Here is a 72089-nt window from a genome sequence, read left to right on the forward strand (position 1 = left end):
AAATGTATCCTAAAGGTTTTCACTGAGTCTTCAGTGAGACTGAGTCACTGCTCTGTCTTATTTGGTACACTTTGCAGTTCAGCTTAAAAAAAGTTCTGTAGTGAACAAAATGGTTGAACATTTGAAAAATAAACAGAAAAGCTTACAGAAAAGGCAACAGTACAATCTGGTATGATGGGGAAAGCTTGAACTTGAACTTGCAGACAAGGAAAACATTAAAAAACATCCAGGCTGTGCAAAAAAACATAATTTGTAGAAATGTATTAACAGCTAATCATTTCAATATTAAAGAGAAAGTAAATTATTCAATTAAAGGATGGGTGAGGAATACTTTAGCCACATATGTATCACCTACAGTAGTGATAAAGTAAATTTTGTAAGCTTGCTTTTATGCAACACGGAAATACATTAAAAAAACTGAAGTTTGACAGACTATCCTATTCCATCCTACAATATAAAGAAATGCCCCTGCGAAGAAGAACTGTTTTGGATTTGTTTTGCAGCATGATAACAATCCTAAAGACAAAGCCAGACTCTTATAAATAGTGAGAAATAAAATATTGCAGTCAACATAAATCTGAATTTTCAAGCAAACATTGTTGATAAAAATTCCTCAAGCCATGTGACACTTTCTTTGAAGTCATGAGGTGAAATGAGACTTACGTTTAGTAATTTGAGGTAAAGAAAGAGAGAAGCCTGGTTGAAATGGCATATTTGAATGTTTAAACTAAAACGTGGAAGAATGACATGAAACAAACATGATGCTTTGATGCTGAATGTGCTTGTATGAGATTAAAGTGTGGCAAAGGTCACTGTACCCCAACTGCTTACATCACTATGCAGTTTGATTTTTTAAATGTTGTGTTTTGCTGCAATATAATTGCTTTTCCCCTCCTTAGCAAGAAGACTTTGTCATAATGGAGGAAAAATTCACTATAACATCTTACTGTGCTACGTACTAAAGAGATGTAATTAAGCTTCTTCTCCATCCAAAAGCTATGCAAAGACGCACCATAGTTTAAATAAGGCCTATGAACTTGCAGCCTCAGTTGTTTTGGGAGGACAGCCATTGACACTCACCTGCCACAGGTTGTGCAGAGGATGAGAAGGATGAGGAAGATAAAAAGGGCTGAGAAGGAAATGACTGTTAGTTCCTGGGGTAGATCCCTCACTGTGGCCCAGGGCTCCAGGCCTTCACCTACACGAGCCATGAGGGATGCCCCACTGATCAGCTGGAATCACACAACAGAAAACAAAAAAATCTGTCTCTGTGGAAAAAAAAAATGTGGAGAGTCTCAATATAACACATGTCTTTCTACAGTCCTCATCCCACATCTTCCCTCAACTCAGTTCAGTTTTTGACCAGAAACTTTTTTCTCACTTAATAGCTTTGTTGTGACTGAGCGGCCAATCAGGATGGCTTGTGAGAACTGATATCCTTTAGTTATGTTGCCTGTTTTGTCTGACTGCTTATCCTAAAGTTGGATGTATTTTGATTGTAACTCATACAGTATAATGTACTTTATGAACCAGGTGGTAAAGGAATTGTCTATTTAGTCATATGTCTAAACATGCAAATTAAATGTTCTTCAAGGCATAATAACACTTTTGATAGAAGACAAATGCAGGGTTGCTGGAAGCTTTAAAAACAGTTCTAGTATACTATTCTTTTAATCCATTCAAAACACTGTTTTTAACTTTCCTTCATCTGCTACATTGAAATCACAGTTTAGACTTATACATGGCAGACAGGATGTATGTGGAATCTGTGTGGTATTTTTGTGGTGCTACTCAAACTTGTATTTTTCTTACTTATTTGTAGAATGTCATTGTTTTTGTTTAATCCATAAATCTGTCAGGGGGTGGCAGTCTGTTTTTCTTGCTGGGTTTTTGGTTTGTTTGTCACTGGTTTTAAAGTCTGCTAAATTAAGCAAGTATTGAGGCTCTGAAAAACATCAGCTTGTCGTCTCAACGATTATAGGGAAATAAAACTGTTCCCTTTGAACAATTACTTCAATAGAAAGCCAGGATAAGCCTGGGAGATGGAAGACATTCTTGAATTTTTGACTGATGTGCTAAATGGGAAGAAACACAATATTTTTATGAGAGTAAAATGGAAAAGCAAGCAGAAACAAAATACCTTCATGCCCAAGTTATATTAATCTATCTGGAATTTCTAGTGAATGTCATTTTTCTATTTGAAGAATCAGAAGAAAATTGGAGGTTTACAGGTCTGGCTGAGGCGAAGGAGCTCACTTCCTGTTACAGACATGAACGGTGACAATTCAGAGCCACAGTGTGACACTGACAGAAAGGAAAATGGCTCTTTCACAATTTGTAACCCCCTTTGCTCCACCTATGACCACATCAAGCCCACAGTCTGTGCAGACATCTAATCGGAAAATCTTTGTTCTCATTTTGTGACAGGCCTGCAAGCAGCGTTCACCTAGCACCAAAAGAGAACTGAACAAGCAGTAAAGGTTCTCTTTTGCTGTCATATCTATGTAATGAAACAAAAAAGATTCAAGTGAGGAAGCATATTAATTTTTATTATGGAAAAGAGAAGAGTATTATAATGAAGGAGGTGGTGATATTCAGTGATAGTTGATCCCTAGACTCATAACAGAAAGGTTAGGGGTTTAGGTCCCTACTGCTGATGCTGCTGTTGTATTGTTAAGTGAGGTTCTTTACCGCAGTTGCTCCTGCTGCTGGCTGGATAAGTAAGAATGAGCATTGCTGGGCGTAAAACCTGCAATAAATTGAAATCAATTCCAGGAGGGAATCACAATCTATTAGTCTGATTAATGCTACAGTAACAAAGATGGGCTCTGGTTTGATGAACTTGTCTTTAGCTGATTAAATACTTGTTAATTAATAATTTTGGTTAGGTTTTAACAATCAGGAAAAAGTCTCTGGAAAAGGTTCAGTATAAAGTTTACTACAACGGACAATGTCACAAACACATTATGATATGAACCATTAAAGAAATTGTATTTATTTTTCAAACCTGCAGGCATTTTAGCAACAATTATTGGCAAATAATTCCTAGGCAAATATATAAATAACACAGAAAGCAGGTAAGTGTAATTAATTATAGTACAAATTACTAGAAATTAATTCTACTTCTGCCATCGTCTGCATCCACAGAATCATAATCTTAACTTATTTTAGATTGAGGCGGATGGTAAAAATCAGAGAATACTAAATACTAGAAGATTTTCCTCTTTGGATTTGAATGTTATAGGGCCATCGCAGATTTTTAAGAAGTGAACTAATTTATTATGCTAGTACTTTTTAAAGTGCCAGTATACACTTTCAGCATTCTGTCATATAATTTGAAGCACTGCACTGCATAGCACACACATATTAAAAGATATTGACAGTGACATTGTTTGAAAGCTGAAAATGGAACATTGAATTGTGTATAGTGGTCCACATTATACCCACAGGATGTGTACAATTTGACCATAGCTCAGCATTCCTCTCTGTAACCAGACTATAGTTTACAAGATTAGTTACAGCAGGAACAAGAAATGAGTGTCAGATACTGGTTTTAGAAACTTGCACACAAACAACAGACAACCTATAGAGAAACTGTGTGACTTACATCAAAGATAACCTTAAAGCAACACTTACAATAGCATGTATAAGCGTTTTCTTCTGCTCTTTTTCCCAGAAATCTAAAATACATTTGTCTTGGTTCATACGTATCTGTATTCAATTTGCCTTGATGAGTAATTATTGCATTGTAAGACCTTGTTCATCACGCTAAAAAAAACAAACTATTGTTGCACTGGAATCAGTCCAGAGAAAACAGACCAGATACAGTACTATACATGTGTTAAAAGTGCTGAACATTTTTCATCTTGAATAGAAAAGACTATTTCAACTTTTCAAAATCCTCAAAGGTATTGACAACTCAAAAATCAACAATTCTATAACAAGCCACTTTCCTCATTCACAGATAAAAAAATAATATAGAAGTTTACTATGGTACAGTAAGCTAGAAGTTCCTCTCACTTCTTCCCCTTCACAAACTTTTTTCACAGAGCTTTTCACTGTTTTTTTCATGCTATTTTTTCCATTCTCTCTGTGTGATATACCTCACTGTTCTGAGCACCTCAATTCCCTTTTTTCATTTCTCCTATCTAAGGAGTAATCGTAAATGTGCGAGCGAGAGTCTAAAATAACTTAAGTCACCTTTTAATGTCATGCTATGTTTATCCTGAAGACAGCACATTTTAATTTAGCTTTACCACACATCATACTATTTTAGAAATTAACTAACTGGTTGGTTATAACATTACATTTAAATTGTAGACTTTAATTTTTTTAAAATCATTTAATCATTTATCATTTTTTTCATTTCATGTGTGTACCACTTTGGATTTGCACATTTTCAATCAATTTAGCAAACCTGTAGCAAACCACACCCTTGGACAGAACAAATGTGCAGGACCTTCAAAATATGTATTTGCCACACAATGTTTTTGTACACACTTAAAAACCACAGACAGACAACAATAGACATAGGACATCAGAAAATGAAGAGATTTAGATCTGAATGATAACACTGTAGGTCCACAGTTGGCTTATAAAAGGAACTGCTGTTGCAATAAAAGTCAAAGAGAACTAAGTCTACTAAGTGTAACCCCGGCGTCCTGGCCAAATTTCCCATTGGGCCTTACCAGTCATGGACTCCTAATAATCCCCATCTATGAATTGGCTTTATTACTCTGCTCTCCTCCTCACTGATACCTGATGTGTAGTGAGCGTTTTGGCGCACTATGGCTGCCGTCGCATCATCCACGTGGGGCTGCACATTGATGGTGGTGGAGGGGAGTCCCCATTACCTGTAAAGTGCTTTGAGTGGAGTGTCCAGAAAAGAGCTATATAAGTGTAAGCAATTATTATTATTATTATTATTATTATTATTATTATTATTATTAAACTCCACCCATTCCTATTGACACTTGGTCAATTGCACACCACTGCTTGAGGAATCCCAGCAACAGTAAACTAATGAAATAGCTCAGATATAAACCATCTTGTCATACTGACACCTTCTACTTTTCATGAGGAGGAACACTGGACAGACCTCATTAGAATCCTGTTTAACTAAAAGACTAAAAGTCTACTTATGAATTTTTTTGTTGCTGTTTACTGTATGTTGACACATAATTTATATTCCTGGACAATACAGGGCAGCCATAAAAATAAAACAACATTGGGGTGTATATTCAAAAGAACAATATTTAAATTGAGGGAGGTTATGTTAAAATTGCACTAGTAAGATCTCACTGAGAATACTGTGTTCAGTCTTGGTCACCAGCTTATAAAAAATAATGTTGCTCTTGAATCAGCCCAGAGAAGAGCAATTAGATACATTATGATTTAAGGATAATGTCCTACACTGACAAGCTGAAAGAATAGAACCTTTTTAAATACCTTTTGTATTTTTGAATACAAGTATACCTAATATAAGTATTTGGGTATCGATGAAGTCAACTCAGTGGACTCCAGAATTCACATTGAAACACAAGCCAGAGGGCACAAATGGAAACTACATGGAAGTGCATCCAATTATAAGAACTTGATACTTCCTTACCCCAAAAGTGGTGGACATACAGAAGAAGCTACCCAATCATGTTATTGAAGTCAATACCATTGCTTCTTTAAAGAACCTGTTGGATGAAATCCTTGGCTCAATTACAGTAGCTGCTATATACCAAAGGATCTAGATGGTCTTCCTCTAATTTGTAACTGTTCTTAAGCTGAGAGAGTAGTTTCACTTGCACACATATGTAACATGGCATTTCATTGATGAAATCTGCAGATGTGTTAGGTAGAAAAATCTCCAACAGCCAGTGAAAATGCCTTGATTTGGTATTATTACAGCTTTGCCTTTTCGCTTTTGTCTTTTAGTGTCTTTTTATTTGTTTATTGAAGAGTACATTCTCTTGATCGTGGATAACTTAGCCAGATTTGTCCAACTACTAATAAAGGCAGCACACACTGCTGATAAAATTGTCAATGACTTTGTTTTTACAAATCCCAGAGAGACTTCATTATGGTCAAGGGAGTATTGTAAGTCTGAAAACAAACTTTCCCATCTACTCTGGTATTACTGTAAGATTGACAGGTCAAGGACAACAACTTATTATCCAAAAGGAAATGTGTAGGGTGAGAGAATGAGCAGGACCCTGCTAAGTTGTCTGAAAAAACTACCAGAAGAGCAAAAGTGAAATTAGAAGGCATTCCTAAAAATAAGCTTTCTGCCTTTAATTTCACTTGTCAAGAGGCAACAGTTTTTCCTCTAGTCTACTACAGACAATTGATAAACCTACTTTCTAGATTCTTCTCTAATTTAGAATCCAGTTAATTAAACCATACTGACATGCAAAGGTGAAACAGCAAATGCAGGAGTGCTATGATTGTTCTTCAAGTCTTTTAAGATGTCCCCTGATCTGATTGGGCCTGGACTGCTGAAAACACTGTGGGAAGACAGTGTCTATGTTTTGGTAAACAGGAAATATGGAAGATCTGTGCAGATTTAAAGCAGAAGTCGGAAAAGGCTAAAACAAAGTGTTACATTTAACCCTCCTATTGCCTTGTGATTACCTGCCTGTTGAAAGCACCAAGTAGAAACAAAACAGTTAAAAGACACGAGGACTAGTGCGGAACTCAGGAGTTAAAGTACACAAACTCCTTTTCCCATTCACTATCGGAAGAATCTGCATGTGAGAAGCATGACTAATCATACAGGGGAAATAAAGCAGGTCCATTTCATCATCCAAGAAAAATCAAATAACGACAACAGCTTTCCACAAGCAGTTGCTGAAGAATTTGTCAACTAGTATATTCAGGAAAAAGAGGTTATCTGTCAACCCAGTACCCTACAATACAACACCATTAAATACATACAAGTAAATAATACAAGATTCACCAGTACTGTCCAACAAAACAATAACCTATTCTGTAAGAGGCAGTTATCAACAGTAGAACCAAACCAAAAATGATGTAAGCAAAATTGTCCAGTAATACTTGGAATTGTAATAAATATACTGTATATAGTTATGATAAGTACAATATTAAATGTTGTATAAGGGTAACTTCAAAGTGTTTATGGTCTTCTTAGATCTTGTTATACTCTTAATTCTTGTAAGTGATGAGAGATTTGTTTATTTATATTATGGGAGAGCTAAGGAAAATTAAATGCTTTACAGAAATGGCCAGCTGTTTCTATATGATGCAGGGGGAAAGTCTGAACTGCAACTCTGCAACTAGACTCAGTACAATTTTTCTTGTTTTAAGGTACTGTTTGTATTGGGTGAACACAACAGATATTAATGCAATACAATTTGTAATGTTTAGGATTTCATGTTGTGTTTCTTAAATGTCTGGGATTGATTACAGTATGTTGGGGAGAATGTAGGACCCTGTACATTTGTACAGAACTAATAGTATTACAACAGAAGAGAAAAGATCTGTCATACTCAGCTTTTATTATTTTCTATACATGAAACACATGAATCTTTAAAGTAGTATTTGAATTTAGTGCTTTTGAAAATATCGTCTGGTAAATTAGAAAGATTAAAATAAAACAATTAAAAATGACCGTAATGATAAAATTGAATGTGTCTTAAAGAAGAAACAGACTTCAGTCAGAAAAGCTTTCTATTTTTTAAACTTTGATTTCTTGTTAATGTTGTATGTTTTGGCTTCAAAATAACTGTTGTAAAGGATGGGTTGTGTTTGGTTATTCACATCTTCGGGTACATACGGAGTTAGCTGGCAGGTTGCTCTAAATACACAGGTTGAACTTCTTACTCTTATCTTTTTTACTTTTATTTTCTTTTTATATATCACAGTAATGCTCCATGTTGCGCAAAAATCTACAAACCCCATTTGTAATAAACACAAGACATAAAAACTAGTTTAAAGCAAAACAAAAACTAGCAAACCAAAAACAACTCTCTTCCTTCCACTCATTTTCAAATGAAAAAGGAAGATGAAACTTTCATTTTACAGTGAAGAGATTTTGAAGCACCATACTTCAATATTTTAGCTTACATGGCTGCACTGGACTGTGCATTAAAAAGAAAAATACTATTACTCTAAATCCGAGGTATACGTTAATATTGTTAATAGAATGTGTGAACATCAACAGAATAAGCTAACAATCACTACAAAAAAGAACAATTTACTTCTTGTTCATTCCATCAGCTTCTGACACTCACAGTGTGACCTTACAGTGCCTTCCTAATCAAATAAAGTAATACTTGATATTTAACTCAATTGATAAGGTTTCTGATTTAAAATATGTCTCTCCCTAAATAGTAAGGCATAACAACACAGCGATAGAACAGAAAACAGTGTGTAGCACTTACAGAGGAACTGTAGGTTCAAGCACCTTTGTGAAGTTCTAAAAGACTGCCTCAGGCTCCCATACAAATCCCACTGGTTTCATATAAAGATTTTCTTAGAACTCAAGGCCGAAGACACTGTTGGGTCTCAGCATGTCACTGTAGTCACTCTCTCAAGAGCCACCTCACTCCACTGTAGCTTCCTGCTCCACTGCTTGCCTGATCAGTCCTAGTTGTCGATCAGCAACCTTTGAACATGCAGTTACAGTTGTGAAAACACTTTGTTCAGGGGCCTGGTACTGTACTTCCTCATTCTCATACTATGACTGTGGAATGCAGGTAGACATAAATGAAGTGAAGAAACTTAATGTCTCTTTCTTCTTCATGTACAGTGCCTTTACAAAAATATTCACCTCCCTCCAGTGATGTCCCATTTTATTGCATTGCAAAAGATGTACAGTATGTATGCAAAATGTGGATGCTCAAAACTTTTCAACAACAGTTGAAAAGAAAGATCTTGTAAAGCACAATCAAGAACTGAACTACTGGTATGTTGATTCCAAACGTATCTGCCTCTTTGAGCCAATAGTTGGTAGAAGCACCTTTGACAACAATTACAGCTGCTAATTTGTTCAGGCTTTGTCAGGTTGGTTTGGAATTGTTGATGGATGGCAATTCTCAAGTCTTGCCACAGATTTTTTATTGGATTCAAACGTGGACTGGGCCACTCAAGAATACACACTGTACAGTATATCTTGTTATATGACTTTGTCCTTGCATTTACACCAAAAAGTTCTAACTTTTGGGTGATCACAAAACCTTTTCCCATAGAGCTTTTGTCTTGCCACTCTGTCATCTTTGGCTCACGGACATTTTCTTCCATCTCAGTTATTAAGCTATGTAGCCCTTTAAGAGTTGCCATTGGCCTCAATGTGGAATCCCTAAGTAGTTATCTGCTTGTCCAGCTATTCAGCTGTTCACTGCACTCAAAGGGATATTCAGTCTTTGAAAAATTCTTTACCCTTTATCCTGTCTCTGTGTCTCTATAACTTTAAATATTTCTCTATAACTGAAATATTTTGAAAGCTCCTTGGTCTTCATGGTTGAATCTTTACTTGAAATTCACTGAACTTAAATACCTTAAAGAGATGTGCGTTTGTATCCTGTAATCAAGTGAACCACAACTATTGCACAGAGATACAGAGTCCATTCAACTAATCGTGTCACCTGCCAAATTAATTTGTGTAACCCTCAATTTTAAAGAGGGTGAATACATATGCAATCAATATAGAAATATTCAATTTGGGCATTAAAGGTTTTGATTAAAAAGATTTGTTTTAAATTCACTTTAAATTGCCGTTGCCTGCAGAAAGGACTGCAGTAGCAATGAGAAGGTCAGCAGAGTAAAGGCCCCCATACATTGTCTCAAAAGGTGCCCTGTGTAGTCATCTCTGTTTTGTAGAATATGTTTTGTTTGATTTTTTATTTACTTTTGCTTATATGTTCAAAATAAAGCCAGCATCACCATTTAGATGTTTTATTTGTTGCAGTGCAGTTCATGTAGGAAACTCACTGACTTATTCTACAATGGGATCTTCCATAGAATAGAGATCCAATAGATTTAAAAGGAGGATAAAATTGAAAACATTTTTCATGGGGTGTTTAAAATTACATTTGTAAGAAGTAGATTCTGAATTCAGATCTTTTCAGTCACCATATGTTCAAATTCCTCCGTACTGTATCCCCTACTGTAGGTCCAGCAACAAACTTTATTTTGGTGTGGAATTAATAGTGGAACTAGGGGAATAGAAGAAAATTAATCACTGTAATCAAATTCGATTTTTACCCTAATACCCTATTAGGTACCCTAATTGATCAATCTTTTTCTGACAGGTAATGATAAGTGGTAATGGAAGGGTTTGGCATGCATAAAATAATTATTTACCATAGGCTGCGGCTGACACAGGGGAAGATCACATGAGATGCAGTTGAAATATTATTTGCATCATTATTTTTTTTTAATTGTTTTACCTGTAGCCATGAAACAACAAGAGTTGGCAATGTTTTCTGTGATGTTTGTGTATTCTAATTCAGTACCAAATGTTGGGGATTAAGCAAGAAGGACAGGTTGTGCCACTGAAACTAAAACATACCTGATATCCCACATCTCATTTAATCACATGACTGTGCAGAAATGTCACAACCCAGGACTGCTCTTCCCCTCCAAACAGTGTTGCTGCCTTAGATTAGGTAAAATGCAACAAGTGTTAAACCACTTCACATTTTGTATTTGTGCTGTATCTCTCTTTAGAATATGCAGGGGTTTTTCAAAACATCTACGGTATTTACATGTGTCAAGGCTGTCTAGTAATTTTTAACAAATGGGTTCCTTGACATCTGGAACAAACTCCTTAGCAATGCTCATACAACTGACAACATGGGATTCTTAAAGGCTTTAAAGGCTTGATAGGCCTTGAAAGGCTTACTAATTTTCTAGCAGCCAAAGAAGCAAAATGGCCTAAATTTCCAGTTCTCATTTACAATGTTGTTTATTCTTATAGATATTGGACCTTTCGCTGGAGATGTGAAGACCTTTTCATTGTTATTCTAGGAAGACATGAATATTCTGTTCTGTATGTGTCAGAAGCTACAGCAAAGGCTCCAGTCAACCTCACTCCCTTATTCTCTTCAGTTCTTGGCAAGTCTGTAGGCAGACAGTCAATTTAGCTGTGAACTGAGTCAGATATGAACCCTGTACTCTAGAAGTCAATTTAGGGCAGTGAATTAGCCTGTTTTGCTACGTAGTTAAAAGATAGATGAAGGATTTGCTTTGGCAAAAAACACTGAAAACACTTATCGATTTTCCAGTGAACTGCGGCAGAAGAGTTGGGAGTACTTAACCCAGGGGAGGCAATGTTGTGAAAGTCACTGTAAAGGAACCATAGTAAAAGGCAGGAGTTTATCTGATATGTAATAAAATTATAGGTAAGATAAAAGGATACGTACACAAATTTACAAATCATTTGGTTAAATCAACTTATAATTCAGGTTATCTGCTTTTCTTAATGGAATTAGATGGTCTAATTGTTTAATTACCATTACAGTGTAAAATTTGATACCCATATTGTGGAGATATTTTCAAAGCTATATTAATTTGAATTCTAATTAGTTTGAATTATATTTAAATTATTTGCAGGTATGTTGTTTTCGATTTTCTTTTTTTCCATCATTTAAAATTGTTAATTTTTAATTTGAACATGTAGCCATATGCCATATGTCTTGGTACACTTTCTCTCCATCACCCACCCATCTTTTAACTGTTTCATTCCATTTAGGGTCATGGGGGAGCTAGAGCTTATACTGGCAACCGGTGGGTGCAAGGCAGGAGAAATCCCAGATGGAACACTGGCCATCACAGGTCAGACACACAGAGACCCACAATTAACTGACCATCGGACTGTGAGAGAAAACCAGAACACTTGGCAAAAACCCAGGCAAACACAGGGAGAGCATACTGTACAAATTCCACAAAGATATTATCCCAGATCTGCAAATGAACCCAGGCCCCCAGCACTTTAAGGTAGCAATACTAACAACTATGCCACTGTGCCACTATATGCGAAACATAACATTCATTCTAAGAAGAGCTGAACCTATATAAACCTATAAAACCAAGAACAACAGTAACAAAATGAACAGGTAGAAACATGAAGGGTTATTTCCAGACTAACGTTATGACTTTTCTCCATAATTTCTAAATATATTAATAATGTATATTGTGAAATTAAAACAAGTACAAATTAATACTGGTATAATTTGTATTTTTTTATCAATTTATTAATTGATTGACTAACAGCCATTGTTAATTGTCTTTAGTAATTAGTAGTAGTTCAGGTGGGTAGCTGCGTCAGCATGCGTAGGCTGCAAAGGAACAAGTAATAGGTTTATTCCATGCTGAAAAAAAGAAGAAAGAGAACACAACGTTTCGGCTGTGGAGCCTTCTTCAGGTGTGAGAGAGACAAGGCAGTAGGCAAAGGTAATGTAGCGGGAGAACAAAAGCTGGGAGGGAGGAGGAGTGAGAGGTGGGAGCAGGGGACAGAAAGAGAGGCCAATCAAGAGGTGCGAAGTCAGAAAAGGTGTAGAGAGGTGTGAAATGAAACTTCCAATGAATGGAGAAAATTTAAAAGAACAGTAGCCTTTCGTTAAGAGAAGGGAGACTGTGTGATCCTAGCTGCAGAATAATTTTGGTTTCGGTAGTCTTTCTGATATATGAGTTCGGAAAACCGTCTTTGAGAACACAGATGGAGAGATTAGAGTGGTCATGGCCGTCAGAGGTGAAATGAGAAACAATGGGCTCGACCACTCTAATCTCTCCGTCTGTGTTCTCAAAGACGGTTTTCCGAACTCATATATCAGAAAGACTACCGAAACCAAAATTATTCTGCAGCTAGGATCACACAGTCTCCCTTCTCTTAACGACAGACTACTGTTCTTTTAAATTTTCTCCATTCATTGGAAGTTTCATTTCACACCTCTCACTCCTCCTCCCTCCCAGCCTTTGTTCTCCTGCTACATTACCTTTGCCTACTGCCTTGTCTCTCTCACACCTGAAGAAGGCTCCACGGTCGAAACGTTGTGCTCTCTTTCTTCTTTTTTTCAGCATGGAATAAACCTATTACTTGTTCCTTTAGTAATTAGTACTTAATTTCAAGTGCAATAAATTATACAACAGTGTCATCTAGTGGTCAAAGTGGTAAGTGTGATTAAAAACAATGACAGCAATATGTAATTTTAGAAAACTTGTATTTAATAGTTTATTTATATCTCATTGATATTAAAAACATGTGTTTGTCTACTGTATGTGTGCTTTGCTCTCAGGAAGTCCATGGCTTGGATAAAAATACTGATTCCTTTTCTAAAATGATTTTCTTTATAACACTGAACGTTTTAGAAGTTCGATTTAGAAAGTGATTTTTGAAATACATTTACTATAATATCCTCTGGAACAGACGTTTTTGAACAGGCTCTCCCAATTATCTGATAGCTGCCATCACATTCTTGTCATAATTTGATGTGACCTCTCAGTCTTAGTTTGACATTAAAATAATTACTGTACATCTCAGCATTAACAGGAGTCTGCATTTTTACAGTCTTAGTTTTGTGTCTAGACAGCTTATATTTCAGTCGAGAAACTTCAAAAGTGGGTTAAAGCCATGTGTGGGTCTCTACTTTGCTTTTTCATGTTTGACACCTTTAAATCCCAAAATAATTACATTAATCTGCCAAGCCTTTTGGAGTGCTCTGGATTCACAAGAAAGGTATTAAAGTTAAAACAAAGTTCTATGTGTTCCATTCTGTGAGACTTTGCACAAGAAGGCTTTAATTGCATCACAAGAGAATAAAATTGTTAAGACTGTTTTAGTATGAACTGTTAGTATTATTTAGTATTAATTATTGTTAATACGGTTACTGTTAAGATTGTTTGCATTAGGCAGGACGTACTAATTGCCAGTTATAGCTGAATATCTGCATTGTAATCAAACTCTTTTACAAATAAAATGTTCCATATTCCATGGTTATTCTCTCTGCATGTAAAGTCATTCACTTTTCTTATTGGCTATAGGGATATACAGTATGTAGTGAAAAAAGGTTAAGCAATTAACATTTCTTAAACTAGTTCAGGAGGGTAGCTGCATCAGCATGCGTAGGCTGCAAAGGCACAAGTGATACGTTTATTCCATGCCTTATTTCTTCTTTTTTCAGCATGGAATAAACCTATTACTTATATCTTAAACTAGGTTACTATCAACTGTTTATGATAATATTGTTCATATGATGGCTGTATTTTTTAAAGAATGCTTAAAAACTAAATAAAATGGAAACTTAATATTTAGTAGCTGGACTGATCTTTTTTAAAACAAATACAGTGAATCTGTTATCACTTCAGTCATCTTTTCTGTGTATTACTCCTTTTACTAAAGGCATGATTGAAGATGCAGAGTGAAAAACAATTAACTTTAACAGATTGGTCTTGAAACACCATGAAATCAAAAGAAATCAAAGATATTGAAAAAGGCTAACCACCAGAGCAAAACTGTTCAGTACCACATTATAACAGGGAAAGTCAAGGAATTATCTGATAATCTAAGGAAAATGATTGTTGACCTCACTGATGGTCATATACAGTAAAATTCCATAAGATAGTCCATCATCAAGACATTCACGGTCAGTGGGACAGTTTCTATGCCAAATAGAAAGCTTACTAAAAGTTGTGGTCAGTAAAGTGGTTTACTTACACCCAAGGCCAGCAAGTGGGAAATAATAAAAAAAATTATGACATTATACAGGGATACAATGTTTCCAAGACTGCTGTATGAGGTTGACTTCATAAATCTGGGGTCTATGGCAGAATGCCATGGCTTCATTAAAAGAAAAGACGCATATTTTTTACACAGCTAATTGACTCAGAAGTCAAATGGTACCACATGATCTAGTTGGCTGAAACACAAACGGAGCTTTGGGATACCAGGAGTATGTCCTGCTCAAGTTGCAGCTCATGTTGAAAAACAATCTTAGCCCTTCTGTGTGTCATATATATGAATGTGCCCTGATTTGAGGATGGTTTAGATTCTCTGCACCTGGTGTCCTAGTTTGAACTGAGCAACAGATTGTAATATTTACCAGGATATTTTAGCTAAAACTTTGCTCCTTCTGTGATAAGGCTCAAGCTTGGTTACAAATGGACAGCATCAAACTCAATTATCATTTAAGAAAGCTTAAGAAGACATATTCATTTTTGGTTTTCACAGTCATGCAACCTTATCCCCGAGTTATTTTTAAAACTCCTTGGTCTTCATGGCTACGTTTTTGCTTCACATTCCCTACCTGACTGAAGGCCCTTACAGAAATGTATTTTTCATATGAGACACTATTATTACACATGGACTCAACTAATTGGGTGCTTGTTATTTGTGCATCTAAATTAAGTGACAATTTAGGTTTGCCACAGAAAAAGGGTTTGAACACTTATGAAATCATGAATTTTGTCTTTTTTCTTTCATATTTTCTATTTACTTCTTTTTGTTTTTGTGATTGAAGGTGTAGAGTAGGTTGGTATATAACAAATAGTACTTGCTTATTCAGGGTGTCATGACTACAAGCATTAAAGAAACAAAATGTAAAACTGTGCAAGCATCTTAATACTTCTGTAACACACTACATGTTTGGAGTAGATGAAGTCCAAAGGAGTCAAATGTGTATAAATGTCATCTACCAGATGTTGACCATTTTTTTTCATATATTTAATTTGCTGCTTCTATAGTAATAGCTAATAATTGCTCATAATGCTCATAATTTATTATCATCTTCAAAAGAGACTATTTTAATAACTGTATCAGAATATAGAATAATTGAGATTAATTAGGAAGAGCAGTGGTCCACTGATTATAAATTTGAATTTTTACCCCATACCTGTACTATGCCTGTTTCTATTTTCAACTCAAATGTACATATTTTCCCATATGCCTACTTCCTGTAATTAGAGAATTAATCTTTTATGAGGAACCTTGCCTTCTGGAAATCTAAATACCCCATATCATATACTCTTAATTAACCATTTATTGTATTTTGATACCCTTGTGTTGTGTAAGGCATCCTAAACACATTTAATTGACTCTGCGGTGAGAAGGACACTAAGTTGCCTCTGAGCCTCTTCTGGATATGGTGAATCTTTGAGTTGGCTCAGGCCTGTGATTCTTTACACCACTGAAAAAGAACAAAAGCCATTTTACAGCTTTCTAACAATGGCCAGTGTAAGGAGGATATTAATTAGACAACACTATAAAAAGACCCATAAAACAAATTAATGATAAGTTTAATTTAAAAACAATATTAAAATACAATAAGATTATCTTTACATTAGTAGTCATTTTTTAAAAAGTTAGTCCCTTCTGGATAAAATACAAATTTTAATAATTTCAGTTCATTCCACATAAGAGGTCAGTAATTTTACTGCAGGAAATAAATATCACATAAACTGAAAAGGGCACATTAATAAATTCAAGGATTGCACTGAAAAACTAGGCTTAATAATATTAGTAATTTCATTTCAAATAATATTTGAAAGTGACCAGTTTAAAGTGAACAAATACAGTACACATTTCCTGGAACTAAAATGTAAACGATCTGTCACACTCACGTCTAAACAATATATGATGGATTTATACCTTGTGAAATGTATTACTTTAATGGCAACACATTAGAACTAAGAAAACTATATTATTTTCCTTAGATCAGATTAAATTTATATTGTTTAGATATAAATAGTGGTGTAAAAGTTGTACACTGCTGTGCAAAAGTCAGACATTTTGTGTTGTGAGAGTCAAACCCTTTTTTTCACTGAGCAGAAACAATTGTCACGAGGCCGTAATTTATGAGGACCTTGAGATTGCCACTAGATACACATAGATTTAAAACACATAGATCCCTGGGTCCTTATTGAGAACAGGAATGAAATTGATGTTTTTTTTTTGTTGTTCTCATGTCTGCAGCCTGCTGGTATTCTTCACACCTTGTGCTCAAGGGCCACAGTAAAGCACTTTTCATCAATCTTTTTAAATCAGTATCTGTTTTCGACATGAGGAAAGGGTTAAATGGGTGTGGTAAGTGAATAATTTGGTAAAATAACAGCTCAACTGGGATGAAAGTCACATGCAAAAAACTTTTGACCCTTGAAAACTGAATTGAGCAACCTTGTTATGAGTTATTTATAGTCTTTTCAAGTAGTAAATCACATTTCCACTTTCCAAAAAATGTTTTCCACACCATAGTACAGATAGAGGCCTCCAGCAGATATTGGCTTCCATTACTGCTGAGTCAGTTGGATTTTTTAAAGTGTTCTGTATGGTACAAAGTGTTCAATGGTGTCCACTTTAAAACAAGAGACCGAACACCTTGAAAGGAGTGGCATAAATTAATGGGTTTTTTTTCAACTACATTTCGTTGTGTTTGGGGAAAAAAAATCTGTTCACAGAAAAGAAACATAAAAATGACACTTGATAAGATAAGAGTACACATCCCCTAACTTTCTTGAATCATACAACATGTCTGTCTCATGCTACTACTCTGCTCTTTCTTTCTTATCTACTTGACATACAAATACCTTCTTCTCTCTTCAGGGGTAGAAGGGATAGGAAACATACTATAATCACACTTTATTCATAGTCTTCAGTATCTCAATGCAACCTTCTCTCCTTGTACCCTATGTCATTCTCTGTAATAGTTTAATTTTAGTTTTCTCAAAAGCCATACAGAAGTCACCAGTTTTTGGAAAACTGATGTTGAGAGCCTATAAGCAACATTTACAAAACTGTATTGCAGAATTATGAAAATCACTTTTTCATCCTGGCAAACACTGCACTAACACATTGGTATTATCAATGTTGCCAGTCTGTTTCCCACAGTAAAATAATACTAAAATTTTATTCATCAGGCCTAGAACTGTATGAAAAAAAGAAGATCATCTTCTAAAATCCACGCAAATACTGTACCTCTCCCAGCTCACATTGGCAGTACTTAGAAACCTGTGCAATGTTTAGTACTCACCACTCACCATCTGAAGCTTAAAAAGTAGTTTATGTTATACTTTTAGATATTTAACATCATTAAAGTATGCAGTTAGTTCAATGGGAAAATATGATATTTAAAAACAACACACATTTGAGGTGATCCAGGCATTTCTCTTTTGGGAATGGAATAGTTAAGGCTTTTTAAACCTGACCCCAGATTCTTGTACGTCATCACCAGCTAATCCTGGAAGGTAATACACAAATACAAAATTCTAATTTAAAAAATGGGCTACGAAAACTGGTCAATGGAGTTGTTACAATTAAAATGAAGTGCGTATTCCAAAAGCCTATTGCTCCTTGATTTTCTCATATTAAATCGCCAGAGTGAGTTGAAATGGTGGTCTCAGTTCTCCTTCTTCCTCAGCCGGAGCTCAACATTTCGCCGTAAGTACGCTGCAGTTAGCAGACTGCAGCACATGAGAAAGGGGAAGGAGGCAGAGGCGACCAGGATTTCTCCACGATCGTACCTCAGCAGAAGATTATCTCGTCGTCCCAGGAAGTCAGTGAAGATGGCCTCCAGTTGGGAGAGGGTGCAGAGTGAGAGGAACAGGTGGAAGATCTGGTGTGCATGGCCCACAATGTCACAGCGACCTGGGAAGAAACGTTCAGGCACAGGGCAAGAAAAGAAGAAGGCAGCTAGGAGGAAGAAGACCATCTGCAAGGCATGGAGGCACACAGCTGGTTCACTCCAGGAGCAGGTTTGGAGTCGGTGAGCAATGGGGCTGATGTCAAGCAGGTATGCCAAGCCTGTGGGGATCAGCTGACAGATTTTCCGCTTAACTGGATAAGGGCGCTGGTAGCGGTACTTGGCATAACAGCAGCCGGCACAGGACAACCAGCCCAGAAGAGCAGCCCCTGGAAGAAAGAGGGGAGCAAAGGTTTCCTGCCAGGCCAGCTCAGAGCTGTAAAAGTAGTGTACCAGGGCACTACCATATTGGTAGACACTGACACCCACATAGTCCATGAAGTAAAGAGAGTAGTGTGCAAGCTCAGAGTGGGACTGCAGCAGATGAGCTAAGACACTGCAAACCAAGTAGGTGAGCACTGAGAGAATGTAGAGGTAGAGAGGGAGGGAGGAGACATCCAGTAACAGGCCATTGGTCTCAGAGAAGGCCCAGAAGCGCAGGAGCACAGCCAGAGCTGCCAGCAAGTGAGTCCAGACATTGAGGGCTTCGTTGTGCTGCTGGAATAGGCTGAGGAAGTAGAAGCGCCACTCCTGCCCCACTGGACGGTATCCTGAAAGGATGTATGGCTCGCGGAACAGCCTGGGCACATCAAAGTCCTTCACTGTACTAGGCATGGCTGGCAGACAGCGCTCCAGCAGCTGGGGCAGCCGGCGCAGCTGCTGGGCACTGAGAGAGAGGATGCTGAGGCGTTCTAGGGTGGCACTTGTCATGGCAAAGGAGAGAAATAGGGCTGCCCGGGTGTCCTGTGAAATGAAAAACAAGAAGGGTACACATCAGAAGGCAGGAAAATTTGGAAAAAATGAAATATTACTTAAATTGTCATATAGTGGTATGGTAATTCAAATTACACAAGGTATCTGCCTCATTAATGTTTAGTTTTTTTAAGTTATGTGTGAAGTGTATTCAGCCTAATAACTTTATAGCTTATTTCAATAACAGACACTAGGAAATATTTTTTTTTCAAGTGAAGAGGGCATCAAAATTAAAAAAACATCACCTCACAGTACTCCATTTATTAAGGTAAGGCAATGGGCATTTGTGGGTAGTGTTTGCCCAGCTGTCCCTTTGATTATTTTGTCACCTGAGGCAATGGCCAAAAATCCAGCTGGACAAACATTTTAACTAATATTTAACATGACTGAACAATGCTGTAATGACTGAATGATAATAAAGAAAATAACTCGATCTGGTTTGCTGTCTGGTTCTTTATTTTGTTGCCACACTGTATCAGAGAACAAAGAAAACACATGCCAATAACCATTCAGTATTCCATAAAAATTAGAGTTTGGGTAATTGCTAAATTTTATAATTTGCTTGGAAGGCAATCTAGTGTCAGGACACAATTCTATTTTATCATTTTAAACTCCGCAATTTAATTTTTCACAACCCTCTAGATTATTACAATATTAGACTATTTTTTTATTTCATAAACTGTACCAGTACCACTGCAGCAATCTTACTGCAACTTCTGTTAAGAATGTGGGATAAAACGTCGCAGATATCACTGCAGTCTTGTCCACAAGAATTCTGATTAGCAGTAGTCCAGGAGGTAGTCCAGGATTAATGATTAATAAGGGTCTGTTAACAAAATCGTATAGTGTTCCTCCTATAGCCTTTGGCCCATAAATGCAAGAGGATCTTCTACAGGTTGCTTTCAATTGGTTATGTTTCCCTCTTTTTCCTCAATTAACCCCCCCCCCCCCCCCCCAAATTCAATGGACCAGATGATTGGAAATATTGAATACTTTGAAAATAGTGAACAACTTAGGAAATAATTACCCTTATACTTCGGGTCTCAGGTATTTCAGCTTTATTTTAAAGTGGAAAGAATAAAAATGATTCCAATTTAAAACCCTTACATATGGACTCACTCAGTTTGGCTTCTCCTTCAAACTTTAACTTTAAACTAATGCAAAAAAGATGTTATGCTGAATTTTTAATATTAATTTAATTAGAATGAATGAGCAAGTTATGTACAGTATGTACTCAAACAGCATAATACTAATGGAGGGAGATGGTATAACAGAAATTGAATTACTTACAAGTGAACAGTGAACATGGGATATACAGTATTTGCAACCACATAAAGGATACGTTGTCTTACATAATGCTCTATTGTCTATTTTATAACTATTTTAAAAGGAGCTTAACATAATAACCCCATGAACTACTTGACCTTTATAAAACTCATATTAATACCACTTTAATAATATGTTAGAATGAATCTGTTGTATGTACAGTGCTTAAATACTGTGTATCAGCCACATTTTATCAATCCTAAAAAAGATATCATACCCTGTGTTTTCAGGAGAACAACAGAAAAGTGAGGAATGGAAGGAATCTGTTCTGCCCATCAAACCAGCCTAACCAGCAGCCAACAGATCACCTAATGCAAAATGTCTCACTCATCGTGCCGGTTCAGAAAATCAGTATTTGAACAAATATTGCATAATGCCTCAATGACGTACAGTAAGTGACACCCTAGAAACTATTTCTAATTAAAGAACATGAAACACCATTACTCATGTCTCAGTTTCAACTCTTGGTTTTTTTAAATCATAGGTGGATTGTGCAAATAAAAAATGTTTTATGAAATGGATAGTGAAGAGAAATACTGTATGTGAATTGTCATTCCATGGCATTGTCATTCACTGTGTACCCAGGAAGTACAGATTCACTCTCCGCATCATTTCCATTTTATAGAAAGGCGAACTCACATACTTAACATTGTTGGATACATTACTCTCCAGATAAAAAACATAATAAGATAATAATGGTATTTAATTAATGCTTGCCATAACACCCTGGAAGTTGTAAGGAAACTTTTTGTTAGAGGAACATTAACAATTCTGTTAAATGTATTTATTTAAAACAGTTTATAATAAAAATACATAACAGGAAAAACAAACAACAGAACTGATATACTGTACCTGATGCATAAAATCTGCTTATTTTCCTCCTTATCAGATTGGAATTGTGTAACACACTGGTTGAACTGGTTGTTTTAATGGTTTCTTAAGTTGGTTGAGGCTTAACAATTAGAAAGAAAATAAAGAATCTACTGTACTGCACAAAAGGAACTTGAGCAGAGATAAGCACTCTAAGGTCATCTAAGCAGTACTATGAGGCCAGGGCATTGAAGGATGATGGATGTGAAGGGTGCTTTCTGGCAAAAGCTGAATTCCAAAACTGTGAAGGCTTTCTGATAAAAAGCTGGAATTTGGCTAAAGTGAAAGACAATTATCCTGTATTACTGCATTTTCCCTATGGGACAGTTTTGTGGGACAGTGGCAAGAGTACTAAATAAACTACACATGACTAAACACACATAGATCAAGATTTTGTCATTCTTTTTGGTAGAAGTACTTGTGGAAAGCCAGGACTGAATCAAAACTTCAACTTGCTTGCCAATTTCAAATTCTAAATCCAGTGTTTTTTGGTCATTTAGAAGCTTTTTACATCTGGCCAATGGAAAACCTCCTTTACAGTGTCTATAGAAAGTCTACACCCCCTTGGACTTTTTCACATTTTATTGTGTTACCAGCATGGAACCATAATGTATTTTACTCAGAATTGCTGCCACTCAACACAAAGTAGTCTATAATGTCAAAGTGAAAAAAAATCCAGACATTTGACTAAATTAATTAAAAATAAAAAAACAGAAAATATTTGAATGCATAAGTTTTCACCCCCCAGAGTTAATACTTGGTAAGATGACCTTTGTCAGCAATTACAGCTGTGAGTCTGTTTGAGTAATGTCTCTATCAGCGTTGCACATCTTGACACTGGAATTTTTGCCCATTCTTCTTGGCAAAATTGCTCAAGCTCCATCAGGTTGGATGGGGACTGTTTGTTAAATCTCTCACATGCCTTTGGGCAAACTCCAGGCGAGATGCGATATGAGCTTTTTTCAACAAAGGCTTTCTTCTTGCCACTCTTCATAAATCTTGCTTATACAGAAGTGTGCGTACTATCATTGTCTCATGCACAGTTTCTCCCATCTCTGTCATGGAGGACTGTAACTCCAGTTGCTCCACATTTCTCACCTTTTTAATGATGGACTTCACTGTGCTTTGAGGTATATTCAATGCCTTGGAATTTTTCATATATCCTTGCCCTGACTAGTATTTTTCAATAACATTGTCTCGGATCTTCTTGGAATGTTCCTCAGTCTTCATGGTGTAGTGTTTCCTTGGAAATGCACTAACTTAGTGGGCAAGCTCCCTGACACAGGTGTATTTATTCTGAAATCATGTGAAACACCTCAACTGCACACAGGTGGACTCCAGTCAAGTAATTATGTGACGTGGAGAAAAGTTGATTACTTCAGAGGTAATTTAGGTGTGTTAAAGCAAGGGGGTGAATACTTATGCATTCATTTATTTTCTGTTGTTTTTTTAAATTAATTTAGTAAAATGTCTGGATTTTTTTTACTTTGACATTATAGAGTACTTTGTGTTGACAAGTTCACTGAGAAAACTATTACCAGGGCTTTGGATGTTTGGGTACTATATAGAAGCTTATAGGAAACTAGTACACCCTCTCTGCTATAGCTCAAAGTGGTACATCAAACACTCCCACAGCAGGCTATCAGTCAATAGTTTAACATTTTCATTGCATACTCTCTTGTTTTCTAATGTTTCCTCTTTTGGGAAATAATATACAGTTTACGGTAATATGTTCTCTATTACATTAGCATTTTGAATGCAATTTAACATTAAAATTCAGTATACATCAGAATGGTGCAACATTTTTGTGTTTTTCCTCAAAGCAGGTTGATGTGATTATAATGTGGTGAAGATAGTACACACACTTAAGATTAAATGGTTTAATATATTTAGACATATTTGACAAATCAAGGAGTGTGCTTAGTTTTTCACACAAAGATATGGAATGCTGGCTGATTTTTTACCAAAAAATGAGAAAGTAGAAATATTGTGTGCTATTTGTCAAATGAGATCAGTTACTATTAGGATATGGTCAGGACTGGGTGAAGGTCTAATATGTCTAAGTATGCTAAACCATAAAATCTTAAGGGGGTGTACTATTTCAACACAGAGTTAATATCTTTCATCATATTTGATTTTTTATGAAATTTCACTTGTTACAAATTGAGATTTTACTGTCAAATGAGATCACTCTGCCTTGGGTAAAGATCTATCAGGGCTGGGCTTATTTATTTAGGCGCCATTAATGAAAAGAACTAGCTGAGTGTTGGACTAGGGCCATTTTCTCTGTAGGGTTGAAAATGCCTGGCTGGTGCTTTCTTGCTGTTTCAAGCTTAGTACTGAAGCCAACATTTAAACTGTTTTCTCAGCTTCAGTTTCTCAAAGGACACTGGGAACATCAATGTGGCAGCTAGTAAGGTCTTCTTCACCTTTCTTGGCATAGAACAAAACTGCCTAATCTCATAAAGCTCCATACAGTAACCATGAAATTCTAGAAACAGACCCATGTATGAACCCTGAATACTAAGCAAAATCTCTCCTTTGTTTTATTAGTAACTTGTAAGCTCATAAAATATTTTGCATTTATTTGTAAAGAGTAGCCACAAAAATATTGGAAAATATAGGGTATTATGTCAGTTTTTTCTTACAACTACATATGGATTAACATATTTTATTAGAATTGGTTAAATTCAATATGGCTCTTCCATTTTTAGAAATAAAACTGCCAACATACTTGGATACAGTAGGATTTATGTGCTGTGTATATACAGAGGGCATACTACATAAACAGTGCTTGTTTGGAGATTTACAATTCAAAATACAGAGTGCCCCAATTTGGACAGAATTAATGTCTCTAGAGCCATACTTTGTAGAAAGCATTTGAGAGGATTATATAACCAATAAAACAAGAAATGTGCAAAAAGTTCGACATTTTTGAAGTGGAGAAAATCAAATCCTACTCATCATTAAACATTAAGATTATTTAATCTCTCTCACAACAAAGCAAAAGCTACTTTGAACAGTCAACATCTTATGCACCTCAGCTTTCCTATTGTTATTTGTGAAGTAATCTGTTGTTGTGTTTCCTGTTAGCCTACAAAATAGCCTACTAGTTTACATTTTTTATTTTTAATTTAAATACATTCGTTTCTAAGAAAAGGCCTCTAAACTATGACAGGATGGAAAAGATAAATCAGTAAAAAACAGTACATGTTACATGTTGTTAAAACATCCTATTGCAATGTGGAGGTAATTCTTGTATTTTTTAATAGCATCTGCTTTCATTACAATGTCTAACATGCTTTTCAGCATTTTTGTTTTCAGCAACACACACTCATGTTAAAGAATTGTTCTAATACACATATTTTAGAATATTAGAAAAAAATAAATAAAAAAATCTGAGAATGTATATATTGCTCTATTGCTGAAATAAGTAAGTAAAATAAATATAAGATCCGTGTACAAGATCCATGGTTTTACAGAGCTACAGTAGTTTCATAAACACATTGTATTATACTTTTGAGTTCTACCAGAAATTCAGTCAAAATAAAATGAAGATCATTTTGTTGTATTTTGTAAGTAATAAAAGAAATACTGAGTGATAGTGAAAACTAATCCTGTATAGGAAATATAAAAGTTATTTAGGATATGGGGGAACACATTTTAATGGCTTTGTACAGAAATGCTTTATGTAACTGCAGGAATATACAGATTTTGCCCTACGTTTTGTGTAAAATTACAGTATCTTCTCCAAAAAGTGCATTTCAGAGCAATGTCAAACATCCTAAACCTTTCTTCATAAGTATACTGTATGTCCAAACAGTGAGGTCTTATGTCATAAACATGTTAATGCCACAAGACTAACACCATGTTCTCAAAGCATTGTAACAAAATTGTAACAAAAAATCCAAGTCTTTAGCATTCACAGATAAATTTAATTCAAAAATGTAATTGTGTAGAACAGATGATTAGTAACAGGAGGAAACAGCCTGAAGAATTCCATGAATATGACATTGTGATATTTGGAGGATTTTGAATAATAAAGCACACTGACCATGACAAACATTAATAGAAAAAGCAGTATATTATTTCAAAAGCATTTTATAATTCGTTAAGATTTCACACATAAGTTTAGGCTATTACTTCATTTTCAGCAGAGGTTTAGGTAAACATTGTTTGTAGTTTAAAAGGCACTATATTAAAACATCCAACAAAAAGTAGTTCTGAGGCATTATTGCACTCCAACAAAGTATATTGAGTGAAGTCTTACGTTATTGACCTCCTATTTGTATATTGTAACACACTCACAAGTATTTTAATGTTAAAGCTATAGTCCTTATGTAAGGTTAATTGTCAACGATTTAGCTTTTAAAGGGAAACACATGACATAAATGTAGTCTACCAAATTACTAACTTCAGGGCATAATTTATTTCTACCACTGTAACCTGTTTGAACGGTTGTTCAAGTTCTGGAACTTTTAAACCAAAAGCAATATAAAACATTAAATATCGAAACAATTTATCGTTTTGCACGCGAGAATACAGTTACAATAGAGCCTGTGCAGTGCAGTACTTTGTTAAACAGTGCAGAGACTGGCACGACTGAAGAGAAAGATAAAGCACTGGAATAATTTAGACGCGCTGCCATGGCATCGCCATAGCTAGCCTATTTTATTTAACAAAAAGTCTCTCACGTAGCACAAACTTGTTGAGCATATTAATCAAACCCATTTAAAGATGTGCAGTGCTCACATCATCAAGAGACTACATGCGATTAGTGTTACTTAATTGTAATAAAGTAAACCTTAATATTTTTGCATATGAGGAAGTTTATATTTTTTCAACCAAATTTAGATTCTACAACTTAATCAGGAAAGTGTTACTAAATACTTCAAGTAGAATTACATTATTAGTTAACTTTACCATATACATTAAGTTTTCTAGGCTTTTAAATCTTGTTTTTTTTTAATATAGCTGGTTGCCACAGCTAAATACACGAAAGAGTTTGGCCGCTCATCAGTTCTGACCTCATAATAACACGATATTTTCTATGTGAAAACAGTGGTTGTGCTTGTCAACGATGAATCCTTGTGATAAATGACGTCTTTTTCTATACAACAAAAGTATGTTCCATTAGCAAAGACGTGTCAGAAAGAAAATCAGCTGAGTAATTCTCAATCCACCTGCAAAATATATTTCGAACTGTCTGAAACCGTCTCGCAAACATAATCTTACCTTCGTAAAGTTTCCTCGCTGAACTGACTCGTTCCTGTTTCTAGCAACTTCAGGCACCTGTAACAGCAACGAGTTACATCAAAAATTCCAGCGGAGGACAACTTAGTAGGTAGCCGAAGTGCCGGCTTGCTTGCGTAATAACGCCCTCGGCGCTTGCCCCACCTTCTCGTTCTCTATAGTAACAGATACACAATAATGAATTCTGCATCATAACCATAATTCATAACCAACTCTGACCGTTAGGCTCCACATTTCAGCAGGATTTCATTACAGTAAGTCATCATCATCTTAAAGCTAATAGGATAAATGTAACTTTCCGAAGTTCCCTATATACTGTACTTTGCTAATTTATAGAAACAGAAGGATTTCTCCGATTGGAAAACTGTAGAATGAAAAATGTTGGTAACCCAGAATTTGTTTCAATATCACTCCCAATCGAGTTATATTCCAGCAAAATAATGCACACATTGCATGGTAGCAAAACCGTTTGGAAGAAATCAAGTTCACAAGCAATTTGATATTAAAGTGATTGTAAGCATACAGCATAAGGGTTATAAATAAAACTGTAGTCCAAAAACCAAGCAACCCCAGGTAATTATGACCAAAGGGTCTTAGAAATAATTCAATGATACAGAGATCCTACAAAAGTTTCCTTGTTTTGTTTTCTTGAATTGGAAATGGTAAAATATTTTCATTTCAGAGAGCTTTCTCCTTTCTCATTTAGAGAATTAAACATATTCTGATATTTGGACAGGCTCCCATTAATATCTACAAAATAAGTACCTTAAAGTTAGAAGGTTTTAAAATGATTTGATTGTATTCATACCTTTTACTATATACAGTAATACAATATTTTCTTTTTAATAATGCTTGGCTGGACTTGTTGCCGCATCTTAACTATCTCAGGAACCTGAAACATTGCATGAATGAAAAGAAGTCTAAGTTAGCAGGAATTAAATATAAATATGCAGCAAGGCAAAGGGAACCTGTTATATCTGCCAATTAAGCAGAAGCAGGACAGGTTTGTTCAGCTTTATATTACAGCTAAAGCCTATTTTTAGAGACAGTGAGTTCATAACTAAATTACTGTTGTAGACATAGCATTATGCATAAGCATCAGACACCTGTCTCTTGTTATTCACATATCTAGAAGTTTAACAATTTTTACTTAAATTAGCTGTACTCATGTGTTAGTGATACTTCTTCTACATGTATTTGACCTCCAATAATTAAGAAAACCCGGGAAAGCATTGTGAAGCAGTGGTTAAGGTTCTGTCCTTGTAACTAAAAAGTTGTCGGTTCACACTGCTGTTTTACTATTGAGCAACATACTGTATGTCACTTGAATTTCAGTAAAATACCCAGCTACAAAAATGGTTGAAAATGTAAGTCACTTTTGGTAAAGGTGTCAGCCACATACACAAATATAGAGTCACGCTTGAAAGTTTGTGAACCCATTGCATAATTTGAGATTTTTTGTTTTTTTAACCACAAAATGCATATTTAATCTGAATTTGTCACTTCCTAATTGAATTAAAGTATAATTATTCACCAATTTGAGTGTTTTGAAATTAAATGTCCATGCAGCAAAATAATACACACAGTATACAGACATAAGTGAATCCTTAGTTCTATGACTTACATCAGGTGGGTCAATGACAGAGTGCTAACCAATTAACTGCGATATCCAATGAAATTGAAGATCTGAAATGATGTGTTAGGGAGGAGCAAACATAAATAATTGCAAGAAAGCAGGTCAGTTACTCTTCCAATGAGTGTAGCATCATGTCTTGAACTAAGGAAACATCAGCAGAACTGTGGAAAAAAACTAGTGGATGCTCATCAATCTGGACAAGGTTATAAAACCATTTCAAAAAGATTCGGACTCCATAAATCCACTGTTAGGCAAATAGTATACAACTGGAGGACAATTAAAACAATGGCAACCCTGCCAAGAAGTGGAAGCCCTCCTAAAATTGCACCCAGGGCCACAAGGAGAATAATAAAAGAGGTAAAAGGTAACTGTCAGCTCTTAAGGTGGCCGAAAAGCTGATCAACACATTTGTGTTCTATGGAATTAACTGCTCTACTCGCTGGGGTATCTAGAACTACATTGAACAAACTGCAGTATGTCCAAAATTCAGCAGCCAGAATCCTGACGAGGTCTAGTGCAAGTGATCACATTACTCCTATCCTGGAGTCTTTGCACTGCCTTCCTGTCAAATTCCGTGTGGACTTTAAAATCCTCATACTCACCTATAAAGCTCTGCATGGCTTGGCACCTGTCTGAACTATTATCGCCCAACTCCCCACCTCGCAACCTTCGCTCTTTTAATTCTGGTCTCCTAACTGTCCCTCAAGCCCATCTACATTGTAGGGGTGACAGGGCCTTCTCCTGTTATACCCCCAGGCTCTGGAACTCTCTGCCCAAGGATATCAGAGTCACCTTCTCTAAACTCCTTCAAATCCAGATGCAAAACCTTCTTCTTTAGAAGAGCCTCTACTTAACTGGTTCCATTCTTCACCCCTCTGCTTTTCTTAGTACCACCATCCACGGTCTCCTCTGTATATTGCAATTGTGTTTATATCTTGTGTGTACTCTTTTTATTTATTGTTGTTGTCATTCTGTAAAGCACTTTGAAAAGCCACCTTTAAAGACGCTATATAAAATAAAGTTTATTATTATTAATGTTGTAGTTATTACCCCTGTGTTAATAAAGGAAAACACTGACACCAACATGCTCAATAAATGTTTTTAATAAATGTTTGTTAAATGTAAATATTTATCAATTTTTGGCCAGTTTATGTTTTCATGAAACCTGACACGAATAGAACTCTGCCTGCTTTGTCAAACCGTTTCGACAACATTAAAACTGAATGCAACGAAACGTTTTACAGAAAACTTGTAATGTCTCTTCTTATTAACTCCACAAACGCGTCTAACTTTGTTGATTTATTATAACTATAACCACTTCAAATACTGTGGTATCACTTTTGACTTAAGTATCCAATAATATAGATTTTATTTATGAATTGTGCAATTGCTAAGCACCAATTGCGGTTTGCGGTGGTTAAAATTTAACAGTACGTTACTGACCTTACCAATTTCTTCCCAATTATTAAATTAGTGAAAACAATGTAGCCTTCCAAATCCTGTTTCCTGGGTAAACATCTTAGTTTGCACATACTGTATGCCTTAAACACTTTTTAGCAAAATAGTAAAAATACAGTATTAAGATATCAAGCATTAAGATAACACCAAAGAAATCTTGACCCAATAGGAAAATTCAGTTCTTTTACTTGCATGTCTCTGATCTTAACTTCAGAGTTTTGGAACAGGAAGGAGTTTCTTTCCTCTGAGCTTTGCCACTACTACTATGGCCGAGAATCTAGTTCCATTAACTCCGCTTCCTGCTAGACTTCCTCTTTCCTTTACATTTCGCGCGCTTGGGTTAGAAAGGAGAGTACTGAATTGAATGCACTGAATTTCATTGCCCAGGCATTGGCTGGCCAAAGGAATATACTACATTACCATGTGTTGCAGTTGCTGATAGGACAATCCCTGCCAGCGCGGGGAATATGTAAATAAAGCAGCACTCTTTGTACCAATCATCTGTGGGAAATTGTGTGTGACGTAATCATCCTTGGCGGGAAAATACTGCAGTTTCTCAAAGACTAGGAGGAGATAGACGCCATTTGGGTTATTTTAAAACCTAATTGAATCAGTTTAACACTTAATTTGAAATATAATTTCACACAATGGCTGCCGAAGTCGTGGATGATAGAGAGATGAGGGAGGCCCAGCGCGATTATTTGGATTTTCTGGATGATGATGTGAGTAGGATTTAATTGAGCACAATTCAACCCTCTTACAAATGGAACAATTTGGGCATCTTTATAGATTGCTTTGTGAGTTTTAGGGTAGAGGTGCGCTGATTGCACTGTTTTTATATAGAGGTATATTCCTTAATCTTATCTGGGTGAAGTACTATTGCAAATTACTAAAGAAGCTGCTTCGCTGGTTATTACTGAAAAGTATTTGCAAACATGGGGACTATATGATCATTTTAGTGGCTATAAAACCTGATTAAACTATTGAGTATTAACTATATCGTACTGTTCCGAATCTGTATAATACCATACATTGTTTATCTAAAAGTATCGATAAAATGATAGGATTTTAAACACTTGCACATCTTAAAAGGTGTATTAAAGTCGTATTAAAAGGACATTAATACGACTCTCTCGAGTTGTTACATTTGGAACAGAAGACAAAGGACCTGCGTATAATATTAGTTAAAATCACCTTCGGTATAGTTTGTTCATGTGGTTTAGTATACAAGCTTTTAGTTTTAAAATAATCTGTTTTAAATAAATGTTAAATTTATTTTACGAAGCGATCTATGAATACATTCTATAAAAACTGCAGAACGTTTTAACCTCGGACAGCTCTTTAATTCTGCCGTTTTACGGTTTCAGTCACGCAGTTGGTAAAATATATATATATATATTTTTATTTTGAGAATACAAATCCTTTTTGTGCTTCGAAATGTGAAGACAAGGAGAAACATGGGTTAAAAATCACGTAACCGTATTTTAGCTACACGGATAATAAAGCGAACAGTTCAACACCAGGCCCACAGAACAGACGTGTTTAAAACTTATATTATACTGAAATGGGTAAAAATAGCGTTGAGTAAGGCGCACGTTTTTTACACCATGAATGAAAATTAGATGAGTTTAATTTTCCTCTCATAAATGATTATAGCCGATAGGTTTTTACACATTTTCACAAAGTGTGATATTACGCTCTGCTACCCTTAATGTTTACCACGTGCTTTCCCCTGCTGTTTTTATACAGTCAATGAGGCAGGCTTCCACTTTTGTTTAGCGAAGTCTTTTTAAAGTGTGGTCTCAGCACAACGTTCGATTGAAAGTCCAAAGACATTTAAGTGCACTCTAGTGATATCTTTAAAAAATCACCTCTCTTCGTTTCTGTGCTCATTAATGCACTGAACTTTTAAGGGGTATCATCGACTTACAAGTTGTAACGTGCATATGATTTACATTCCAAACCTATTCCAACCTTTCCTTCCTGATCCTGACTCTCACTGTAGTGAAATTTCCAGTTAGTTCAATATAGAGAGTGGCCAGGTTCTTGATACACTAACACCAGTCCTGCGGATTTTATAGACAACGTTTAATAACCTGTGTTGAAAAACTTTGGCCGCTCATCTTGGTTTTAGTATGTTGTCTTAACTGGTCATATAAATAATAGTTTTCAAATAAGATGTTTCACACTTATTTTCCTTTGTGGTTCTTCAACCCCACCAGTACCTGCTCTGTTTCGTCTGATTTCAGTGATTTAGAAACAACATCAAAATTCTGCTTTTGTGTTTCTAACTAGAACAAAGAAAACTGAACAAAAAAGTCCTCAGAGTTAACTAAGTTCCCTTGCTTCCCATTTGATTAGAATTTATTTTTGTTGGTCATTTGTAATGTCTGTAATCATTTAATCCCTTTATAATGTCATTTATTAATGTCCCCCTTTCCTCCTAGGGGTGATCTGCATTGCCAGGAGGAAGGTTTTCTCCATATTCAGCTTTGGAAAGATGGAGATTTATGTTGTTCTGCTTCATAAAAGATGGTTCTATAAATAGGTTTCTTTATTAATTTCAGATGTTTTGGGGGGTTTAAAGTGTATTAGAGACCAATTGAAAAGATACTCATGCAGTTCTTACTCGCGGTAGCTTGAAAAGATTGCTGTTGAGGCCCGTCACGTAGAGGCCTCAGTAAATGGCAAAATGTCTTGGGTGCCTTTTTTCCTTCTCGAATATTTCCCGTCAGCACATCGAGGTTTACCAGTCTTCCTCTTCTCTCTGCAGCAAGATCAGGGGATCTACCAAAGCAAAGTGCGGGACATGATCAGTGAGAACAAGTTCCGGCTGATTGTGAACATCAATGACCTGCGACGGAGAAACGAGACCCGGGCAGCGCGGTGAGCCAGCCCCCTGATGAGCTGATATCTGGGCAGACCGAGAAAGACTGTCTGCATTTGACTTGGGGTGTCAAATGTTCCAGGAACAGTCTCTAAAACCTGCCTTGTCAGCATCAGCAAGGTTCTAAATAAACTTTAGGCTTGCTTTTAAAAATGGAGACTATACTCTGATGTAGGGCTTGGCGATATGTCGAAAACTTATCAATAGTGATGTTAAGAATGTCTCACTGACCTAATTTTGCTTATGTCTGTATGTTTGGTAAACGTTTTCCCCACTGTGCGCTTTCATAAGCGGTACCCTTAAAAAGTCTACAACACTCAGTCGTTATATCCAGTCACATGCTTCTGCCTTGTCTGCCTTGTCTTCATTCAAAACACAACGAAGTGTGCTGGGCATGAGACAACATGAGCTCTCATGCTGAACCCCAGTCAGGCAGGGATGACTCAAGTATCTAAAAAAGATGCAGTGTCGAACATTTGGTCATATTTTGGCTTCAGCAAACAAGATACTGAACAAAGAGAAGTCAGATGTAAACTCTGAAAACCGTTTCTGCGCTCAAATGTAACTTGAGCAACTTGTTTCATCACTTGAAACACAACCATGTCATGGAATATGAAGAGTGCATGGCCAAAAAAAGAGAGAGACTGACAAGCACACTCATGGCCGAAGTGATTCCCCCAAACAGCTGTCTCTAACACAAGCATTTACTAATGCCACTCAATACACAAAAGATTCACGCAGATGGACGAAATAACTAACACCATTACATACTACATAGCGAAGGACATGGTCCCCATAGCTACAGTGGAACATATATTTTTCTCAAATTGCGGTGCCTGACATTTACAAAGCTTTAATAGTTTCGCATGTTTAAAACATGATCTTTCAGCATATCACGTAATCAATTTCAATGGTTTCAAAACAATTATCGTTAATTTATCATTATCGAGGTAAATGTGTGACATTATTGTGATATTGATTTGAGGTCATATCGCCCAGCCCTACTCTGATGTATTCTGATTTTTCTTTCTTGAAGGACAGCATCCAAGTCACCTTAGGGCTTTGTTCACACTGATCAGTCCATGTTTAAGTGTAGAGAAAAGTATTCCCTTCATGTCTGTAGTATAGTGAGTAGACATCGCGAGACAACAGAACGAGAGAGTAGAAGGTGGGAATATATGGTGTATGGGTGTGATTTGTGTAGTTAATAAAACAGTCAAAAGAATATAAGAATGACTCTTTATTAAGATACACAACAATGTCCTCTGAAACAGGCATTTCACCAGTGAAGGTAACAAATCTTGTTAAAACAAAACTTTTCAATTAGTCAAACTGGAAAACTCCAGTTTGATTTCCAGTGCAAATTTATTTTTCCTGAAAACATATTTTTGAACATACAGTATATTATTTCAGTGTGTCTCACACCTGTCCTGCACAATTAATTGTTGAATTAACTACAGTTTTGCATTGGACTATGCTGGGCCATTTTTTATAATCAGGGAGTGGAGGGTGTGTAATGGTGGATCTATCTCAGTCGTATTCCCTGAGTGAAATGGAGAACTATTAACCTTAAGTCAGTGATGTTGGTTTACTCCCACTGCCAGCAGGGAGAAGCAGAAAAAGAGATGCACTTGGTGCTGTACTGCAAGAAATACTCTGAGATTAGACATATGTTCTTCCCTCAGATGACAAACCTCATCCCAGATTTACCCCACCTGCCAGAATCAGAACAGCTTTTAATCCTACCAGGGGAGGAAACCCAATTAGAGCTGTAGCCCAGCCTGTGATCTCCTTTCGAACTCTGATGAACAGTGTTCAATAAGATTGTGATGTCCAGCAATATCCAATAATATGTTTCTCGGTGAATGTTCTGTTACTTGTTTCTACTTTGGCAACACTTCAACTCATCGGTCATGCCAGTAAAGCTCATTGACTTTGATGATTTGTCCTCCTCATCCCCAACTCCAGGCTACTGAACAATGCCTTTGAGGAGCTGCTGGCATTTCAGAGGGCCCTGAAGGACCTGGTGGCCTCTGTGGATGCCACATATGCCAAGCAGCACGAGGAGTTCTTTGTGGGGCTAGAAGGCAGCTTCGGGAGCAAGCACGTCACCCCTCGTACGCTCACATCCCGCCTGCTGGGCAGCGTGGTCTGTGTGGAGGGCATCGTCACCAAGTGTGAGTCCCATTACACTGTTGGGGGGGAAGTGTGACTATAATGTCGCTTTAGCCTTTTTGATTTTAACAAGCTGCAAATGTTAAGGGAGAAGCCTCACATGGGCTCAGTATTTCACGGGACATTATTTAAGGCATATTAATACATAGGCCTTTAGAGGTCCAGATATTAGACTGTATTAGCTTTGTGACTTTGTACAGTGTCCTCCAGTATTTGCCCTCCAATAATTGTGACACCTACGTTTTTGAGACAAATGTTTATTGTTTCCAAGGCTTTTTTTTATTTGAATAATTTTACCTCACTGAAAGGTTAGATTTCTATCATATGTTCAGTGAAAGATCAAGCCGATAAACAACAAAGACATTTTTTCATTGCCTTTTTTACTCATCTTTACCAAGGGTGCCAATAATTCTGGAGGACACTGTAAGTAATATTTGTGGAAAAATGTTAATTGGGTTTATGTAGATTATTGTGTAGGATTTTGTCAGTTAAAGCAGATGTCAAATTGCTCACTTTACGTCACCCCCCTCTTTACTTTTTACTTTTAAATATCTTAATTCAGGTTCTAGTGTGTGTGTCTCATTGTCATACATTTTGTATAATTTGATTAGACCACTTAAAGTATAGAATTCTAGAGTTTGTCAGGTCAGTGTACAATAGGAAAGGATGTGTTGATAACCCAAGTTTACTTGTACAATGTTGTTACTCAACATTGACTGCAGATGCTGCTAGTCTAACTCAACTTTCTGAAATATGGATTTGCAAATATTGGATGTCCCAGTTACTTCTGATGTACACTTAGTGTCAGTCCTTTGCTGGCTGATTGACATCAAAAGTATTTTGGTTCTATATTTGAACTTTTGGTTTTATCAAAGATTTGCACAGTTACAGTTTGGAATGTCTGGTGTTTGGACGTACCTTGTTCTAAACTGCAGAGTTTCTAAATAGTCTAAATGTTCCCAGTATTCTGTTCTTTAGTTTTTGTTGTTACTTTAAACAGTTTATAATGCCTGTAAATCAGAACGCAAAGATGTCAGGTCTGAAACACTTCATGAAAAAATAAATATATATTTACCCTGTGCAGAGATATGACACATCTTACAGACATTGTAACTCTTGCCTGTGTCAATGTCATGACCTTCAGCAATTTACTCAAGGCCTACACTAGTGTTTTCTACTTTTATCGTAACTTTAGTAATGCACAAGAAGCCAAGATTATCATTTAGTAATTTTTAATTCCCATTGAAAAATGATCTAACAAGTCCAGGAAAACTGTACACTGTAAACAGATCTATCAGTATGCATTGTTAGTTAAAAACAACATCTTCAGTTTTTGTGAAGTTCACCATATAATTATTTTTGCATAAAAAAGGAAATAAATGAGCAAAAATAGTTGACCAGTACAACAAGACATTTGTAGTATATCATGACAGGCATTAAAACACAACAAATGAGAATTTGAACAATTGCAGTCTATTGTATTCTTAATGGCTTTCAGTGTATTTCACTGGGTAAACCTATATAGGACTTTAAAGAGAATTTACAGACTTTTGCAGCTTACTAGTGTTTGTAGGATCTAAAGCCTTGTTAGTGTTCATCTATAATTTTGTGCTGCCCTCTCCTCAGGCTCCCTGGTGCGTCCCAAGGTTGTCCGTAGTGTCCACTATTGCCCAGCCACCAAGAAAACCATGGAGCGAAAATATACTGACATGACTTCCCTGGATGCTTTCCCCTCCAGTGCCATCTACCCCACCAAGGTTACCACTGTTTTTTCTTCACAAAACAGGACAAAAGTTAAAGACGTGACTTTGTTTGTGGGCTTTATGATTAAACGCAAGGTGTGTTTGGTGTCTACAGGATGAGGAGAACAACCCTCTGGAGACAGAGTATGGCCTCTCTATCTACAAGGACCACCAAACCATCACTATCCAGGAAATGCCCGAGAAGGCTCCTGCTGGCCAGCTCCCCCGTTCGGTGGATATTGTGCTGGACAATGACCTGGTGGACACAGTCAAGCCTGGGGACAGAGTACAGGTCATAGGCACGTACCGCTGCCTGCCAGGCAAGAAGGGTGGCTACACCTCTGGCACCTTCAGGTACGAACGCAGAAGGACACAATGTGGGAAGTACATGAATGGTTTAAGACAGTATGAGCCTAATGTGGAAGGGAAAATCAGAGCTTGCTTAATGTGAAAACAAAAGATATTCAAGCCATGTTATTCCGGCTGCGTTTGTTACTTATTTTTGCTTTGTTCTCTGATTTACAATCACACGTAAATCAGTGCGATCGGTGTTAATGTAAAGAGTGCTGAAACAAAACACCAATGTTTTGTGTTCTGTAGCACCGAAAATATTAATCACCGTTCAAAATTTGGGTTATCAATGGGTTCTTCAGGAAAGGAATGTCTTGTGAAAACCATTTGTCAGACATGAAGTACATTCCACTAAAACTGCAGTTCAAAGTATATTAATGTCACTGTATAAGAAAACTACACTTTCAGTCTTAAATATTGGCCTTCTGTATGTGGCAGAGCCTTCCTCCTATTTAAGAAATGGAGGTACTTGTACTGACACTTTGCTCACACATCTTGCCCATTGCAGTGTCCCTTTACACACTAAAATGTGCCATTATTGTGTAGAAGGACATCATTATGGTAAAAACAGTCAAAAGTCAAAACAATATATCAATGGGTAGCAGTATTCTACATTTATAAACTGATCCTCAATTTCTCGAATCCTTCATTGCTAAATACTGTGTAGCTAGCTTTTATTTAGGTGAATAGATAGATGAATAAAATACTGATAGCTTATATAGACAATACTTTCAGCAGTGTAATTATTGTTGAGGGCTCCATATTTTGTTGTATCGTTGGTCTTTTTGCATGTTAGAAGGGTGAATCAGAGGTTGTTGTGCATCATGGCAGAAAGCAATATATAAATGTAAAGACTTATAATAATCTAACAATTTTGAATTGTGTGTTCTGTGTGACAGCAGTTAATATTGATAGACACAAAATCAAAATGATCATTCCAAGGTGTTTTTGCTATTATATTTTTCAGTCTAACAATAACTATACTACTATACTAATACAATACTATTGTGTATTTTCCACTACATTAACAGGCATTCACTGCTAATATTTGCAACATTTTTCATCCTTGTCCAGGACCATCATGATTGCTTGTCATGTGAAACAAATGAGCAAAGAAGTGTCACCTTTGTTTTCTGCTGATGATGTGGCCAAAATCAAGAAGTTCAGCAGTTCTCGCTCCAAGGTAAGATCCCCAGTGCTCTTCTCCTCTCTTCTACCCACAAGCAGTGCAATTGGCGAACACATTTGGCCATGCCCCACGGACCACATCTACACCATCTACCTCATTATAATTTTATTTATTGCACATCTGCCGTCATTGTTTACATTCAAATTGTTTACTTGTACATTGTCTACTGTTTGTATATTGTCTTGAAGCACTGTCTGCACTTTGTGTTTTACATTTTTTTAACAATCGCGAGACTTTCTGTAAGTAAGAATTCCATTGTACCAGTTACATATGGCAATCAAGTTCAAGTTCTGTCAGCTCCTGTGCTCCGTCACAGTAACCAAGCAAACCAGCCTGGTCACTGGCCTAGCTGGTTTCACAAAGCCCCAGGTGTGAAAAAAACTACGAGCTTAATCAACCAACAGTCTCATACTGTCATGACATGACTAGGGAACTGGTTTCCCACTTTCAAGGGAACTGTGTGAAGAGACTTGTTTTCAGGTGCTCAGTGTGATAAAGAAAAGGCTTTTAACAGAAAATTCCCCTACACCCTTAGTGAAGGGTTTGAAGAGACCTTTTTTTGAAAATTGGGGCATTGTGAAAATTAGTTTTATATAATAAAATAGTGCAATTTACTCTAAATCGTCTGGGGTATTTTAATTTCTGTCTAGTCTTTCAATTAATAAAATTGTGTGGGTCACTGTGTTAGCTGACACTGTTTAAATGTTGTCTGTGTCTGCGATGCAGTTGCCCACACAATTTTAGATGTTGCCCTTTGTGGTAATTTAAAAGGCCTCTTGTAGTTCAGCTAGCAGAAGCCCTTATGCTAATTCTCCTAATTTTTATAGAATTATTTTGTGATTATGGCTGTTTTTTCTTTCTATATTTAAGGATTGGAAGGGAATTTTCAAAATTTTCATTTACTTTGTAAAAGGTGTGTATTTTCCCAATTTATATAAAAAAGGAGGCAATATTGATTTCTGAGCTGGCTTGGGTACAGCCTTCTCCTAACTCTGCTGTCTTCCTCTCCCTCTAAGGATGTGTTCAACCAGCTGGCCCGCTCCTTGGCTCCCAGCATCCATGGTCATGAGTATATCAAGAGGGCCATTCTCTGCATGTTGCTGGGTGGTGTGGAGAAGGTTCTGGAGAATGGATCTAGAATCCGTGGAGATATAAATTTGCTACTTATAGGTGCGGACCTCGTCGAATGAAAGATTTTTATCTAAACTGAAGCTGCTGACAGCAGGGTTTGTGTATAAGTATTCTGTATATTTACCAATTGATTGTCAGTACCAGCGCACCACACCTTAGAAATTACTGCCAGTAAATTAAAACCATGATGCTGACATGCTTATGTCTTCTGTATACCTAGAGAGAAATGGAGACTAAGTGTAACTTCCTTGTAAGTTGCATTTCTTGCCTTTTACTGTAGGATGGTGAGACGTGTTCCTAACTGTACTGTCTTCTGCAGGAGACCCCTCGGTGGCGAAGTCCCAGCTCCTGCGCTACGTGCTACACACAGCCCCCCGTGCCATCCCCACCACAGGCAGGGGCTCCTCTGGGGTGGGTCTGACTGCAGCTGTGACCACCGACCAGGAGACTGGTACGACATCCCTTTTTTGCTTTTCACAGGTTCACTGCTTCTCAGTTGTGACTAGTCTGTAAATTTTCTCACGACAAAGGCATTAACACATCAAAGCACATTGTTGGCACACGTCCCTCGTCTTGTCAGTGTAAATTCACGTTAAAGGACCGACTTAGATGGGGGAAAAAATCAGAAAACATTTTCATGTGGCTTATTTTTATTTCATTCATGTGTAGCACATTTAAAAACTATTGATGAAGAAGAGCTGAGCATACATAGTGCAAAGGCTAAGCATTTATATATTTGTAACATGTAACATACTGAAACATAACCACTAAATTGTAACACGCATAATAAATCGGTGTTAAAATGAAGAAATGTTATCAGTTATCCAAGTTCTACATCTTTTAAACTTCCATTTTGAAAAAAATAAAACCAAATCTGTCCATGTTATATCAATTAAAATATCAATGACGTTTGTAGAAATCTGGCCTGGAGTCATTACTCCTGACTTAGCTTGAGTGTGTTTTAAACAGACACCCACTGTATGTGACATATCAGAAATAACTGAAAGATGGAGATAACATTATCAGGAAAAGCCGCTATGCCATAAGTGGAAATATTTTCTATGATTCCAATACGCTGGTAATAGTCACTCATAAAAACCCCTTCATGGTAATAACTTAGGGTGTTAAAACACAGACTATAAAACCTCTGTTAACACTGCTGGAATTCAGGACCCTTTAGGAGAAGCACCTTATGTCTTTCTTCTTCCTGTGTTCTGTGGAAATGGCCCTTTTCATCAGAAATTTAAAACGAATTTCAAGCCTTCACTGAATTGCGCTGTGACTTCTTGCATCCCTACAATGTTCCACCATCTCGATGAAATGTTTTTACAGTTACATGCATTTGTTTTTTCAAGGACTGGTTGTTGTAAAATGTATGCTTGCTTGAGTCTGTTCCCAGCAAGTTAAATTTACTTTAAAATCCTTCTGTTTATGTTTAAAGCTCTGCTGGCTCATCAGTATCTAGTTGATGTGTGTTTACTGCCCTACTCGTGACCTTCGGTCAGCAGATTCTGGTTTCCTGTGTGTCCCCACTGTTAGTCTGCAGTCTGTGCATGACACCCTTTTGTTGCTATGGCCCAAAGCTCTGGAACACATCCCAAAACCAATCAGGAACTTGGCCACATTGGTTGCTTTTAAAACTTGCCTTTAATATTTTCAGAGAGGTTGTTCTTCTGTTTATCATAGGCATCTGTTTTTTCTAGCTTTTATGAGCTTTGTACTTTGTTTTAATTTTTTAAAACCCTATTTTACTTTATAATGTCAAATTCTTTGATTAAATAGTTTATTATAATTTTATATTTCTACGACAGTTTCTGTGATGGGGACTTGGCTTTTTCGAAGAATCCATTATGTAGTTAGGTAGTCGTTGAGCACTTACAGGTCTGAACAAAGAAGTGATTAATTCTTTCTGATACACTTTTGCACTGTTTCTGGTCCTGTCATCCTAGTTAATTGTGTTCATTTTAGTAACAAAAACAGAAGAAGCGCAGAGGTCTTTTTGTTTGTTTTGGAGCTAGTGAGGGGGCAGAGAAAGGGCTAGAGCTTCAGGCATGTTTGTTGTTAAGTACCCCCTGGGCAGTAGGAAACCGTGGTTCTCCCTGTAGGCGAGCGACGACTGGAGGCCGGTGCCATGGTCTTGGGTGACAGGGGCGTGGTCTGCATCGACGAGTTTGACAAGATGTCTGACATGGACCGTACCGCCATCCATGAAGTGATGGAGCAGGGTCGCGTGACCATTGCTAAGGCGGGTATCCATGCCAGGCTCAACGCCCGCTGCAGTGTCCTCGCTGCAGCCAATCCTGTCTATGGGCGGGTGAGTATATCCATTGCCCTCTATCAGTGGTGCAGTCTTTTAGGTGCATTTTTCCACAAATGTTTTGTGTTTCTAATTCCTAATTTGTGTGTTTTTAATACTGTTTTCACTTTTATTGAGTCAATAGTGGTTCATTATTGACACTAAATACTGTAATTGGTTACTTCGAAGTCACTTGTAATTTTAAAATAGCTTTTGATTTTTTTTTCTTTCCTCTTGATCTCCTTTAAACTTGTAGTAAATGGGATTCATTAAAAAATGTCACTTTAAGTAATATTACATTTTGGCGTACGCCTAAAATTAAATTAGAATAAATTAGGCCTGACTTATTAACCAAGCATAAAATAATTGGACTGCATAAGATGTTTTTCTGAAGCCATTTTGCTATTTTTCTGGTTAAAAAACACAAACAAAATGAGATTACAAAGTTCTTGTTATGATGGAGGGGTGGTTTGGTGGCATAGTGGTTAGCATTGGTGCCTTGCAGTACCGGATACCTGGGTTCAATTCCTAGGGTGGTATCTGTGTGGAGGTTGTATGTTTTCTCCATATATGTGATTCATCCAGATGCTCTGTTTTCCTCCCTCAGTCCTAAAACATAGAAAAATTGGCCCCTGTGTGAGTGTGTATTAGTGTCTATGTCTGTGCAGTGTGTTTCCTGTCTTGTGCCTGTTGCTTGGTGGTTTGGACTCTTGTGTCTTCTGCAATCCTGTAATATCTATAATGTATAAAGGTTTATCTTTTTTCCCTCTAGTTCTTTGGTTGCACTGACTATGTGTTTTGGGTCATTGTCATGCCATGTGATAAAGCACTGCCCAAAATGTTTGAAAGTATCTTTGTCCACATAAGCAGACACATTTTATGTAAGCTTCAGAATTTATGCTGCTGCCATTTTTAGTTACTTCATTAATAAAGATGAGCAAGCCAGTTCCAGAGGTGGGCATACATTCATACAAAGTATTTCACCGTACTTTATTCTGCATCTGGAGTGTGTTAACTGTTCTTCTCATTGGCTGTGTTCCAGTATGACCAATACAAGACCCCGATGGAGAACATTGGACTGCAGGACTCGCTCCTGTCCCGTTTTGACCTGCTCTTCATCATGCTGGACCAGATGGACCCTGAGCAGGACAGGGAGGTCTCAGACCATGTTATTCGCATGCACCGCTACCGCAACCCAGGGGAGCAGGACGGAGTTGGTAAAGAAACGCATTTCTCCATTGCTTGTTCTTTAAAGTTTTCACCTGTTTTCCCCAAACACTGGCTCTTTGGGAGTTAATTTACGTAATTTCATGGTTATAAAACCTATGTCATGCCTATGAATCGGTTCTGTTTAAGAAACCATTAACTAGCCGCTTGCATTTGTGATTTATCTCTGGAAAAACTGAGAAAATGGAAGTTATTTTTACATTTCTTTTCTTTACAACATCAAGATAAAAATGTATTCTGAAGAGTGGCAGCAAATACATAAGACAGAAACTCCAGAGCATTTGGAGGGTGTAGGTGGTCCCTAATCCCCTGATCATTGTAAATAATGAATGAAATTTTAAGTAAGCCTTAACTGAAAACCTCTTGAAGAGGTCCCATGCATTTATGACAATTTATTAAGGTTTAATTTGATAAAGTTGTATCAAGCTGGCAAGAACAAACATTTTTGTAATGATATAAAATTGAAAGTGTGCAGCAGAACACAATATATCCAGGTCTGTGTGCACTCATTCAATGTTTTTAAAGGTTAAGAAGTACAAGACATTTTCTTCCTATCAAGAACATTCTGAAACACCACAGTTGCTGTGTAAGACAACAGTCTCTTATAGTAGTACATGTTCAGATACAACTAAAAAACAAGCTATGGAATAATGGGTAACTTTGTGAAGAGTGGCTAACAATGCTAGTTTCAATTTGGTGTTACTTGAGTATGAGAATGTTGGACAGTGTTGTCTTACTATTCACCAGTGTAGCACCGTAGAGGTGTTCCAGTATTTCAGATCTGTTTGCAGTATGCCTCTTCCACATTCTATAATCATTCTTAGAAGTCAGTGTTATAAACGTACTAATTTTGAAATTATCAGCAATTAACAGAAGCACAATTATGTTTTGAACCTGTCCCCTTGATTTAAATGATGTATAGTCTCTGACTGTCTCCTGTTTCTCTTTCAGCACTGACCCTGGGAAGTTCTGTTGATGTCTTGGCTACAGATGACCCCAACATGACCCAGGAAGAGGATGAGGGGCTCCAGGTGTATGAGAAACACAACAGTCTCCTTCATGGAACCAAACGCCGCAGGTATCTTCTGAAGAGGTGGAGGGGCCATTCTCAGGTTGAACATTACAGGACATTACAGAACATTCCAAATGCAGGCAAGCTGCCTGCTAATATCAAGCTGACTTCTTGGGTCCATACTGAACCAGCATAATAAAACCTACCTTATCACCCTTACAATCCTCAAAATAACATTTCGCTTCAGTTTGGAAGACCAACAATCTGCTGTCTTACTTCTGAATCATGCTAGCAAATTAAAGATATTTTTAAAGAGGAAATATTGGTGTTGTTTCTCTAAAGTATACTATTGTTTATAATAGTGTACTTATTGTTAGTCATATCACAGCATACACCGTAATGTATGGTTTGCGTTTTGTACATCCTCCAAGCAATGGATGCAAGACTGAGCACTTGAATTTATTAATCTTTTATAACATAAGCTTCTTGTATACCTTGAAATCCTAAATATTTTGTGATGCGCATGCAGGAATTCCTAATAATTTTAACTGGCATCTTTTAAAAATGCATTCTCATATGCTATTGTGCAAAAGTCTCAAATGTTTGGCACTGTTCTACTCTACTCACTCCATTTCTTTATTTATACTGAAACAAGATTGTATGGTGATCTTGTACTAAAATTATAACCATTTAATTTTAAGCTAATGTATGCATTTGTATGTGTAGAGGACCTAACTGAACAATTAACAGTTAACTAATGGAGCCTTCTGTTGTTTTGTGTTGGGAGAAAAAATTGTGATGCAATTAAGGCCCTTGTACCTGAGGTTGTGCTGTGCTCACTGTGGTCATTTTTGCTTCAGAGAGAAGATAGTGAGCATGGAGTTTATGAAGAAGTACATCCATGTAGCCAAAGTAATCACACCTGTGCTCACCCAGGAAGCAGCCGATCACATTGCAGAGGAATACTCTCGCCTGCGCAGCCAGGACCAGCTGAGCTCTGATATTGCACGAGTAAGTATGGAAATGTTTTGCTGCTGTTTCACTAGATTCAAACTTTAGTAGTCTGTTACTACTGTAGTCGGTTACTAAACAATACACAGGGATGTTTGTTTTTATATCCACCATTAGAGACGTCTGATTGTTAACCTGTGATGGATGAGTTGATTTTTTTGTGGTGTCTAAAAAATAACCCCCTTTCCAAAGTTAGAGTTTGTATAGTTGGGTGCTTTGTGTTTTCGTGTACAGAAGCAAGCTGCCCTTTATTCTCACTAGGAAGTCTCCTGTAGCTAGACACAAGGCATGATTTGTTGCTTTATTCTTTGCCAGACCTCTCCTGTGACAGCCAGAACCTTGGAGACTCTAATCCGGCTGTCAACAGCACACGCCAAGGCGCGGATGAGCAAGGCTGTCGAGCTGGAGGATGCAGAAGTTGCAGTGGAGTTGGTGCAGTTTGCCTACTTCAAAAAGGTGAGCTGATAATGAAGGGCTCTTTGTGTTGGAGACAGGACAGCCAGTATCAGTGGAAGTTATTGCAGTTTGAAGGAATGTGACTGTTTTAAGGGAAGCCCAGTTCCCCTACTATTACATATCAGGAGCTAACAGTATGTTGGAAATCATGACCATGACACAAAACATAAAACATGAGTGAGGTAAGTCCTTGTATATGTGTTGTGAGGAACCATGTAGTAACATGTACATGTAGTTTTTAAAGATAGGCAGGTCCAGGCCAACAGACAAACCAAATACCCAGCTTTAAGGTTTGAAAAACACCCTAGTGCCTTTACTTACAGTGCAGGGAACTCTCCACACCAAAAGAAAATCAAAACAGAAGTCTGTTCTCCTCCTTGATTAAACTCTAATTAAACTTCTTCTTGAAGTCAGTAACACAACAGAGCAGCTACTCTGATTACCAGCACCAGATGTGCAATAAAGTTTTACCCAGACTTTAAACACAACTTCCAAAAGTTCAAAACTCACAGATTCCTTTATCTTCAGTTACTAGACAGTCCTTCCTCTGGTGAGTGGTATTTACGGAGGTTCTGTATTATATCTCCCTCCAACATCAGGCCTCTGCATCCATGCACCCTCTCCACTAAGCTTCTCCTTCCTGCTTTTTAAGTCACCTGAGCAATTGGCTTGCTGCAGCTGGTCAGGTGACAGTAGCAGCTCATTCCCCCAGAAGATTCTGGGAAATGTGGTCCCTACTGGGGTTGTGCTATCACAGGGTCCATACCCTGTGATAGTGGTATCACAGGGTACCACTAGCTTTTTAAAATGTAAAAGTGGGACCATTTCAGTCCTACACTGTCAGCATTTATTTTCTGTTAACGTTGGAACTGAATGTTGCATTTCTTTGTGAAACAGTAAAATAGATTGCAAGCTTTCATATACTTTGAAATATATCAACCTTTTAATTCTTGAAAGACGATAGATATAGTTCCATCTGAGTCCTGGCTTGCTTAACTTTTATTTGATTAACTGGAAATGTGCAACATTTCTGTCCTTACCTGAAAACATTTCTTTAGGTTTAGGATTTTGTTTTAATCAGTGATGTTACTAACTTGTTCCTATAATTCCAGCATATTAATTAACACATTCTTATGATATGGTTGGAATGATCCTTCATGGATAGTATGATTCTCCACAGTGAGAAATGCTGTAATGATTTGTGAAATAGTTCCATGTTGTTTCTTTTTGTGGGGAGGTAATAGAAACACAGGAGCAAGCAGGTTTATTCCAGATCCATGTCTCTGGATATGGGGTCCAGTAGGTAACTGCTGGTTGGATGTGTTTTACTTTGCCCGGGTTTTAAAGCAGCGTTGAAATATAAAATCAGTTGCTGTCAGTCAAGTACCTTGGATCCCTTTTGACCAATTTAACACTTGCTTTAATAAGTGCCTTGAGAAAAGGACAGATTACTTCAGCCTCATTAATTAAATCAATGTTATCTTAGTAGATCTGTAAATATGCCAGGTCGTGCAGGTGCAGTTTTTATAGGGTGCTTCCAAAGTTGTAAAATGTAAAATATATTTCTAGTTTTAATCACTCATCTTATGATCTTAATAATACAGTATAATTGCCAGAAACCCAAATAAGATGCTCAAATCAGTTTCTGTATCCTGAATTCAGAATCTTTTATAGTCGGTACAGTTTGTTTTCTTTTTAACTGATTATAGTGTGATGTACATACAATAAACATCTACATTGCAGCAGTTTGGTGTCGGTAGATACAGTACATACAAACTTGCATTTCATGGATTCCTTAATAATGAATTTTACAAATCTTTCTATGTCAGTAACCTAACTGCCGGTCCTGATGTTTTTTCCCTAGGTCCTGGAGAAAGAGAAGAAGCGCTCCAGACAGGATGACGAAGACAGTGAAAGTGAGGATGAGGAGGATGAGAATGGACAGGCCTCTCCACAACACAAGAGGAAAAGGTCAGAGACCCAGACTTTTCCTCCTCTGTCACTATAAGCCATGTTGTCTTATTGATCCAAGAATGTTAACTGTTTGTTGAAGAACCTCAGGGGATTGAATTTATAAGAATTGCTTGCTAGTTTGTGCCAGAAGTTTAAAACATCTGTCTTATTTATCATGAACCCACTTGAATTTCAATGAGCTTAATGTGTTATTTGGCTTACTTCTCTCTTGACTGCATAGATCTGCTCAAATAAAAGCTGCTTTCCTGCAGAGAGCTATTTTACAGCTTTTACAGAGAAAAGACTCTCACATTTCTAAAATATATAATTTGCAAAGCTGTGCCAGTCTTATTAAAAGTTAATATGGAGAAAATACATCCTAAGAATGGAAGTTTGACAGCAGCCTATTTTTTAGTTTTCCTCGGTGTGCTTTATTTGGTGTGCTTAAGATGTTAGCCTGCAGAGATGGTGTTGTCAACATCACGGTTATTTTGGAGAAACATAGTATGATTTATCCTTTCATGCTTTATCCTGCTATAGAAGCCGTAGAGCAGCTAGACACCAACCTTCCACTCAGGGTAGTGAGCCGTACGACCCCTATGACTTCAATGGTGAACAGGAAACTCCTGAAGGTAAGAACCCCTTCTTTGCAATGGACCTAATGCCATCCCTTTTAGCACAGCAAAGTGAAATATTATGTAAAATATGTAAGATTTGCGTATTCAGCTGTGACTAATCTACACCGTGTTACACTTATTGGCAAAACACATTCTTTATAAAGATCCATGTGATATTTTGACACATGAAATAACATGGTGGTACATAAAAAGATTGCATAAAATGGGTCACTTTACTTAGTCAAATAAATCTTTATTATTGAATATTTGAGAGTCTAGATACTTGCCATAGAATGAACCACAAGAGTAGTGTTATGGGAAGCTGATAAATGAAATTCCTTTGAGATATACCTTGTGTACTCACTACATTGGTTTAATCTTTTAGTTCAGGCCCACACAACAAAAGACCGGGATGAGCCAATGGAAACTGCAGAAGGAGCAGGCAAGACCCAGCTGCCTGCTGATAGGTGAGTGTTGTTTTTATGTTTTTTTTTAGAAGTGATTTTGTTGGGATTTTCTGAAGAAATTATATTTTAAAATTCTTTTAACTAAGTAGAATAGGCTCAATTGTCTATGGGCATTTTCTGGTTATTCTTCTTAAAAATATACTAAGAAAATTGTTTTTCAATATAAAGACATTTAATTGATACATTCTTAAATGTATAATTAAAAGTATAATTTAAATAAAATGAACCTATGTTAAGATTGTACAATACATCAGTGAGATGTCATGTAGAAAATAGTGTATAATTTTAGTTACTACATTACAAAAAATATTTTTGTGTCATCATTTCAGATAAGGGTGACCTTATACTATCTAAGGTTCAAATGCATACCCCATACTGACAAGCTAAGAGAAATAATTTAGTTTTGAACACAGACAACTGCAAGGGAACCATATTCAGGTATTCTAAAATGGTCAGAAGCATTGACAGAGAAGACACAAGTAGGAACCACAGGGAAGTGAATTTAAAACAGACAAGGAGACAGTTTTTGTTACACAAAGGTGTGTGTGTATAGAATAAGCTACCTGACAATGTTGTTGAAACAGATAATCTGTAATCTTTAAAAAAATACCAACCAAATGAGCTGAGTGGGTCAAAGGACCTCCTTTCATCAGTGAGTTATTTTGTGCTTTTAAGATAGGCTATCCCTTTCCATTGAACTGTACCACCAGAATATATATTTTAATTGTTTGCTGATGTTTTGTACCAAAGTGGTCAGACCATTCTCATCCCTGGTGCTAAAGTAATTGTTTTAAAGTGGAAGTGAACAACGTGGATACAAATGAAACTAAATTATTTTATTTTATAGCCATGGCTTTTGTTTCATAAAATAATTATGTTATATTTAGATGAGAAATTTATAAGTGATAGGCTGTTTTGGTGGCCTCTAGTGGTCTAGTGTCCTGTGGTCATTGCATACACCACTAGGCATCCTACCATACTACATGTACTAATACACGCTACAACTAGAACATACCTTGACCCGATGTTAGCAATAACTAACTGATTTGTGGGGCCTTTTCATCATGCAAATAGTACCACCCAATTAGATATTCATAGTATAACTGGAAGCAGCATTACACGTATTGTTAGAAGTGGTTGAAAACAAAGACCAGATATACCCATGTGTCTCAGTTTCTACAGATTTCAGAACATTTTCAAAGAAGCAGAAACCTTTGAAAATTCTGTGCAAACATGGGGTGTATTTAATGTTTTATGCTTTACATTTTAAAGGAATTTCTGAATTTGCAAATTAAAAGAGTGAGTGTGCATTGGAACAGTGTGTGAACAGTTTGAATACTGGGTCTTCCGTTTTGTCAGGTTGAAGCAGTTTAAGGCAGCTCTGCTGGATGCCTTTAAGTCTGCACACGCCCAGTCTATCAGCATGCACAGCTTGATGGAAGCCATCAACAAGAACAACGATTCCCCCTTCTTGCAGGATGAGGTGGGCGCTGCTCTCGACCGCATGCAGGACGACAACCAGGTCATGGTGTCTGACCAGATCATCTTCCTTATCTGAGAAAGCTGGAACCAACGGGACGGCAATTGCATTTAAATTCATCCTCTGTTAGGACTTTGTGTTTTGAAATCTGCACCCCTGTAAAATTTCAGGATGAATATTTTAATTCCTTAAGGAAAGAACACATATGCATAGTCTTCCTGTTCTTGGAATTTTTTTTGTTCAGTTTTATTGTTTCCAAATTTCAGCTTACCTGAAAAAGTGTTGAAATTTGAGGGAACATTTACTCATTAGGAATCCACAGCCACAGTGTGGTACCTTATTTTGTGTCATGCCTGTTTTAATTGCTATCCATCTTTTGCAAAGCATTGACCAGCCTCGGAGCTTTTATGTTCATTATTTTGTCTGAATGTATTGTCAACTTTTTTTAAAGTGACAATGTGTTCATTCACACTGTCCATGCAGGACATGGAGCAAGAGAATGATGAGGTGAAGTTTTCAATTGATTGTACTTGTGAAAATGTGCCACAGCTCTCCATGAACACACTTGATCCTAGTGAAAACACACAATTCAATGGACTGTCTGCCTGCCCTGTTCACAGAACATACATGTGCCTTCATGTCTTGTATTCTATAGAGTGGAACTGAAATTATTTTAAGGTATTCATGTTTTTCAGCATACAGCGTTTTCTGAAAAAAAAAGTTATTTCAAATATGCATTACTTGTTTCTCCCTTGTGAAGTCTACAAACATGTTCCCGTTTTGCCACATTTGGTATAAAACATTCTGGAAATCCTGCTTCCTTTCACCTTTGTGCACAGTGTTAATTTCTGAAGCAGTCACGCAAAGTAACATACAGAAAAGTGAATTATTCTGTCAAAGTTTCTCATTGCCATAACTATTAGCTCTTTTTGTTTAGGAATACTGAAGCATTGATTTAAAGATATTTGGTAAATGCTTTTCTTCTCAGTACTTACATATGCTATTATTTTGCCATTAAAGTATATGGACTTAACGGTAAAACATGTTTAAGTTACTCTTGTTGGCTGTGGATGAGAATTGTACTTGTAAATATTTAGCTTTTTTGTTTTTAAGCCTTTTAAAGTCTTAGCAGTGTTAAAAGATCCTTACATTTTTTTTCTTGTTGGGCAATTTGTGATTAAAATTGTTTACTTGGAAAATCATGCTTTTTGCCATTTTATATTTTATTTCCCTTTTCACCAAAAAATATGCAGTATAACCTTTTAGAAATTTAGAAAAAAGTTCCAAATGAGCTTTGCAGTTCCTGTTTACCTTCTGACAAGAAACTACTGCTTGGTGTACTGTCTGCTTAATTTATTTTCTGTTGGGAGAAAAACTCATCAGTCTTTGGTGACAACCACCATTATACCCTCACTGAGTGTATATAGGCTGATCTGTCGAATGCAGCTCATTGTAAGACTCTGGACTATTAATTGGGCCCAGGTAGCTCTGCAATGTATGACAACACATCCTGGCTGTCCTGAATGAGACGGGGTTCTATTAAATAAGAAATAATTGTCTAAATAATTTGTATTGTACACTGAATCCAAACATTGCCATATTAAAATGTTGATGCATTTAAAATTTGCACATTTAAAACTTCAGTCCTCCTAATTTCAGTTTAAAATACCCAGTACATGGTATCAATAACTGGGTTTGGGCCATCTTTTACCAATGTGTTTCATTACATTTAGTTTGGATGGAGGAAAACTATTAACTATAATTATTTTTGTATTTCTGTTCCAGTTTCTTTGTTTCATGTCTATTTGATTATTTCAATTTGAACTAAATTGTTTGTTTTGTGCATCACTATATTTGTAATATTCTAATGTCAGAGCACCAAAGAAACTTGACACTTATAAGAGCAACAAATTCACAATTTCTGAGGCAAGTGCACTCAACTTCAACTTGGTGAAGCCATAATCCTGATTATCAGCAAAGAGAATCAACAGTAGGTCTATTGTGAAAATCACAGGCTTGTAGTGTCCATGGCCACTGTTGGAAGCTATACAAGCTTGCTTACAAGCTATACAATCAGTGGCACATACTTTGAACCAGATTGCAGATACTGTTTTGTAGGGTTCTGTCTAGCTCCTCTTAGAGACAGGACAACCATGTTCTTTATCACTGGTCTCTAAGCCCTGCATTTCTTCCCATTGTCCCAGCTCATCCCAAAAATGTATTCACAGTTGGCAATGGTGGGAAGCAATGTGTTGACTTAGTTCAGCCTAAAATATACTGACGGCACTAAGACATTCTACCTTGATAAGCGGGTCATATTGACTTTCTTCTGCTTTCTTAATTTATAGCAAACCTGACATTCAGCACATATCAATCACCTCTGCCTTGTCATTACTCTTAAATACTGAGGGGATTTGATGCTTCTAAAATGGTTAAAATAGTTGAGTGTTTCATAGTCATTCAGAAATGCTCATTTAGTCAAAGTGATATAAAAAAACAATCGGTATCTTTGCATCTGTTTATTTTTCTAATAAGCATACATGCATTGAGTAATGTTTCTTTTCTGGCTTAGTACGTGTTATGTTTGGTAATAACCTCACAACTTACCTATAATCAGTTTAGATGTGGATTGAGGGAATGTCCTACATTGATATATGAAACCTTTTTAATCTTGAACAGAATTATGTGGGGGGGCCTATTACAAGTGTTCAGAAATCCTAAAAGGCATTTTATAAGGCCAACCCAGTAGATTTCTTCAGAATGTACTGAGACACATGAAGCGGAGAACACAAATGAAAACCCAGTCATGTTGAAACCCTGGATCACATACTGTAGCTACTAACTACCAAAGAAGCTAGTTGAGTCAAATGGTCTCTTCTTGTTTATAACATTTCTTAAGTTATTTTTGGCAATCAGATTTCTGAAAAAATCTTCAATAAACTTTTCGAGTTTTACTTTCTCTAACATGTTAAAAGAACATGTTAAAAGAACTCCAGCCTAATTCCCTATCAGTTCTGAGTTTTAGAATGTACATCTTTAGGCACTGTACAGTACCTGTACAGTTATTTGGTCCAATAACTTGTTTTTTAGGTTGTATATGTAATTGAACATTTCTTGATCTTAGCGTCTATATTGTTTTTATGTATAGTTCTTGGTTTGAAGATTACCCTGCTTTAGTTGCATCATTATCCAGAAATTTAGCAGTACTTATCAGTCCATCTTCAACTTCTGTAACAAATTCTCACTCCCCTGTACTTGTGTTATACTACTTCATAGATGTACAAAAACAAGTGGTACACTAAATCAAAACACTCTCAAATTAAACATTCTGGAGCTTCCCAAGTGTCTGAACTGGTAAAAGCATTTGCCCCCTTGATCCAGGTGTCATGGGTTTGAGCCTGGGTTATGTCACTAGCCGACTGACTGGGATTCCCAAGGTGCTCGCAGGTGTCCCTGTGCTGTGGTGCAGGACCTGCCTCTCCCCAGTGCTGAACCTTCAACACAGGGCTGTGGCAAAAAACAAATGTCTTGAAGGCATTTAGGTTGGTTTAAAGAACGTTGAGGAAAATGGCTTTAATTAAATGTAGCATTGAAATAGTGTATCTCTAAGTCAATTTCAATATGTCAATGTGGGAAGGAACCAAGACTGAAAATGTTGTGGTAGGAATGTGGCCATTTCAATGGAAAACCCACGTTAGTATCTTTGAAATGTTGGACTTAGTCCAAATCAACCAAATCAACCAAATCTTTGCTCTGATTTTGGATAACTGGCCCCGGGTTGTACAATTTTTAATATAAACACATCTGATGAATACATTTCCTTTTTAAGAGGACTTAAGGTGCTTTGCAGTTTTTAGTTCTTCTATTATGATGCATATGACATGTAAATGACAGTATGACATGTGCCGTGTATATTTGACTGTTTTACACAGTTCATAAATACATAAATATGTTTTTTTCAGAAGTATGTAAAATTTAACAGCCTATTTTTAATAAACAGCTGATATTTCAGGTCACCTTTTCTTTCTGAATTTGCAACCCATTTTCCCCTGCTAGAAGCAGGCAGTCTATTTTGATATTTTATTTCTTTTCAAATCAAAAAATGTTTTCTAATGATGTTGAAAGAAAAAGAAAATAAATTACAAAGGCTGCATGAATATGCCTATGACCATGCTATCACCAGATATTTCTAAATATCCAAGCTAATTGTGCCTAGCTGTGGTACTTCGGGCATCTATGACAAAAGGCTAAAATTGTAGCATAAACATTTGGACCAAATATGGCGGTGACAAGTATAAAAATTATTATTGCTTCAATGTAAACTTTGGTCTAAACAACTAGTGCAAATTAATTGAGGAGAGAGCATTAAATCTGATTTTTGTATAATACATAGAATGCAATACATTAACACCTGACAGTCATAATTCTCTGTGGTAACCCATAAAACAGATTCTTCCCACCCATCATTATTTCCATTATAGACTTAGAGTACTGTGGAGTATGAAAAGGATGAGGTTTACAGTATGTACATTGCCATCTAAGTGCTGTAGAGCAATGTCCTTTAGACCTTCATGGTGTGCTCCCCTGTTCTACCACGTGTGGGTGGACACAGGTGCAACCAATGCTGACAGTCTGTTTTACCACTTGGTAAACGGGTGGGCAGTTTCGTTTGGCACTGTGAAGCTCCAGGACCAGGATCTCTTGCTTTATGGCTCTCGAATTATAGTTCTCATCCAGGTGACCTGTGGTATTGGTACAGTATCTCGATGTGCAGACTGCCTCCCAGATAGTGTCGGGAATTCTGGTTTCGTTGTAATCACTCCTGAAAAAGAATCACTGTTTTTGAGTTCTGCATCATGTCTTAAGAACGCAAGAAAACTCCCTGTTGCATTGCATTTTGACTCGTTTCTGGTGTTCAATTGAAATATGACTGGCATGAAATTTCTGAAGCATTCTCACAATGTTGTTTTAACATCACCTGTGTGTCCATGCTGATGCATTCGAAATATAGATAGAAGCATGTAATTACCAACAGCAGGTACTGCTAATGAACAAATGCCTGGAGTTTGTAGTCCAAGACCTTCCAGTTTGTAGGCCTGAAACATTTAGATATCTTGATCTTGATCTAAGCTTAAATATGAGGACACAAAATGTTGTACTAGAAGAGCTGTAATGAAACTCTCTTTTATTTATTGTCTTGGTAACAGAAAAGGTTTCTATTTTTTGAGTGTTAGATATGTAACATAAATAGAGAATAGAAGTACTGTAATAATTTTTTGCAAAGCCTAACGCACTCTTTATTTATTACTGTTATACAAAGTAAAGAAACTTAATATAACAGATTGACCATTTTTTTTTTAAATTCACACCTGAAGAAATTAAAATCTTCCTTCTAATAATCATACGGAGTCCTTGAATGTGAAGTTTTAAAAAAATATCCTAATCCTATCAGAGCACCGTTAATGAAGTTAGTAATGGAAGTTCCTCACCTAAACATTATAAATACTTTATGTAATCCTTCTCTCTCTTTCACATGTCTTTTGCAACCCACCTCCACCCCTTCTCAACCTTTGCAGCTATCTCTTGTTCACTCGTCACTCTACACGGGGGTCCTAGCCTCCTTGTCCTGTAGCCAGGAGGTTGGCCCTCAGCCAAGCAGGTTAAGTCAAATTTATTTTGACTAAAACACTCAATACACCTTTCAATATGCTTAATCTTGGGTATTGTTATTCCTAATGAATTGAAGACTTGCTTTTTTCCCCAAGTCCTATTATTATCATTTTTGTGATAGCGCTCAGTGATGGTTATTATGACTTCGTTGGTGAATTCTCAGCACGTTATGCGAGAATGAACCACCATTTTAATGGTATTTTGGACAAAAACCCACCTCCAGGTCCAGGGTGCGAGGGACCTGTTGTTGATGTCTCCTCTGTTGTTATCTCCAGTAGTTTTCTTCTTCTGTCCTTCCTTCAAAAGGATGATAGCATTTTTTGGCTTTGGGCATCTTTTTTTTTGCTCTTGAGTCTTCTGATTTCGACCTGCTTCAGCCACCCCCAGTAAAATGAGCACCACACAACAGATGACCTGTAAATGGAAAACAACAACAATAAGACTTACGTGTGAGACTACATATCTCTTTGGATGGGGTCCAGAATTGGACAAAAAAAACATTTTTGTTATTTTGAAATAGGCTGCAGCATACTATTCTAATCGGATTGTAAAAGTCACTGGCTCTCATGTATAATTGAAAGGTAAATGGGGACTTGATTCATACATAAGGAAATTATTTAAGTGAACACCTATCTGTAGTGATGTGCAGCATCAGCTCTGTAGTCTGAAATGCATTTTCCATATTGTGCTAGTACTGCTGTGAAAGAACATGGTATTGAGTTTATTAATAGCAGTTGGAATATTCTCATCGCTAGTCATTCCGATTGTAATCATTTCATGGTTTTAACTCGCCCATTTCTGATCCTATTTTTGTTCGCAAAAACAAGAAAACAACATTTCAGAACTTCAAATTTGTTTAGTAAAACATTTCAAAGGAATCGTATGTTTGTGAGATATCCCATTATTAGTAAATTAGAGAATTCTTATTAAACTTTGTGATCCCTTAAAGGATGATTATCAAAATTTCCATGCATGTTGCACGAAGCAAGTCTTCGCTTGATTTAAAGATTTCTTTGCACATCTATTACAAATATCAGAAGTGATTTTCAATCTAAAATGATCAAATATAACATCTTCCAAAAAATATCAAACCTGTGGAATGACGTTTCCTAATTAAGGCATCATTAATTGAATATTTACGTCTTATTTTCTGTGTGACATGTTTTCTACTCACCAAGCGTTTCGAAGTATTTTTCTTGAATAACATAATTTCCGTCTTTGACTTTTCTTGAAGCTTTTGACAAAACCTACTTAGATGTCGCTCTCTTGTCTTGTTTTTGGTAAAGAACTGTAATTGATATTATCTTGACTCCTGCTTCTTATCTTCTGCAGTTAGCAGAGCAAGCATCTTGATTTATCTGATTGTTTGATATGACATCACAGCAAAATTGATGATTAGCAGAAAGATGCTTGTTCATTGACCTCAATAACTATTAAAATCACAAGTGGAAATTAAGGGGAGATTCCAGTCTGCAAATTAAACCTGAAGCCATTCTGTATAAAGGATTGGTTATTGAGAAGGATTAATAGCCACAACTACCAATGATACTGACACATATGAAAATCTTATTAAGATTATTAATTACTATTGTGATGGATTACTGGATGAAATCCACACCTACAGTAGGAGAACATACAAGCTACACACAGATAGCACCCTAGGTCCCCAGAACTGCAAGGCAGCAATGCTAACCACTGTGCTACTGTGCTGCCCAATGTCAAATCATTATGTATTTAATTGGGTTTTTGGCATTGATCATCACATAAAATGAAAAAATAAAATTCTACAGATCCTCCTAAATTTATTATAATAAATATAAAACAGAAAATAATTGATAACATAAGTATTCACACCATTTGAGTCAATATTTGACAGAGGCACCTTTGGCAGAAATTACACCCATGATTCTTCTTGGGTATGTCTCTACCACTCTTGCATATCTAGACAGTACAGTTTTCACCCAAGCTTCCTCAAATTGGATGGGGACCATTGATGAACAGCAATTTTTAACCCTTGTCACAGGTTCTCGATTGGATTGGGGTCCATGCTTTGATTGGGCCATTCCAGAACTTTGACTTTTTTGTTTTTAAGACACTCCAGTGTGACTTTGGCTACATGTTTTGGGTCATTGTTCTGCTGGAAGGTAAATCTCCCAAATCACAGGTCTCTTGAAGACTGGCCTTCCTCCAGGATTTCTTTGTACTTCGCTGTATCCATTGTGCATTGTTTATTCATAAGTCTTCCAGGCCCTAATGGATTGAAGCTTCTTCATACCATGATGAGTGCTATGTCCATGCTTCACCATAAACATGGTACTCTCAGATGACTTAAAATGTTATTTTTGCACCAAACATTCTGCTTAAAAGGTCAATTGTGGTCTCATCATACCATAGAATCTTCTTCCATTTTGTCTTCTGGCAAACTATAGTCAAGATTTGAGGTGTTTTTTTTCAATAATGTTTTTCATCTTGCCACTCTCCCATGAAGCCCAGAATTGTGAAGCATCCAGGCTATTGAAGTTGTATGCACAGTTTATCCCACGTCAGCCACAGAAGACTGTAATTCCTTTAGAGCTATCATAGGCCTCTTGGTGGACGCTCTGACTCACATCCTTCTCACCTGGATATTCAGTTTTTGAAGATGCCTCAAGTTGTTCCATATTTTCTTCACAAATATTTGGACATTAATAACATTATTATATATTGCCTTTAAAAAGCTTCTCAAAGTAATTTATAGGAAAAATAAAAAAAGTTAAAGATAGGCAGTAGCACAATTAGCACAATAAACGCAATGGTGCTATTACCGTTATTATGACTAATAACTTGAAACAACTGATCCCTCCTCCACCTTTGCAGCTACCCCTTGGTCACCTTTCCACCAAGCATGGAGCACCTAGACTCCTCGTCCTTTGGCCAGGAGTTTGGCCCTCAGCCAAGAGGGTTAAAACTAGTTTTCACCAACTCAATTAACGATTCTACATTCATACAATCTTCAGTTGCCCTCATTTCTCATGAAATCTAAGTTAAAGCTGTAGAGATTAAGTTGAAGAGTTTGTAATTTCATGAAAATAGACTTGAATTAATGTGACAAGGCTTAAGGGAAGAAGACCCATCAGAAAATGAATGGCAACAATTTAAAAAGATTCGCTTGAAGCACTTGGAACAACTTTCCCAAGTAAAACAATGTTAAAAAATAGTTTGTCAATGTTTAAAACAAATCATTTAGGAAAAATGAAAGACAAAGGCAAGCACTTTCCAACCTGATAGTATCTGAACAATTGTACTTATGGGAAAAAGAGATGTTATCTAAAAGGCTATTACTCAACTAATTACTTGAAACAACTACTCAAGAAAGGAGTAGGACATATGGACTGCAGTGTCTGTCCACATAAAGGTGTGCACTTTCCTTGTCTTGCTACTGTTCCAGGTATTTATACACCAAAAAATCTAATTTTTATGTGTAAGGTTATGGAGCACAAGCAACCATAATTAGAACTAACCTACAAGATGGAAATAAGATACTAGAGGATAGTCAATATGTAGAAAAGATTTAGAAAAGGTCAATCATACGTTTATATGTATGCTCTTTGCTTTGAGCAAGCAAGAACAGTAACTGATTAACTGAAAGTATTCAAGATAATGTATTTATATGCCAAGAAGGCTTTTAATAAAGTTAATCATAAAAATATTGACTATACTATAGAATACTATTTATATATTGATAATCTTCATGTTTAGTTCTAATTTAGTTGTATTTATTGGTTCCATACCTTTACATATTATTGAATTCTTGGTTTATAAATAATAGTTCAGCCTTTAATAGATAGGCTCTGCAGTAAGCAATTTTCACGTTAATAGGTAGTACCCAGGCAGCATGGTGGTGCAGTGGTTAGCATTGCTGCCACACAGTGTTGGGGATCTGGGGATTTATATGTGTGGAGTTCTCTGTGTGTTCATGTAGGTTTTCTTCAGGGTGCTCCGCATTTTTCCCACAATCCACAGACATAGTGATAGTTTGATTAGCTTCTGTGAAATGTGTCCCCAGGTGTGAGTTTGTACACATATCCGTGCTTGTGTCTATGTGTCTGCCCTGCAATAGACTGGCATCTTGTTCAGGGTGTATCCTGCCTTACACCCATTACTTGCCGGGATAGGCTGCATTTTCCCTGTGACCCTGAATTGGATCACAGCGGTTAGAAAATTAATGGATGGATGGGTACTACCCCTGTCTTTAGTGACTGCCTTAAGTGTTGGAAGAATTTTGTTATTTGTGAAAAGGAATTGCATCTCTTGTTAATTACAATTAGTAGAAAACCATCAGGGGCTGATGATTTTTTATGCAAGATACTTCTACCTGGAGCACGTATGCCTGTTCTTTTCTAATACTATTTAATACAGTTCTTTGTCCAACCTCAGCCTTAGACATGTTATGATTATTGTTGTTAATGCTAATCTTACTGGACCTCACTGTGCTGACTTGAATTCCACCCATTGCAGCAACACCAATGTTCACATTAGAGAATTATATTCTCTCAACAAAGTTACACAAAAAGCAGTCACTACAGGCTGTTTCATGTATAGTACCGTACAAAAGTATCCAGACCATTCTTATTGTGTCTCATTTTGGGATGCATATGCATTTTTTAACTTAATATTTCATTCCAAATGAAGATACATTAAATTAAATGTCAGCAAAAACCAATGCAAAAAACAGAAATGTGTTGATTTCACGTGTATTCAGACCCATGAAATCAATATTTTCGGTAAGTCTTTACCAGGTTTGCACACCACCTCGGTGCAATTTATGTCCAGTGCTCTAGGCAGATATGCTCACGTTCCCTCGCTGTGCTTGGGGAGAACTTATGGACAGTAGTTTACAAGTTTTTCTACAGGTTCTCATTGGATTGAAGTCAGGCCTGTACTATACTCCACTGAAGCTTTGGTAATGTGTTTTGGATAATTGTTCTGCTTATGGGTTAATTGTCATCCTGGATTTAAACAGTTTTCTTCACGTATGTTCTTTGTCTGGACTTTGCTCTGTCCATTTTTCCTTCAATCATAGCAAGCTTCTGAGAATCACAACTATAAATATAATGCTACCCCCACCCTGTTTACAATAGAGATGGTTTTGACTGTGATGTCATATTATAACCCTGGAAATTTATTTAGGTTTGCCACAGAAAAGGTTTGAATACATATTTATTATCTATTAACTTTTTTCCTGTTTTATGCTTTGAACGCGCTGTAGATTGTGTATATAACAAACATTCATTACTACTTCAAGGTGACATGAATGCAAGCTGAAAAGCAATAAAATATGAAAACTACAAAGCTCTGAATTGTATTGCAAGGTACTGTAAAATGAAAAATACGAACTGAAACACATACTGTATGTGACTATCTACATGAAAATAAACGTAGCTGAGCCATCACTCTTTCTCCAGCCTGACTGCACTGTACTTTGAAGTGTGAGAACTTAGTATGAGTTATGACTATTGTGCAACAGATGCACCTTGACCTAAGCACGTACAACACCTCTGTGCACATGGCTTAGCAGCTCTTCAAAGCAGAGTTTCAGCCCACAAGTGAAAACTGTTCACTTTAAGAATGGTCACAAAACGCCTGCAGTTCCATCTTCCTGTGTAGCTCGGATCTGAGGGAAAGTTCAATGTATTTTTTGTGTGTTTCTTTGAGGGACAGATTTTTTATTCCGGTAACAAGTGGGTGAGAAGCAGAACCGCTGGCTCCATAAGTAATGTAATGTAAAAAATGGACAATTAGAATCTGAAAAATTTTACTTTTATGAAGAGACACACCCATAAAAATCAAACCTATTTAACTTATAGATAGATTTTGTTCCTATGCAGAGTATTAGACCTTTTTATATACTAACTCTGCCTCCATTGATGTTTTGACCCATCTTTACAAATACATGGTGTAAACTCAATACTGTTTGTTATTAAATCTTTTTGTACTAAAATCCACAATGAATTATAACTATAAAATTTATAGTTGAACAAAAAATGATTTTTAGAACTCTGAATGCACATATAAATCAATGCACTCTGACACATGTATTTGTCAGTCATTCTGCCTATTAGCTCTATGGTAGTTCATGAAAATAAATTAATTTCTTCATGCATTTCAGAAAAAAAGACATTGACCATTTTTTGTTCTTGTCAAGATTTTAAGGAATTTATTATTCTTGTCAGTGATTCATGTGACTTTTACCATAAATTAAGCAAGAAAAAAGCAAGAGGAATAGATATACTCAGCCTATCAAGAAGAAGAGTATTGGAATCGGCACTTAAGCACTAAGTTAGCACTAAGCAAAGATTATTAGAAACAAAATACAGAAGGCGATAAGACACAAGGCAGGCAATACATTGGCAGGTATTTACTGTATATCACAGGTACGTGACTAACAAAAAATAAAAAAATGGGGCAAAGGAGGTGAATGCAGCTTTAGTGGATAAACATCACTCTGATGTGATAGAAAAGATAAAAGAGAAGGAGGTGTAATGCTACAGTTACCTCCAGAATGACTGGCTTCCTTGATGAAGATGAGCAAATAAGCTGTGTCAAATAAGTAACAGGTAATTAGCTATTTGTTTGCTCTATAACCTGGAAAAACTATGTTTTTGCTTTCTAATGCAATTTCTCAGAGAATATATTTTTCATTAATAACTAATAATTAATTCATTTATTTTCTAATAACTTAATCCAATTCAGAGTTGTGGAATGCACGCAATGACAATCCATCACAGAAGTAATAATTTTATTTCTCAGAAAGATAAGTGTCAACATTACCCCTAATGTAATTCTCATAAATAAAATGAAACAAAATCTCATTAAAATTCTACTTTTATTGTTCATATCAGCCTTAAGGAACTATATAGTGGCCTTCTTGTTTCACTGGGGTAATAAATATGAGAAAACCCTTTGTCAGCCGTCATCTTGGGGAAATGCAAAGAACTCACAAATGAAAAGAGACAAATGATTGTTGACCTTCGTAAATCAGGCAATGGGTACAAGAAATAAAAAATAAATCAAATATAACACTTAGCACTCTTAGTGCAATAATTAACAATTCAATTGTTATTTTAATTAAATAATTAACAATAAAACTGCTAAAATTGTTGTAAACTTGCCTGGTGGAGGACATAAGGGTATCATGCCTCCATTCACAGCGGGGAGGATGGTTTGAGAGACAAAGAAACATCCAAGGGCAACAGCTGGAGACATGCAGAAGATCTTGGGGTCATTGTGAAATCAGCCACCTTCCAAATAAATCAGGGATTGCCACAGGGTCATGGAGAAAACATGACCAGTACTGGCAGGGGAAATTATTTAACACAAAAAAAGTGTCCAAAATGTAATAAGACAAACCCAACACAGACAAGACTCTGTTTCCCACCATCAGTGCCGGGTTTAAATATCCTGGGCTCCACCCCCACCTCCCCGTGATTGACAAACAACCTCCATTTAAGGCAAGGGAGGGCCTAGCCTCATAACTAGACACAAAATGGATGTACAACAAACAAGGGCAGACTGTGAATCTACATAGGAAGACAAAACAAGGCCATTGAACGGCACACGACAACCTTAGGAGAGGTCATGGCATGAAGGCCTGCACTGCTTTTGTCACATTCATCACATGTCCACAACTAGACAAATTAGACATACCTCTATGCCAATAAACTATTAGGGTTGCCAGAAAACAACCAGATTGAGAGAACCAAGAAACGCAAGTTCTTGGAGTTTACTAAACAATATTTGCACTTGGATTTGAACCAGATGCTGTGGTCAGATGAAAATAGAGCTTTTTGTCCATGCCCATCAGCTTGGAGGTTGGCATAAAAAAAATGATGCAAAAAATAATGTTACAAATTGGGGGTTATGAAAATGGCGAAAATCAGGATTTGACTGAGTGGCTTAGTCAATAATTAATTATTCATAACCCCCAAATTGTAAGTGATTTCTCCAGAATATACCCGAGCAGTTGATATAATGAGGCATGTGAAATCTTTATTCTCTGGCACAGCTTTGGTAAAAAGAGTTATAATCCTGGAACACTTGGTTAAACAGATGTTTATTAATAAGGACAAGACAAACACTGTGCTACACAGAACAAAACATATAACACGCAAGTTACTATATTTAGAGAATGTACAAACAAGGTGTTTCAGAGGCCTAAAATCCTAATAACCCAGGAAACCCTCAGACTTCTATTAAGTATTAAATTCTTAATGCCAAGATAAGATCACTTTATTGGCCATATACCTTTTCTTGCTGAAGGAATTTGTCTTTTTCCATACCTCAGATTCCTCTCCATGAGACACACTGACAGAGAAAAGCCTGGGGTCAGAGCCCATTTATACAGCACCCCTGGAACAGTGGGGGTTAAGGGCCTTGCTCAGGGGCCCAAGAGAGTAGGATTCCTCTTCCATCCATGGGATTTGAACTGGCAACTTTCCAGCCACAGGCACAGATCCTTAGCCAAAGGGCCACCACTCCACCCATAGCCTACAGAGGCCAAATAAGAGATATGATGCCTTTCTAAATAAATGCAATATAATCTGCAGTTAAATCTCTCTCTCTCCACCCCATAAATAAATAGGAGTCTATCTCCCTATTCTAAAAATGTATCCTAAGCAGGAAAGATATTTCTAACCGAGGTATCTTTCACCCAGGAAACCCAAGGTTCCCTAAAAACATAGAATAGCAAGCTCTCACTAGCTAGGGTGAAATACTTATCTCCAGGCAGGTTTTGTATGGATGATCATGAAGTAGGGGCTTTTACCTGGCGCAAGCTTCAAGTTCCAACTCCCCTCTTGTGATCTAACCTTCTTTCTCTCCTCTCTCTCTCGTTCTTGTCCTCTTCTTGTTGTCTCTCTGTGGTCTAATGTGCTCAACCACCTCATTATGTGTGACAATAACTATTGCATAGCTGTTCTTCTTTGCTATCTTTCTCCTGGGGATTCTGGCATCTCCTTACTGTCCTGTCTACTAAGACCCCTACTTGGTTTGCCAGCTTCTAACTGAATTTTCCATATTTCAACTCATCTCTCAATTCTCTGTCTAAGAAGACAGGATTTCACTTGTGTTTATCATCAAACCTATGGGAATCAGAGCACTGAGTCTCTGCTTGCTTGGTGGTTTTCAAGAGATTATAAGAAGTACTTACGTACAGTACCTGCTTTACAAGAAGCAGGTGGGCAAAGCCTTTTGAAGAAAAGGTACATCTATTTAAAAGAAAAAGTAACTAGTTATGTGACACAAGACAGGGAATTGCTCCTTTTAAAAATACAGTCACTATTCCTACTTGGCATATGAATACAGTAAACAAATTCATTTTAGATTTAATGTTATATATTCTGTGCAGGGTGAATTAATGGGGAGAGTACCCAACTCCTATTTTTCATGAAATGAGCAAGTTACCGTATCCAATTAACCTATCTGCATGGTCTGTGAAAGGAAACATAGTCTGTTAAAATCCACAAATGGAGAACACGCAGACTACACAGAGAGGCATCTTATTGTGTATTATGCAATTAAACGTTTTTTCAGTTAAACGTTTATCAGTAAGGAGTGTAAAATGAAAGCCACAGACTAGTAAACGTCTTGTTGACTGGACATTGATAGTATCAGATTTAATTCTTGAGATGTGCTGTATTCGATGGTTTAAATTAAATTGGTTGTAGGGTTCAACAACACATTCTACATATACTGTATATAACAGATTCAGGGTTATTTGTTCCTTTCAATACATTGAAGCCCTCAGTGAAGTCTAACCCTACCTGACTGCTGACGGTAAAAATTTTGATGACAGAAAAGAAACAAGCAAGCAAACATGAAAAATGTTGCCTTTTGTGAGGTTTTAAATGGGGTTCTCCACCTCCTCTTTGAAGATGTCAAAAAGGTAGCGAGAAGGAAATAAAAAATTTACCTCACCTAACACCTCTCACTGTGTGGTGATAATACCAGCGAAATGCTCTGTATAGTCAGATATCCTGTCTGTATAAAGATGGGTTTTATCACATACATTTTCTCTTAAAATAATTTCACATTGTTGTATGAGTTTTATATACCTGACCTTTTTAAAAGTGTTTTAAACCATATAAATAACATTTTTTTAGTTTTCTAATAAAATAAATGTGTTTTTTTTATATAGAGAGAGCTTAAGAGTGCAGGGTTGGGGATGCTTTGAATAATACTGAATTTGAGCCCATGACTATTTCTGTATCCGTTACATTATTTATACTTGAATGTAATATTAACTTGAATTAGCTTCTGAATGTAATGGTGATTGGGAAATTTATTATTTTTTAATTTATTTTCTGTATGTCAATGATTTATATTTGCAGATTAATGATACTCCACAAAGCTGTAACAATATCATGTTACCTCCTGGACTTTACCAATCATGGCATCCTAATAACCCCCATCTATGAACTGGCTTCATCACTCTGTTCTCCTCCCCTCCAATAGCTGATGTGTGGTGCTTTCTGGTGCACTATGGCTGCCGTCGCATCATCCAGGTGGGGCTGCACATTGGTGGTGGTAGAGAGGAGTCCCCATTACCTGTAAAGTGCTTTGAGTGGAGTATAAGGATGACGATGATGATGATGATGATTATTAGCTCAAGACCTTTCATTCAAAAGACATTACAATTAAGTTAAAAAACTTAAACTGTCATTTTAAATTTCAGTCAGAAGGTGGCACCATTCACATTAGAATTTAACAAAATTCTAGCAAACAACTGCTCAGTAAAATAAAATGAGGAGAAATGCAAAATGGTTACATGAAGTGCATTTAAAAAAAAGGCAAAGTTTTATTTTTTTAGCTAATGTTACCATCCAATTTCAAAACTGCATGCTCACAAATGTAAGTATTCTCTTTCAGAAATTTGAAGATTTACAGTATGTACTGTAATTAAGGTGTAGTCTTAGTATTGATGCTTTTAAAAGTCTATTTAGACTTTTAGGCAGTGGAGTGGACAAGAAATAGAAACACAATGTAAAGTTACTGTACTTATCAGGGCATTAGGCCACCATGTTCAGCCAGTATGGCCTTAATGCACTATGGCATAGAGTCTACCAGCATCTGAAATTCTCCTGAAAGGATGCAGCACTATTCTTCCAAAATTTATGCCTGATTAACAGGTTTGTGCTGATTCAGCTTTTATTGAGATCAATAAACACAGCAATAAAACATTGGGTCTGCCCCACTGATCAGATGAATTGATAAAGATTTCTCACACTTTTTATACTGTGTAACCTCATGTAGTACGTGACAGGTTGGTTTGTTTCAGGCTCAGATGATTTTTATCTGGTTCTTTGAAGTTGATCACTTCTTCTCTTAACAGCCTTGCTAGGAACAAACCCATTACTGTTATTATTACAAAGTTGGTTTATACCATACTCCAACAGACCTTAAGGGTAGTTTGGTGACTGATACAGAGTTGCATAGCTAAGTTAATAATTTTTCGCATAATTGTTCCATACTGTACATTCCACAGTGTAACTAAGCACAAACAGTATAACCTTGAACATGTAACAATGTCCCACTTCAGTAACATCGTCCATACTGTATGCAATTCCCTTAATCTTATACTTTTTTCTCCTTATTAATCTGTGTGGTAAAGGTTCCATATAACAAACAGACAATATGGGAGATGAAGGACCATAGACGTTTTCCCACGTCTTCGGACAACATCCCAGACTTGCTCACAATCCCATTGAAGACTAAGCCCACCCGCTAATAATCTCCTTCCATCCATCCATTTTCTAGCCACTTCTTCCAGTTTAGGTCATGAGGGAGCCAGGGCTTATCACAGCAAGCAAGAGGGGCAAGGCAGGGTACACCCCGGATAGAATGCCAGTCAATTGCAGGGCAGACACACATGCAAACACGCCCATGGGGTCAATTTTCCCAGAAGCCAATTAACCTACCAGTATGCTTTTGGACTGTGAGAGGAAACTGGAGCTCTCAGAGAAAATCCACATGAGAACAGTAAGGACATTAAAAGTACACGTACGGCAGCTAATAATTTCTCTGGATCTAAATTTACTAAAGTTTACTAAAGTTTCTATGGCCAGGCTGTGGTCACTGAGCCTGTTCTTTCTGGGTATCCATGTCTGCCTGTGTCCAGTTTCTATGGCCAGGCTGTGGTCACTGAGCTGTACTTCAGGTTCTTATGAGATGTCTGTGCATGCCCAATACTTGGAGGAGAGTTGCTCCAAGGTGACTGCACACAGAAGATCTACATGGCCTTTCTGCAGTCGTATATAAAGTGTGAAAATGTGTAACTTTAGCTTGTATAACATATGTTAGACTGCAGCTCCATTGTCCTGGTTTGAATCTCTGCCTCTGATGGTGGGTGGTCCTGCTTCACCTCCGAAGCAGAAGGGCTCACGAAAGAGGTTTAGTGAGCTCTGCTCTTGCAAATCTCTTTGGCTGCCAGCTTGAATGGGGTGTTACATTACCAGCTGGTACTACACTTGGCTCTCTTACACCCATCACACGGTGCTTTTGCCAATTCCTTTGTTTTTGTTTAAAAACTCCACGTACACTAGCTAGGAATTTCTCTGAATCTAAATTTACTAGTGCCAGGTCTTTAGTAAATTAGACTGCGCCCCTCAAACATAACAAACTATCAGTTTTCCTTCTTCCTGGCACTGCAAAGGTAGTGGTTTTAAAAAGTAGGATTTGATACAGGTGTATTTTTCTCCCCCAAACTTTTTATTCTCATAAAAAAGCTTTACTTGATAGCTTAAAATTTATCAAGTAAAATATACATTTTGTAAAATTATAATGTACAATTTAAATTCTTACCTGTAGAAGTAGCTGGAGGCATTTCAGCATCAGCTAAAAAAGCATTTGTCCATAAGTCTTCAGCAGATCACTCTGTTTATTCTTTTATGTGAGAAACTACATTACTGTTTTTGAGGTATTTTGTAACAGACATTATCCTGGAAAATACTTCTAAAAGAAGACTGTATGACCACCAACTTTAAGGCAAAGCTTTAATTACAATATTTTAAATGTCTGGTCTTCATTTGATATATAATGTTAATTTTGATGTTTGAGAATGTACCTGTATAGTATTATAAAAATAATTCTATACATATTCAGCAAATTTAACATCTGCAATTTGCAAATATTTTGTTGTGTATTGCTCATTTGTAGTATCACCTAAAGTTGTATTCTTTTAAATATTCTTTTACAAATATAATTTTTTAAGTGTAAGGATTAATTTATACGTGGAGCATTAGTGATTGTTAGATTTCTGGCAAGGACTAAGTCAAATATTACTATAACTGCCTAAAATGCATTAAGTAGTTCAGATGGGTAGCTGCATCAGCATGCGTAGGCTTCAAAGGAACATGTAATAGGTTTATTCCATGCTGAAAAAAAGAAGGAAGAAAACACAACATTTTGGCCATGGAGCCTTCTTCAGGTGTGAGAAAGACAAGGCAGAAAGCAAAGGTAATGTAACGGGAGAACAAAGGCTGGGAGAGAGGAGGAGTGAGAGGCGGGATCAGGGGACAGAAAGAGAGGCCAATCAAGAGGCCAAGTCAGAATAGGTGTAGAGAGGTGTGAAATGAAACTTCCACAAGTTGGAATGTATATTTGGTGGGCAAAAACATTCACCTGTTTGAAAATATATAACAATGTTGCAAAAATCATAGCAAATTAATCTGTATAGGCCGATGTAATATCAGTGAGTGTCCTGTTCCAATAACATTATGACCAATGAATACAAATTAACTTCACCAATGCAGTCAGCAGTTCTGTAATCTCCATTCCATAAAACGTGCAAAAAGCCTTTCACAAACTTTCTTCATGACTATCTCTCCAATCCCTCCCCCACTTACTTTTATGTTCCACTCAATATGCTAATATGTTCTAATTTCTTTATCTGCTTGAATGACCCCCTTTTTCATCACACGTTAATGACCAATATTTATATTCCATTTTGTCAACTCATTGTAATCAGATAGAGTTTCAGATAGAACTGGGTGACATTTTTCCCCCACATGAGCCTGTTTTATTTAGCGCATTCACTAAAATAAATATCATATGTCTAATTATAGCACAAGATTTCTGTGCTATAAGCAGTTCCTGTGACATGTTACCATAGATTGAAGCCTTAGGTCAGCTACCTTAGTTTGGTGTCTTTTTTAGATAATAGCACATGAGTACAACAGTACAAGTAGTGAACCAGGATGTTGTTCAATGAATCAAAGAAACATTTTAAAATTGTCTAATAAATATACTGTATTCAAGCTTGTACACCTGCCTGCCATATTTTTTAAAGTTATAGCAAAAGGCAATTCAGTCTTAAGTGACCTTGTAAAAATGTTCTGAAAATACAGGCGCATGATATTGACATCTCTTCTACTACCATGTTAGACTGAAGTGAGTTACTAAACACAGTAGGGGGATCCAAGTAGCTTCATATAATAATGGATCTCTGTAAATATCCCGATAAACTATTACCATAGTCTAACCATTGAATGGTAAGAGTAGGGCTGTTCATCCTAGGATAATGCATTTCTTTAAGTAATTTATTTCCCTGATCTGCTGTGTAGTGGTGTTTCTGGAATGTACTGGCAGCTGTAAACCACCCACAGGTGAGCTTGTAAAAGTTTTGAAGCCGTCACATTACTACTAGCTGAAATGTTTCAATTGTATAAAGTTATCTACTGCAGGCCATGCATTTTCCTACTATTAACTAAATGCAGCACAAGGTTAATTTTTCAACTCACTTTCAAAAACACCAAAAATAAAGTTTAGTTCCTTCTCTGGAGCCTTAGGTTTCTCCAATACTCTCATAAATTTAATTGATCTGTATTTCCCAAACCAGAAGGCAAAAGGCCATGCTTGTCACATCCTTTTATACAGCAGGTTGAGAAACAAGCTAATTGGTGACAGCTGAGTCTTTTTACTCAGCTAAGTAGTGCTCCTTCTTTTTTAAAGAACCAGGCAGAGATAACTACAGATGTTCAACGGACAGGCTTATAGTGGGTAGACACTTCTCAAGACTTCTCATTCCAAAACATACACCCCCTATATCCCTTCTCCACATTTTGTCATGGTGCTGTGCATCACAAATGGATGAGATAGATGCCCTCCTATATAGAGGATCATGTTTGAAACCTCTGGGACAAAAATCATTATGTAAATGCAAGAAATTATGTTATTATTATTACAGTTGACAAAACCCGGCACTTACCATGTATCACAATATTGTAAGAACCATTAGTTTCAAAACATCGTATTTTGAAATTGTGTTGAGCAAAAATGACAGATATCTCCCATAAAACCACAAATAAATATGATATGATTCTTGCAGGTATTCTTTGTATTTGTATAAATCCATTTTAGATACCAGTTTTATATGATCAAGTTCAGGGTAACATGGTGACTTGGCAGTTTACACAACTGTCTCCCTCACAGCTCACGGGTCCTTGGGTCAGTTCTTCTTTTTTTTGAGTGCTCTGTATATACTTTATCCAGGTGTTCAGATTCCCATCTAGCTAAAAAAAGCACATGCTGGCTACCTTGTCTCTTAACTGTTAATGTGTGTGCATTTCATCCAGTGTGTAGTCCTACCTTGCACCCTATGCTTCTGGGAGATGTTCTGGATAGCTGTAACCCTTATTAAAAATCAGTGCTCACAAGTCCATATGGAATTTCCCCAGGTTTTCATGACAACAAATTTCCAAGAAGCATAAAGCCCATAGCATTTATTCCTGTCATATAACATATTTAAATATCATCTGAAGCAGTAGCAACAGTTAAGCTTTTCAACTGACTCCTGAGCCTTCACTCCCTGACTAGAGTTGCCAACTGGGCCTGGATCAACCAGACACCTTCATATAGGGCAATTTGAAATACCAGACTAAGGATTTAAAAGAATACACGAGTGCAATACAAGAGATGTCTAGAGTGGCATGTTTTGGGCAAGCACTGGAAGGTGTTTAGATATAGGCAGTCCTGATTTCTGTTGGTTGATAATTCCTCCATTGAGGTGCAAGGCTGGAAAATGAACAGAAAGCAGAAGAACAGAAAATAGATACAAGCAGCCCATGGAAGAAGAGGTGCAGACGTACTGTAGTGAAAGGACTTATTCATAATAAGAGATATGGCAAGACCTATGGTTTTAAATCAAATGTATCCAGCAATAGGGATCCAGTGGAAGCACTGATGTAAACTGAGAAGCACAGAAAAAGAGACAATGCAAACAGCAGTATTCAGGATAATTTCAGTTTTTAGGATAGAGTGGGCAGGGAGGCAGAACAAGTGGAAGCAACACTACAATTGTAACAGTAGACTCACCAGCAAGAATATGTGAGATTAGACTAAAAGCCTGATAAATAACGGATCAGGAGGTGGATCAAGAAAGAGGGGTCAGGAGAGAAAAGTGCCGGTGAAGAAATGTAC

The 72089-nt window shown here is 36.8% G+C and overlaps 4 protein-coding genes across 5 annotated transcripts in view; 1 reads left to right on the forward strand and 3 right to left on the reverse strand.

Annotated features, from left to right (window-relative positions):
- The window catches only part of LOC148839394 (uncharacterized), a 21955-nt gene extending 13014 nt beyond the window's left edge, over nucleotides 1-8941 (reverse strand). The window contains exons 1-2 of one of the 2 annotated variants that reach the window (XM_088905350.1): nucleotides 8391-8941; nucleotides 1081-1268 (exon numbers count right to left, since the gene is read on the reverse strand). In XM_088905350.1, the coding sequence (XP_088761476.1) occupies nucleotides 1081-1211 (131 nt within the window). In that variant the 5' untranslated portion in view covers nucleotides 1212-1268; nucleotides 8391-8941. The remainder of the gene's footprint in view (nucleotides 1-1080; nucleotides 1269-8390) is intronic. The other variant, XM_088905359.1, reaches the window with a different exon arrangement.
- A 7281-nt stretch (nucleotides 8942-16222) lies between these two features.
- paqr8 (progestin and adipoQ receptor family member VIII) lies at nucleotides 16223-27000 on the reverse strand. The gene is made up of 2 exons (XM_088906746.1): nucleotides 26862-27000; nucleotides 16223-19421 (listed from the first exon to the last, which is right to left on the reverse strand). The coding sequence occupies exon 2, from the start codon at nucleotides 19386-19388 to the stop codon at nucleotides 18336-18338; it is 1053 nt and encodes a 350-aa protein (XP_088762872.1). The 5' UTR covers nucleotides 19389-19421; nucleotides 26862-27000; the 3' UTR covers nucleotides 16223-18335.
- Nucleotides 27001-30517: 3517 nt separating this feature from the next.
- On the forward strand, nucleotides 30518-51169 carry mcm3 (minichromosome maintenance complex component 3). Its single transcript, XM_088909088.1, has 17 exons — nucleotides 30518-30695; nucleotides 32747-32859; nucleotides 34829-35037; nucleotides 36662-36792; nucleotides 36893-37131; nucleotides 38203-38311; nucleotides 39334-39487; nucleotides 39768-39899; nucleotides 41554-41762; nucleotides 42787-42961; nucleotides 43923-44049; nucleotides 44844-44994; nucleotides 45310-45450; nucleotides 47315-47421; nucleotides 47944-48035; nucleotides 48406-48487; nucleotides 49847-51169. Exons 1-17 carry the CDS (start codon nucleotides 30621-30623, stop codon nucleotides 50043-50045), a joined length of 2445 nt encoding a protein of 814 aa, XP_088765214.1. The 5' UTR covers nucleotides 30518-30620; the 3' UTR covers nucleotides 50046-51169.
- A 3367-nt stretch (nucleotides 51170-54536) lies between these two features.
- LOC148839397 (interleukin-17A-like) lies at nucleotides 54537-58297 on the reverse strand. Its single transcript, XM_088935863.1, has 3 exons — nucleotides 58247-58297; nucleotides 55855-56051; nucleotides 54537-54789 (listed from the first exon to the last, which is right to left on the reverse strand). The coding sequence occupies exons 1-3, from the start codon at nucleotides 58295-58297 to the stop codon at nucleotides 54537-54539; spliced, it is 501 nt and encodes a 166-aa protein (XP_088791989.1).
- Between the last annotated feature and the right edge of the window lie 13792 nt (nucleotides 58298-72089).

The sequence above is a fragment of the Atractosteus spatula genome, chromosome 2 (genome assembly GCF_055471065.1).
Source record: "Atractosteus spatula isolate fAtrSpa1 chromosome 2, fAtrSpa1.hap1, whole genome shotgun sequence".
Taxonomy (NCBI): Eukaryota; Metazoa; Chordata; class Actinopteri; order Semionotiformes; family Lepisosteidae; genus Atractosteus; species Atractosteus spatula.

Bases quoted from the DNA above. Each gene is read 5' to 3' on its own strand.
- LOC148839397 (XM_088935863.1), bottom strand. From the start codon at position 58,297: ATGGAACAACTTGAGGCATCTTCAAAAACTGAATATCCAGGTGAGAAG. The intron at 56,052-58,246 runs GTGAGTCAGAGC...TTCCATTTACAG, and splicing joins AATATCCAGGTGAGAAGGAT to GTCATCTGTTGTGTGGTGCT. The intron at 54,790-55,854 runs GTGGGTTTTTGT...ATTCTTTTTCAG, and splicing joins CTCGCACCCTGGACCTGGAG to GAGTGATTACAACGAAACCA.
- mcm3 (XM_088909088.1), top strand. From the start codon at position 30,621: ATGGCTGCCGAAGTCGTGGATGATAGAGAGATGAGGGAGGCCCAGCGC. The intron at 32,860-34,828 runs GTGAGCCAGCCC...CCCCAACTCCAG, and splicing joins AACGAGACCCGGGCAGCGCG to GCTACTGAACAATGCCTTTG. The intron at 39,488-39,767 runs GTGCGGACCTCG...TGTCTTCTGCAG, and splicing joins TATAAATTTGCTACTTATAG to GAGACCCCTCGGTGGCGAAG.
- paqr8 (XM_088906746.1), bottom strand. From the start codon at position 19,388: ATGACAAGTGCCACCCTAGAACGCCTCAGCATCCTCTCTCTCAGTGCC.